This window comes from Oncorhynchus masou, chromosome 19, assembly GCF_036934945.1.
Source record: "Oncorhynchus masou masou isolate Uvic2021 chromosome 19, UVic_Omas_1.1, whole genome shotgun sequence".
Classification (NCBI taxonomy): Eukaryota; Metazoa; Chordata; class Actinopteri; order Salmoniformes; family Salmonidae; genus Oncorhynchus; species Oncorhynchus masou.
Window position 1 is genome coordinate 9790078 of NC_088230.1, and position 65000 is coordinate 9855077.

Here is a 65000-nt window from a genome sequence, read left to right on the forward strand (position 1 = left end):
GGCTCTTCGCCATACCTAATGTATCTTCTTGCACCATGCAAGAACCCTTGATAGAGGTGGTAATCTACCGAGAATGCACCGTGTTGATTAGAGCTACTCAATGAGAGTGAATGAGTATGTCCAGTCACTGATGAGATGTGAATGCTACAAAAGGAGAAAAGCATCTTGCCGTGATTCACCCTCTATCTGACTCAAGGGCTCTTTATTAGCAATCAAATAAAAATGGAATGTGTCAATGGAAGATTAAGGGGAGGGAGGGAGGGAGGGAGGGAGGGAGGGAGGGAGGGAGGGAGGGAGGGAGGGAGGGAGGGAGGGAGGGAGGGAGGGAGGGAGGGAGGGAGGGAGGGAGGGAGGGAGGGAGGGAGGGAGGGAGGGAGGGAGGGAGGGTGTCAATGGAAGATTAAGGGGAGGGAGGGAGGGAGGGAGGGAGGGAGGGAGGGAGGGAGGGAGGGAGGGAGGGAGGGAGGGAGGGAGGGAGGGAGGGAGGGAGGGAGGGAGGGAGGGAGGGAGGGAGGGAGGGAGGGCTGTGCTTTGTCAAGATTTGTCTCCATGCATTTCAATGCTTAGCCTACCCTGCATCATTACAGTTGCATATTCATGAGATCAACATTGCAGACTGTTTCAAAATATTGGACTTCAGACTCCATTTTACCTTCCTCCAATATACATTTTAAAACTTCCTGCTTCATTGCATTTTGTTGGACTATTAACACCCCCACTGTCTCTGTGTAAATGGATGACCCTTTCCCTGCCAGGACAGCAATGCTTTGAACCAATTGGCCGGTAAGGAGAATGTTTTTTTTCTTCCGTTTTTTTTTCTGGTTCAATAAAGGTCAATGAACTAAGTAGACCAGACCCAACTGCTTTTGCATTGATGTCTATGGGAGACACACCCAGTTAAGTAGGCCAGAACTGACCTTTTAATTCTGAGTGAACTATCTCGATTCCTCCACCAACTTCGGTTTCACTCTCACAGCTAAACATCATATACCTCAAAGGGGGAGGAGGGATGGACGAAATGGAGGGAAGAGAAAAAAAAGAAGGGAGGAAGATCTCTTGAGAAAAAGAGATCCACTTTAGAGAATGAGAACCGCTATGGATGCCGTCCTACACTGAGTGGACAAAAAAAAACGTTAGAAATATCTGCTCTTTCCATGACATAGACTGAGCAGGTGAATCCAGGTGAAAGCTATGATCCCTTATTGATGTCACTTGTTAAATCCACTTCAATCAGTGTAGATGAAGGGGAAGACATGGACATGTGTATGTGTGCCATTCAGAGGGTGAATGGGCAAGACAAAATATTGAATTGCCTTTGAACGGGATGTTGTAGTAGGTGCCAGGCGCAGCGGTTTCACTGTGTCAATAACTGCAATGCTACTGGATTTTTCACGCTCAACAGTTTCCCGTGTGTATCAAGAATGGTCCAACACCCAAAGGACGTCCATCCAACCTAACACAACTATGGGAAGCTTTGCAGTCAACATGGGCAAGCAATCCCTACGGAATGCTTTCGACACCTTGTAGAGTCCATGCCTTAACGAATTGAGGCTGTTCTAAGCGCAAAAGCGGGTGCAGCTCAATATTAGGAAGGTGTTCCTAATGTTTTGTCCACTTAGCGCAAGTAGTGAGAGCTAGCACTCTGCTTAGCGTGAAATAGAGACCAGCTCTCCTCCCACCATAGACAGCTCACATAGACACATTTCACAACACCTCAGTGTGGTGTGCACTAGCCTTTAAGTATTTCCTCCATCTTGTGCTAAGGGTTTATAAAGAATAAGACAATACATAATGTATCCTAATTGATTACAGTAGGATTAGGGCCCTGCATGATTTGGTATGATATAGACTAAGAGTCTAGGACTAGACTGTTTCAAAATATTGGACTTCAGACTCCATTTCAGAACAGAACAGACAGTCTTATCTGAACAATTTAACGTGGCATTGTGGAACGATAGCATCAATACTGAGGGAGTTGCCGGATTTCAACATTTGTTGGAGCTGTAGTGACACCTACTGAACATGAGATGTATTGTCATAGGGGAGAAGACACCTAAATCTTTCTGCTCCCATTCTGATCGTATAAACAGCAAATGTGGAAAAAGTGCTTGAAAATAAATGGCTTGTTAACGGCTGTCATCCACGCTAGATCAAACATTGTTAGGGTGACAAAAAAAGTAGGGTGGATGTGTTATCAAGCATAAACACTTACAGCACTCACTCTGCTAAGTAGATACCTAAATTATGTTATGGAAATATACTTAAATAGTATCTGCATTCACCAAACATTACACAATACTTGGGTGGTGAAATCTCAGTAAACGACCCTGTTGCATATTTTAAGGAAGAGCACAGATCTGCATTGAAATTGGAGCAACATTAGACCCAATCATGTATCCACACGTGACATCAATTTCCCCATATTTTGTAGTTAAAGACTGAAAATCCACTACAACTTTCTGGAGATGACAGAATAAATTTAGGAGAAATTCTATACTAATAGTATTTAAATCTGTCTCCATATCATGTGTACTTAAATGCTTTGTTCGTGTCTGACGGATTTAGCCAGGTAGCGAGCCTAGGCGTTGCCAGTTTCAGATACTGAAATTAACGGTTATGCAATTAACAATAGACTAGAAACAAAAAGCTGATCTTTGCAGTCAATGTTCTAGCATTAAATTAATTTAGTCAAATTAGAGCAGAGGTGACAATGTAAGAAATATGTCCTGTTTAATTTGTGAAGTTCGCCAAAATTTGTTTCATAAGCATTGAATACATGTTCTTGAGTACATGTTTGAATATTTTTTATAGTTTCAATTATTAATATTGATAGGTTTCTTTCATGGGTACTTGCCGGACATCCTGTGGTTGATTGACGGTATTGCACCCTAAGTTTTGCGTACCATTTTCCCTCAAGCTGTTTCATGCTAATAGAATTAATGGTAGGTAAGTAATGCTTCTCCACTCCTTTCCCAGTTCAAGGCTCTTCCTTTGTATATAATTATGTCCAAATTGTTACAGAATATGTATGAACTAATGTACAATGTAATGACATGTAGTTTGTCAAAATGTGTTTGTTTTTTTGGGGGGGGGGTCACCTTCATTTAACCATGTAGGCCAGTTAAGAACAAGTTCTCATTTACAACTGTGACCTGGCCAAGATAAAGCAAAGCAGTGCGACAAAAACAACAACACAGAGTTACAAATGTGATAAACAAACGTACAGTCAATGTGAAACAGTGGATGGCATATTGCTGCAGAATGCTTTAGTAGCCATGCTGATTAAGTGTGCCTTGAATTCTAACTAAATCACTGACAGTATAGCCAACAAAGCACCCCCACACCATCACAACTCCTCCTCCTTGCTTCACGGTGGGAACCACACATGCAGAGACAATCCGTTCACCTACTCTGTGCCTCACAAAGGCATGGCGGTTAGAACACAATTTTTTTAATTAAAAGTAAAAGTAGTCAAAAATACAAATAGTAAAGAAAAGTACAGATACCCCCAAAAACAACTTAAAGTAGTACTTTAAAGTATTTTACTTAGTACTTGGACTCATCAGACCAAAGGACAATTTCCACCCGTCTAATGTCCATTGCTCATGTTTCTGGGCCCAAGCAAGTCTATTCTTCTTATTGGTGTCTGTTAGTAATGGTTTTGTTGCAGCAATTTGACCACGAAGACCTGATTCATGCAGTCTCCTCTGAAAAATGTATGTTGAGATGTGTCTGTTACTTGAACTCTGTGAAGCATATATTTGGGCTACAATTTCTGAGGCTGGTAACTCTAATGAACTTATCCTCTGCAGCAGAAGTAACTCTGGGTCTTCCTTTCCTGTGGCTGTCCTCATGAGAGTCAGTTTCATCAGAGCGATTGATGGTTTTTGCAACTGCACTTGAAGAAACGTTCAAATTTCTTGAAATTTGACCTTCATGTCTTCAAGTAATGATGGACTGTTGTTTCCCTTTACATATATGAGCTGTTCTTGCCATAATATGAACTTGATCTTTAACCAAATAGGGCTATCTTCTGTATACCACCCCTATCTTGTCACAACACAACTGATTAGCTCAAATGAAAGAAATTCCACAAATTAACTTGTAACAAGGCACACCTGTTTAGTGAAATGCATTCCAAGTGGCTACCTCATGAAGCTGGTTGAGAGAATGCCAAGAGTATGCAAAGTTGTCTTCGGGGCAAAGGGTGGCTACTTTGAAGAATCTTAAATATAGAATATATCAGTCAGCTCCAAAATGTAGGTGTTTCAGGTTGGTAATGTTCTCTAGTTGCGCTGTGATTGGCTAAGTGTTCTGTCACTGATGGGGATACTAGGTCACCTCAAAATCTATGGGGAGAGCTCGAAAATTCAAGCCCCTTGGGTGCTGCCATAGAGTTCCATTAGAAGTGCCCATCCAACAAGTCTCAAGGTCATTGGCCACAGATAAAATGTCATCAAATCACGTTATTACTGTAGCTTTGATTGGACTGATCCTGTCAACATCATACTTTCAAAATCTTAGCTTGCAAACCAGCAGTAATCATCATGAATCAAATTGATAATCTACTGGCAAATCATTTTTAATCCTTTTCATATATGAAGAGAAATTATGAAGAGAAATTATCATCGGCCATTGGACATAACATTACACAACAAGTTGGAAATCGCAAATTCAACAATGTGGTTTGGAAGGAATCAGTGGATAACTGCAATCATTTTAAAGCAATCACTAGCCTGCTATTCAGTTGTTGGTGTGTGGTCCAAGTCTGTGTTTAAGGGTCTCTTTTCCAAATGAAAAAGGAAACACATTCAACATCGGCCATGATGTCAATCCAGCATGATTTCTGCCGCGTTCAAAACAACAGGACCTCGGGAACTCGATAATCTCAGATTTCAGTGAGTTCAAGACAACTAGGAACTCAAGAGAAAAACGAGCCCATCGACTGGGAAAATACGTTTTGAATAGCAATCCAACTCGGAATTCCAAGTAGGGAACTCAGGCCTCTTTCTTAAACGCCGACCAGAAGATCACTGAGGTCATGATTCGACCTTGTTTTTTTCCAGAGTTCCCAGTTGTCTTGAAAGCACCATAAATCCAGAGAATGACAGACATTTTGATGACAAAAGTTACACAGGAAGGACTGCCGCGCCACGTTCAAGTGAACACAGCAAGGTGAGTCCAAAAATGTCTCGTATGCTTTTGGATAAATGATGTAATAAGACATGGTGATATGTATACTGCAGGTAAGAAAGTAATAATTAGTGTTGTGTAGTAAACTGTTAGTAGCCCATGTGCCCCACCCTAATCATTTTAATTGGGTAAGAACGTGGGCACCGTTTGTCACCGTTATCGTGTAATTCATTTATTGTTTAGGGTTGTGTAGTGTAGTGGCTTTGCCGGGATCCATATTTTTTTATTTATTTCACCTTTATTTAACCAGGTAGGCTAGTTGAGAACAAGTTCTCATTTGCAACTGCGACCTGGCCAAGATAAAGCTTAGCAGTGTGAACAGACAACACAGAGTTACACATGGAGTAAAACAATTAACACGTCAATAACACAGTCCAAAAAAAGGGGTGACAGCATACAATTTTTTCCTTTTTTTACCCACCAAGATTTACATTATAAAATTGCCACTGATGTTAAGTGTATTTTGGTTGTTTTAACCGTTTTTCCATGCTAAATCGTTTGTTATGCTAGCTCTCGTCCTGTTCGCCATCTCACGTTACACTGTTGGCTTGTTTTCAACATGTGCGCCCTGTCCAAACCTATAAGGTTCAATATTTTTGTTGAATTTGTATCATTTTATGTTGTAGCAGTGTGCGAGAAGCCATAAGTCAACTACCACTGCGGTGTATGTTATTGTCTGTTGTCAATCGGGTATTTATTCCATGTGATTGCTATTGTACATTTTGTAATTTTGTGTGGAGCGCATATGCAAAATTAAAATACTATACGTTCAGAACAAGAATAATATAAGACTGTTTCATGCTGATGTAATTAATGGAGTGTGGTAAAAGTCATGTCAACTAACACTGCGGTGTAAGTTTTTGTCTGTCCCAGAAATAAATAAATAAACAAAGATTGTATGAGCTCCAGTACTATCGTATCCATGCCTCAGAAAGGATTTAGAACCGGAAGGTTACACCAAGTTGGAAACCAAAGTATAAGATTGTGTAATTAACTGTACCATTAAACCATAACATCAACCAAATAATATTACTCTCAAGTATGAGGACAACAGTAATCAGATTTATTACAGGAATGCAATAAGATACAATTAAGAGTACATACCATAAATTGTCAATATAAAAAGGTAAAATTTTGTCTAAGTCTAAAACATAGCATACACCGTAACCGTGGGCGAAGTCAAAGTGTTGCCAGGAAATGTGTAATTACAAATGACTCAAATTGAATGGAGACAAACATCCTCATTTTATTCTACCCAGGGCGGAACCCAATTTCAATAACCCCCAACGTTTATTAGCTTCACTTTGCCAGCCAAAACAAAGAAATCAAAGAGAATAAAAACATCACACATATCCTCTAATCTAATCATCACAACTCAATCTAAATAATATGAGTGCACAACCGGGCCGCTACTGCCCTGATGAAACCAGTTTAGTCGAGCAACTCTGGAAATAAAGATCTGCTCCACATACAGTACAGTGAGACATATGAAAATGTTCAGCTCTTTATTCGCTAATGAGATTACAAAAATCACAATGCAATTCATACAGTTACATTTCATATGTCAACTCAAGTTTGATCAGTCTTCACACCTCTGATGGCGCCAGGAACTATTGTGCGCAACGTGAGAGTCTCATTCCCGGAGGGAAGATGCAAATGTGGGAGTGCCTCGCCTCCAAAATGTGAAGAAATTCAGACAACGGCATACATTGTGATTGAATCCCACAATGTGTTTTAGCCCCAGTATGTCGTCAATGATGCCTCCGTCACAGGTCATCATTCTCAACCCACTACAATTTGGGCAGTTATATCATGTAGGCCTATATCCGTTATGTCTTCATGGTTTTTGATAGCCCAAAGCCCAATTATGTTCAATCGCATTTATCGTTTTGGTAGTACATTATCATTTGGCCCTGAGGGAAGTAGGGATGCTGAGGGTGCAACAGCACCCCTTGAAAAATCTTAAATAAAACTATATTCCTATGAGTGGCTGATGATAGAATGTAGTGGTCCTGTGTCGTGTATACTGTATATGTTGCCCCCTACTGGATATATGCAGGTATGATATGTATTATAAAATAAATATAAAATAATATATCCCATTTAGCAGACGCTTTTGTCCAAAGCGACTTACAAGTCGGCTGGGGCCACTACTTTTACATATGGGTGGTCCCAGCGGGAATTAAATGCTCTACCGACTGAGCCACACAGCACCAAATTCTCTACAATGATTAAAAAACAAAAGAAACTGTTGATTTCCTTGTCACTGAGTGTCCTGCATCCTTTATTAATGCATTACATATGAACTCAGTAGGCCTGTAGTTAATATTGCATCAGTTATTTTAGACTGAGGTAGGAAGTATCTGAAGTGTGTGTGTGTGTGTGTGTGTGTGTGTGTGTGTGTGTGTGTGAAAAAACAGATCACTCACATCACAGGACAAAACAGAACAAATGTGACATGTACTTTCATTTAGGAATGACGTTATAATGTACAATGGCATCTATTCTCAGTTACAACATAAATTACATCGATACATGAGAACCAGCAACTTGAGTTTTACATAAGAGATTACTAGACTAGATCATTTTTGTTATTTTCCAATAGCTTTTCTTTGTACACCAATATCGAATAGAAAATGTCCTGCTGTATGTTCTTACCCAGGCTACTCTCAGCAGTAGTCTGGTCTTCGGACTCTGAGAGGTGTGAATCCTTATTGTTCCTCTTCTTTGAGGATTAAGTGTTGGAAGAGAAAAAACAACAACATAATAATAATAACCGAATCTAACACACCAGAAAGATTCATAAATGAATGGATGGTTTTAAATTTGGGACACTCGCAATTGAGTTATTTACTCACATTGAACAATTTTGACAAGCCGTTGTAGGAAGGAGAACTTTGCTAGCCTTCGCATCCTCAGCCAGAGGAAGCACTTTAAAGAGATGGCCGAGGGGGAGGACTTGCCACTCATTAAACTGCCTAGGTCAGTGACAGTGGACAAAGATACTTGGAGGGATTCTGGTCCCTCGGTTGAAGATGACACTCTGCTTCGGGCATCAGAAAGTCCATGACCTGGCTTACCATAACTTTGTTAAACAGACTGACTGTGCACTCACTGAATACTGATGAAGAAGAGGAGCAGGAAATCCTATCTTCAGACGTGCTAGCCGACACACTGACTCCCTGAGCCAAACTCATTGATGCTAAAGAAAGCAAACAGCTGAACAAGCTCATAAGCTGTTGGATTCCCGACCTTCTTGTCATTTCTCTTCAGCTTAGTAAGAACTGTATCGGATGCAATCTTTCCAGCCGCCACGGTCACTGATGACGTTGACTTGGTGAGTAAGATCACGGGAGAGAGCACCAATCCTACTCTGATATATGACCTCCTCCATTCTAGCTATCCAAGCTGTCAGATCACAGTAACCTGCCCTTCTCCCTCTGGATATTCCTCCTTTATCACGGTATCTGTTATAGCAGACATGGATTTCCTGGCATCACACACCAATGTTTCTGGCTTAGTGGATTCGCTCATGTCGATGACTGGAAATCTCACAATGGGTGGAGTAGTCCTCTCTGGTTATTCAGAAGGGATGGGAGTGCCAGGGAGAGCAAATTCCCACTCTTTTCCGTAATTTGGCTGATGACCTTGGCAAAGAGGAAAATGGATTCCAGGTCCTCACCACATCCACTACTTACCTTCTCAATGTCCTCCAGCATAATTCCAACCACATTCCCTATTTGTGAAAGCTCTCCTGCAGTCATCGTTTGGTCAACATTTTTCTTTTGGAAATCAGAATATGGCTGAGGACTGTTTGCCTTGAGCCATTCTGGCTTTGGCTTGTTTTTCTAGTTTGAAATAGTTCTTTGCTTTGACATGCAACGTGCCATTTGGGGATCTATATGGGTGCTTGCTGGCTTATCTAATTCAGCTTCCTTCACAAGATCTTTGACATCAACAACAAAGTTGTCAATTTTTTGACGCCTCCAAATCCACATCTGTCTGTATGAGCCCAATGGCCATGGAAATCAAGGATCCTGTCAGATGGGCCAGACGTATTCATTAAGCTGGGAGTGCCACTAAATGAATGGGAAGTCTGAACCAAAACAGAGGTAACGCTACAAAACCTTCTCGCTACCATCTCGGCCACAGCCTTTGAAGCTTTAGTGTTGAACTTGGCACTTGACAGAGTGTCAAGGTTTTTCCACCAATGCCTTGCAATAAACTGTATGTTCAGGTTCTCTGGAACAGGAGAGTCTTCAGCATCCAGGTTCTCCAACGCAAGGTCACTGCCAGATGCCAACATTTTAACTTTCACAGCCACATCTCAAAGCAGCTTAGACGATTCCCAGGTCTTATTTTGTTCCATTTATCCAACATGTCTTCAAAAACAGTCATCACCTTGTCTGTTGCGGGTGGAATGCAGGACTCAACATCTATTTCGTCCTCTGGATTGGTGTGATCATCGAAACACTTCTGGACCATGTTGACCATCTGTTCGGTTGCCGGAGTACCAGAGGCAACAGGGGAGGACTGCCCAGAAAGGGTTCTGCTGATAGGACAGAGTTGAGCTGTTCAATCACCTCCTTGAAAAGACCAGCAGTCAGCTCAGGTGGGCAAGAGGACATAATCTCATGGTCAGACAGTTGATGATACTGTCCTCTGACGTCCCTAGGTGGACTTTCACTGAGCTCTGGGAACTTCAAAACAAACAAGCAATGCATGATCAAATCAATCTCACTCACGTGGGTAAAATCACTGAGGAAGCCAAGCCAGCAAAAAAAGCCATTTTACAACCTGTTGTGATAATTGCGTTGTTTGCTCTGTAATCAATTTGTTCATGAGCCACCGTGATGTACAATAAGGCCGTGACACCAAAAAGACAACAGTCACACAGTGGTGGAATAAATTCAACGACACATAGTTTGTTTCATCACAAAACCAGAGACCAACATCTGTCCGGTGAAATCCACAAAGCAAACGTTTCCTACAAAACAATTATCACCTGCAGCAGGGTCAAACAAGTTCATGTTTTTCAATAGTTTACTATACAACTACTGATTTTGAACCACAGCGTTACCGCAAGTCAGCACAAAGACAACAGGAGCACAACTATTCCAGCACCTTGAGGAAGTAGAAGAAAATGTAAGAGAAATCTACGTTCTCTCTCAAGACCATGTTCTGATAGTGATATAATTGTTTTATAGGTCTCTTTGAATAAAACTGTCCACGCAGCCTTTCATCCTGACTACAATATTTGACTACAGTTTCATTGACAACATATTACAATTGGCCTGCACATCACAAGACAGATGCAGAGAACCAATGCTGTGGCTTATATCTCTACCTGCATCATTGTCAGTGCCCTGCTCCCCTGGCTTCCTGACACTACTATTCCTCTTCCACTCTCTGCAAGTCAAAACACAGAAATGGTCCTATTCAGACCCCTTAACTTTTTCCACATTTTGTTACGTTACAGCCTTATTCTAAAATGGATTAAATTGTTGCTTTTTTCTTTCTCATCAATCTACACGCAACACCCCATAATGACAAAGCAAAAACAGTCTTTAAAAAAAAAAGTTTGCTAATTTATTCAAAATGTAAAAAAACACAATTATCACATTTATTCAGACCCTTTAGTCAGTACTTTGTTGAAGCACCTTTGGCAGCCTCGAGTCTTCTTCTGTATGAGGGTAAAAGCTTTGCACACCTGTATTTAGGGATTTTCTCCCATTTGTCTCTGCAGATCCTCTCAAGTGCTGTCAGGTTGGATAGGGGGCATCATTGCACAGCTATTTTCAGGTCTCTCCAGAGATGTTCGATCGGGTTCAAGTCCGGGCTCTGGCTGGGCCACTCAAGGACATTCAGAGACGTCCCCCGAAGCCACTCCTACATTGCTTTGGCTGTGTTCATTGGCCTGTTGGAAAGTGAACCTTCGCTCCAGTCTGAAATCCTGAGCGCTCTGGAGCAGGTTTTCATCAAGGATCTCTGTACTTTTCTCTGTTCATCTTTCCCTCAATCCTGACAAGTTTCCCAGTCCCTGCCGCTGAAAAACATCCCCACAGCATGATGCTGCCACCACCATGCTTCACCATATGGATGGTGCCAGGTTTCCCCCAGATGTGACGCTTGGTGTTCAGGCCAAAGAGTTCAATCTTGGTTTCATCAGACCAGAGAACCTTGTTTCTCATGGTCTGAGAGTCCTTTAGGTGCCTTTTTGTCAAACTCCAAGCAGGCTGACATGTGCCTTCTACTGAGGAATGGCTTCCGTCTGGCCACTCTACCATAAAGGCCTGATTGGTGGAGTGTTGCAGAGATGGTTGTCCTTCTGGAAGGTTCTCCCATGCAAAAATTTATGTAATCCATTTCAGGCTGTAACGTAACAAAATCGGGAAAAAGTTAAGGGGCCTGAATATTTTCCGAATGCACTATAACCTATGCCATCCTATTGTGGATTTGTTTTGGTAGAACATGTACGATCCACTTTTCCCTCATCACTGTCTTACACTTTGAATTCGTCATCAGCATATACTACGAACCCAAAATCTAAGACGAACTCAAAAGCTTTGGACAGTTTTTTTCCAAACTAGCTTTTCAATCAAATCCCATTATCACCAGCACACCACCAGAACACGTGCATGTAGGCTACTGTATTTTTGGGCAGGCTATCCAGATAAACAAATACATAAATAGGCATACACTTAATTGCAGTTCATAGGCACATTCCTTATTACAGTTTTACTATGTCGGTGACTTTGGCACCACAGATTCACCAGCTGCATCCACGTGAAATAGGAGATTCAAAGATGAATGTGAGTCTGTCTCCTCTTTCTGTTTCCTTATTGATGGGCACATGACTGCAAACTTTTTTTTAAAGTATTTGATTCAAATTATTTGTCATACTTTAAGTTTCAATAACAGTATTTTCAATCAGTCTTCAAAATGAAAATGTTGAAGATGAGTCTATCCACTAGATGGCAGCGTGGCTCTGTTTAACTGGGCAAGTCTGTAACAAAAAAGCAACACATTTTTTCAAAGACACTAAGCTGTTTACAATTCGGTCTACTTCCATCTTATTATCTCAGTCACATGGCAAAATAAATGTTAGGCTGCATTAAGTAAGCCGGCGTGTCTGATTTCCCTTTTTACCTACATTGTGGCCTAAACATGACAAAACACTTTTGCGGTTGATAAGGCTAGATAGCGCTCTGAATGTGGGAAACAAATGGAAAAATCACAATATTATTGGCTTGTTTCCAGTGCAAACCTACGACGAGGCCTAAATAGTATGAAGGTCAGATCGTGGGGATTCCAATTGCCGCTGTCCGTGGTGCTGAATCCCCAACAAGTGCAAGCACTTGTTTGTTTACTGTCTGCTACAATTCTTCACATGGCATTAACACCACAACACACACAAACACCATTGTTTCCTATAACGGCTTAAACCTGTGAGAACCACTGTTGCAGCTATGCAAGATTTCTTAATATAATTGCATCCAATATAAACTCAAAAATAATGTCAAAACATACATAGTTTATGCATCTCCTTAGACCCAGTTGTATCTTTTCAGATGAAAGTTTATTTTTTTAAGTTTCATATGTAGCCTACATGTTACACTCAGGCCATTAATTTCCACAATGAGCTCACCAAAACTCATCCAATAATGTGGCTTAATGCATCACAGTTTGGAGGTGTGTCTTGTGGAAGTCGGACGCCCCCAGAGTCTGAGTCGGCTGACCCCTCCATCTGGGGCGATGACCAGACGCACGTGACTGACCGGCCCAGACAGCGCCAGCGAGTCGCATGAGTAAAAGTGCCTGTGATGGGCCTGCAGCTAGAACAGACAGGAAACAGTTCTCACCAAACTGATGTTTTACTGTGGCAGTTTGGAATGGTTATTATCATCACTGGTTGTAGGTTATGAGTTGTTTTCGTACTTAAGCAGTTGCACGAGGGGGGAAAAGTAAGTTAGGTGGACTGTTGACTTTGGCAGATGTTTCACGTCACAGAAACTTGGGCACATTAGAGAGTGAAGTGTGAAGCACAACACCTCTCACAGATGAGACAGATATCCTCCTTACATTTGCCAAGACCTGATTTAGTTGTTATACATGCAAATTCAATATTGTTTACCTAAATAATATGTTTTGAAACACACACACTTGAATTTCTCCCCATCTGTCTGGAATATGGACATTTAAACACTGAATTGATTAAAATGCTGAAAAAAACGTTCTGGATGAAAATGGGCTGATAAAGTCTCAGTAGGAGCGCTGATCTAGGATCAGGTCCCCCCTACGCATTGTGATCTTACTAAAAGGCTAAACAGATCCTAGATCAGCGCTCTAACGGTCCCAGGCATTGGAGTGAATTATAGGGATAATGGTTGACATACTTTCTGAGGTTGTAGAAGCACCCGCCATTTGTTTCCTGGATCGCTGCTCCACCTGCCACTCACATACTTCCCTTCCTCCTCGGGGGTCAGATGGCACGCTTCTATCTTACAGGAGTCTGGGAAGTTTCCTGCGTGTTGTCATCACATGATACAGTAAGAGAAACACCAAACCTCTGTCTCAGTAGTCTGTACAGTGGACTGCCGTATTTACAACAGAGGCGAAAGATGTGGACGTCTCCATTGTGATCGCATGTAATCTAACCTGTTACATTGTCATAACTAGAGAAAGGGGATACCTAGTAGTCGGTTGCATAGCTGAATGCATTCAACCGAAATATGTCTTCTGCATTTAACCCAACCCCTATGAATCAGAGAAGTGCAGTGGGCTTACTTAAATCGACATCCACGTCATGGGTGCTCGGGGAGCAGTTGTTGTTGGGGGTTAACTGCCTTGCTCAAGGGCAGAACGACAGATTTTTCCACCTTTCGGGTTACTGGCCCAACGCTCTTAACCGCTAGCCTACCTGCCCTAATCCTAACCCTAGTAACCAAGTCTTTAACAGTGACTGGAACAGACAGAATGTGTGTGCGTGCGTGTGTTACTCGACCTTTGAAGTGGTTGGTGTCTATCTCAATTTGGCTGATGACTCCGGGATGCCCCAGTCTGAGAACGGCCCACTCATAACCTGGTACCTGTAGGATGCCCTTCCCATCCACCTGTGGAGCACAGTATCATGTCACCAGATGATACATCAGTGTCGTGTTCACCAAGGAGAAAATATTATGAAAGAGTGAAACAGGGAGGTACTACCCGAAATTGCCCAAAAAGAACACAGATTTTCTGTAGAAAACATTTCAAAAAGTTCTACTCTGAATTGTCCTACTGAACACGATCCAGTGCTATTATGGCATGTGCCAAACTTAGCTGAATTTATTTTGCACTGTTGATGAAGAGCGGCAAGTAAGCATTTCACTATACCGTTTACACTCGCTGTATCCTGTACACGTGACGAATAAAATGTGATTTTAAGTTACCTGTAGTTTTTTGGGTCTGTCCAGTCGACGGGCTGTCTCCCATCCATCGCCCATGTTTGCAGATCTTCCCAAACCTACAAGGGTATGATGTTTCCCGGTCAACCCAGTCTATAGACTTGTCTCATTTTGATATGTTCATTACCAATGGTATGCACTACCGATGAGATTCTGGACCGTTGCCAATATTGACATCGTCATTAAAACATATCACAGGCCTGCCAGTAATTTCCCTGTATATATATTAAAAGGAACACCTAACTAGTCAAGACACAATGCTTCTTTCGACAACAATTACAAATCCCAAAGGTACATCATGAGATTGGAGTAAGACCTTTAAGCCACAAAGGCCCAACTGACTGGAATCATTTACCAAATAGATAAATCATGTGTGCACTTCATTAGTGAAAGATAGATCAACAAATGAGACGGACACAGCTGGTTGAAAGAGTTCTGCCTTTGTTATATCTGTCTGTGTTATTCAGTATTTCCAAATGAATAGTGCGAAAATAAATATTGCCCTATTTGTTTTTACTTTATATTCCAGTCCCATCTGTACTGAAGTGATTGATTCCTTAATCAGTATGATGACAGAAGCCCCATTGAAATGTTTGCAGAATGACAGCATTGGCATACCAATCATATTCCGGGGGTGGCCAAAGTGGGCGTTGCTGTAGCCCAGACAGACCCCACCGTTGACCAGGGCCACCAGGTCCAACTGGTCCTGTGTGGGCAGGGCAGACCAGTCTTTCTGCCCAACGCCATAGACCTTCAGTCTAGCAATCCCCCCATCTGCAACACAAGCATAAGTACAGATCCTTCATCAGGAATATTGATGAGAAATGATGTAACCAATTGCAGAGAGAGTGTCTGACGTGGAGGTGTTACCTGGGTACATGTTGAGTCGTAGGTGGGTGACTCTGCTGGGGTAGGTGATTGGGAAGTAGTTATGACAGGTGTCAGAGTATCCAGGTTTCAGCTCTGTCACAGGAACAAGCTCCTCCCATGACTCAGAGTGCAACTGTCAGTCAAACACAATTAATCGTTGATCTTCTCCAGTGTGTGTGTGTACAGTGTCAGTGTAAACGGTTGTACCTTAGCAACTGCTTCAAACTGACTGTCGGAAGCAGCCATGCCAGTGCGGTCTCCCTCCAGGGTCAGTGCTGGGGCCTCATCTGATCAGACAGACAAAACACAGAAACATACATGACTATGACTTTTGCCAATTGTAACTAACAGTGTTGCTTCCGTCCCTCTCCTCGCCCCAACCTTGGGCTTGAACCAGGGACCCTCTGCACACGTCGGTGACAATCACGCTCGAAGCATTGTTGCCTATCCCTCCACAAAAGTTACAGAAAATCTTACTGGACAAGTTCAGGTAGTACCTCCCTGTTTCACTCTATTTTAAAACAACTCCTTCAAGGTATCAGAGCAAGTGACGTCACCGATTGAAACACTACTAGTGCGCACCACGAACTAGCTAGCCATTTCACACTGGTTAGTTTGCGGATGTCATGTAGAATGTGGGCCTTGCTAATTCACACCCCGAAACAGTTATTTTCTTGTCTTGTGAAAGCAAAAGGTATTCTGTAGAATTCTGACAAACACTCCAGGAAACCAAACCAGGGTACTGAATTCCATATGTGAAAACACCCTATGGATCTTTCTAACCTATCATGAGGTATTAGACAGATATTTTTTTTCTCACAATTATTGGCAAAAGAGCTGATTGGTCAAGACCAATTAGTGGAAAAATATCAGAATTTTGCTGCCTGTGTAAACACAGCCTGTTACACAGTCATCCATACCCAGACATGCAGCCTGAACAGAGGCAGAGGGCGAGTAGTTTCCAGTAAAGAAGGACGTGTCCACATCCAGGCCATGTATGATGCCAGGTACACCCAGCTGGATGATGCACCAGTCATGACCTGGCAGAGAAAGCAGACAAAGGTCAAGCTTCTGTAGTCAGATTAGCCTACCTATGATCATTTAATTTTCCCACCAATGAAATGATTGTAATTTTGTGTCTCTTCAAGTTATACCAGGTATTCTTTTCCTTCTCGTCTCCCAGCCGTCCATCCATTTTCCGTACTCGGTGAATGCAGACGCTATGAACTCTGGTGGCTCTCTCTTCCAACCACGTGTAGCGAACAAAGGGAAGAGGGTGGTAGATGTGAATGGTAGTGGATTAACAGATGACAGTGGATTAGTAATGTAAGTGTGCACAGTACCTTCAGAAGATTGCTAGCTGGTGCAAACCATTCGTCTGTCGCAAAAATAACCTAAGATGATAGTGAGCACGTAAACAGATGAACATTGTCTCATGTTGTGTAATTTACAGTTTTCAAAATGTCAAACTTGTGCCCATGGTGTAAGACTTACATTTCCTCCAGCTGTCTCACAGGCCAGGTTATTAAACTGCAGAAAGTCTGGTTGACCACTGACAATTTTCACTGCTTTTCGGTCTGCCATTCTATTGCAGACTATAATTTACAATACCGACATGTAACTCGATCCAGATTGAGAAAATAATTCTCATTTACCTCATACAATAAGATAAATCTGCTTGTATATATTACAGCTTCCTGTACTTCCAAGTTTTAAAAAGCAGTCCACAACCACTAATGAAAAGATTATTCTGGTGCCTGTTTTCTTTCAATCAATTCACCAGGGCAAAGTCCGGTGACTGGGAAGTCATTGACAGCAGTGTTAACTAAACTAAACGAGATAGGTGGTGGGGGAATGGAATTGTTTTGTTTTGAATACTGAGTATCTGTTCAAGATTGTTGTGCTCTAGCTTTCTTTTGTGGGAAGAAAGCGAGAGCACCTTGTACAACCACGATGGGGTTATATTAAACTGGCCAGAGTTGCACGGGGTTATGGTCCGTCACGTGAGGGAGCCGCGCCCTGCTAAAATCGAACAGCAATCTGAACCGCTTGGTTATGTTTTTACAAAGGCAGCATGATCCGTCATTCAGAAACCTTCGTCTCTTTTCCATAAAAGTACTGTAATGAAACAGCATGGATGGAGCAGGTCTCGAACCCTCGACCTTCTAGCCCGAGGTCCGGCTCGCTATCGCCTGTACCTCAAAAGCATGCTCGTGCGGAGGTGTCGATTTCCGCGCTTATAAACCCAGGGTCGTTACAGTACATTTCAACACTCGACTCTCTTGTGAAAACGTGAGCTTCTGTCTGATGAAAAGGAACATATATAGCTAGCTAGCTCCCAAACTGAAATACGATAAATATCTGTTTTGGGAAGAAGTTTAAATATACTGAACAAAAATGCAAACGCAACATGCAACACTTTTACTGGGTTGCAGTTCATATAATGACATCAATCAATTGAAATAAATGAATTAGACCCTATAATCTATGGATTTCACGCGACTGGGCATAAGCGTGAACATAGGTAGGTCTGGGAGGGCATACCCACTGGGAAGCCAGGCCTAGCCAATCAGAATGAGTTTTCCCCCAGGGATTTATTACAGATATAAATACTCCCCAGTTTCATCAGCTGTCCAGGTGGCTGGTCTCAGACGATCCCGCAGGTGAAGAAGTCTGATGTGTAGGTCCTGGGTTGAGGCTGACTGAATGTACTGCCAAATTCTCTAAAACAACATTGGAGGCAGCATGTGGTAGAGAAATGAACATTCAATTCTCTGGCAACAGTGCTGGTGGACATTCCTGCAGTCAGTATGCAAATTGATATATGTGGCATTGTGTTGTGTGACAAAACTGCACATTTTAGAGTGGCCTTTTATTGTACCCAGCACAAGGTTCACCTGTGTAATGATCATGCAGTTTAATCAGCTTATTGATATGCCACACCTGTCATGTGGATGCATTATCTTGGCAAAAATAGACATGCTCACTAACAGGGATGTAAACATATTTGTGCAAAACATACTGGGATCTTTTATTTCAGATCGTGAAACATTGGTCCACCACTTTACATGTTGCGTTTATATTTCTGTTCAGTATTATGCAGTATGCAATACGAATCGTCTTGATCATATAAAGGAGGCACTGTAACTTCGTTAACATTGGCTAGCTTTTAATAAATTGTCAACAGACTAGCCTAGTCAACTACTGTAAATGTCAATTTGGGGTTCATTAGCCATCTCTGTCTGTGAATTCAGTTGTTGTATCATGTTTTGGCATGATTGTCTCATTTCAAGTAACTAGCAGCAGGCTTAAAGAAACATTAAATCATACACTTAGCATGGAAACACAAAGCATGTTTTGAGAAAGATGTCTGTCATGCTAGACTGGAGGTTTTAAAAAAACGACAGATGCATATGCATATTAGCCAATACATATGTTATAGCCTAGCACTTATAGCATACCTCGCTTTACATCTTCTCTAAAAACAGTTGTACAATGTGCTCTGCAGTAAGATAACCAGAGTTTGATTTCCAAACCATTTGAGTTCTCAAATAGCAGCTGCCCAAAACCATGGTGGGCCTGCATAATGTTGGATGCATTGGAATATAAGGTATGGAGAATGATAACGAGCCTGCAGGATTATAGAAACAGCAGTTGGGAAATTAATGTTTGTTTCAAATACTCAATGTTCAGTGAATGGGAATATATTTAGTTTATTAACTTTCCTACTAACCTTCTAAAAGTTGACGGTGCCAGAATCTCGCCAATCCATTCGTTATTCTACTGACTGTGCACGAAACATTTTCAATAATGTGCGTTTCACATGTAGATACGAACAAAATCACAAATAATGTTTCACCATTTGAGTATGGAGACAAGTAAAAGGTGTCTCGGGCAGTATTTGACGTATGTAAAGATATTGTAATCTACTGAGTATACAAAGCAGTGGGAACACCTGCTCTTTCCATGACAGACTGACCCGGTGAATGCTATGATCACTTATTGAAGTCACTACCTCGACTTCAATCAGTGTAGAAATCCATGCCCAGCCAAATTGAGGCTGTTCTGGGGGCAAATGGGAGTTCAACTTAATATTGTGTTCCTAATGTTTTGTAATGAGGGCACAATAGTATCCCACCCCGGTCTGACCGATGTTGACATTTCCATTTTAGTCCTTTAACAGACTCTTTTCCCATGAGGATTAAGTGCCTTGTTTAAGGGCAGAGATTTTTCATCTACCATAGTTGTCTTTGAAACCTGCAATCTTTCGGTTACTGGCACAATGCTCTTAACTGCTTGGCTACCTAACACCCTGGTGTGACTATTTATTTATTTTTTATTTCACCTTTATTTAACCAGGTAGGCTAGTTGAGAACAAGTTCTCATTTACAACTGCAACCTGGCCAAGATAAAGCATAGCAGTGTGAACAGACAACACAGAGTTACACATGGAGGAAAACAATAAACAAGTCAATAACACAGTAGAAAGAAAAAAAGTCTATATACATTGTGTGCAAAAGGCATGAGGAGGTAGGCAAATAATTAAAATTTTGCAGATTAACACCAGAGTGACAAATGATCAGATAGTCATGTGCAGGTAGTGCAAAAGAGTAGAAAAGTAAATAAATATAAACAGTATGGGGATGAGGTTGAGGTTGGTAAATTGGGTGGGCTATTTACCGATGGACTATGTACAGCTGCAGTGATCGGTTAGCTGCTCCGATAGATGTTTGAAGTTGGTGAGGGAGATAAGTCTCCAACTTTAGCGATTTTTGCAATTCGTTCCAGTCACAGGCAGCAGAGAACTGGAAGGAAAGGCGGCCAAATGAGGTGTTGGCTTTAGGGATGATCAGTGAGATACACCTGCTGGAGCGCGTGCTACGGGTGGGTGTTGCCATCGTGACCAGTGAGCTGAGATAAGGTGGAGCTTTACCTAGCATATACTTATAGATGACCTGGAGCCAGTGGGTCTGGCGACGAATGTGTAGCGAGGACCAGCCGACTAGAGCATACAGGTCGCAGTGGTGGGGTGGTATAAGGTGCTTTAGTAACAAAACGGATGGCACTGTGATAAACTGCATCCAGTTTGCTGAGTAGAGTTTTGGAAGCTATTTTGTAGATGTCATCGTCGAGGATCGGTAGGATAGTTTTAAGTTTGTCGGCGTGAGTGAAGGAGGCTTTGTTGAGGAATAGAAAGCAGACTCTAGATTTGATTTTAGATTGGAGATGTTTGATGAGTCTGGAAGGAGAGTTTACAGTCTAGCCAGGCACCTAGGTACTTATAGATGTCCACATATTCTAGGTCGGAACCATCCAGGGTGGTGATGCTAGTCGGGCGTGCGGGTGCAGGCAGCAAACGGTTGAAAAGCATGCATTTTGTTTTACTAGCGTTTAAGTGCAGTTGGAGGCCACGGAAAGAGTGTTGTAGGGCATTGAAACTCGTTTGGAGGTTAGATAGTAGTGTCAAAAGGCTAAGACAAAACACACAAAGAAAAGACAAATGCTCTCCGTGTTTATATAGTGACTGCAGGGCTAGGTGAATAGATCATGGAAGACTAAGGTGAAAAATCTTAGTGAATAAAGATGCTCAAACAAGCAACTGCATCTGTATTGGGTGTTCCAACTCTAAAATGCACTAGACTTAAGACAAATTGGGAAATGCATGTGGTCCCAATGTCTAGTGACATGAGGGCTAATTCAAACTGCAGTCAGATGTTCTCCTCACAGTTGAGCGATTCAGCCCATGCTTGGTGAATAGCACTTGCTTGATCTCTGGGAGCAGGACACAGGAGAGATTAACAAGTTGTATAGTTCACCTAAGGAAAAGCACCTTTAGTAAATCTGCATTCTCTGTGAGAGCTTCCCATGTCTGGAATACACTGCCATCAGACACACATAACTGCACCACATATCACACTTTCACAAAATGCTTGTGAAGACATGGCTAAAGGTCAGATTTGTGAACATGGTCCCTAGCTGTGTGTTGCCGCTTTCCATGCTGTCTGTTGTCTGTAGCTTGTGAGGTGTGGAAACACTGTTGCTTTTATGAATTTTGTCTTGCTGCTTTTTGTTCTATGTTGCTCTGTCTGTATGCTATGTCTTGCTTGTCCTATGTTGCTATTGTTTTTAATAAAATGCCCAGGGACTGCGGTTGAAAATTAGCCGACTGGCTAAAACCGGCACTTTTTACTGAAACGTTGATTAATGTGCGCTGTCCCTGTAAAAATAAACTCAAACTCAAGATAATGTGGACAAAAGTGAGAATGAATAAATAAATCACAGCAAAGGAATGTAGTTTGTAAGCTAGAAAATGAAACACCCTGACACTGGCAGGGTGGACTGCAAACATCCTACTCCTATTGGCAGGATTAATGTTGCATTCGTCAGTATGAATGACATTTGTGGGTCCTGCCTTTGACTATTAGATTTACACTTGTCCTACACATGTTTGTAGTCTTAGATAGCTTGTGATAAATCTGTTCATGCTAGCTAGCAACAGATCTTGTTGCAACTACAGTAGCTAGCTACATTAAAAGGTTGCCGTGTTCAGTTGTCATTTCAGCTTGGAATGATGGTATCACATATTACAAATAAATACCTTATTTGATAGCATTTTGTTAGATGGAGATCCCTCTCGATGTCACCTGCTGTCTACTTACTGCTGATAATGTGATTGGTGTTCAGTTTAAAACTTGGCAGCAATTACATGTCCAGCTAGCGAACATAAGTATTTTGAAGAAATGTGCAAAAGTTGACATAACAAATTTTCATTTGGCAGAGCAGAAATACACTATGTAAAAACCAGCTCCTCCCTCAAAAGCGATCTTTCTCACCAACTAAAGCAGATGGCTTGCTCTGGCCCACCACCAGAATACATTGACAAATAGATTACTAGTCAATTTCATTATGCATCAATGAATATGCAAAAAAATAGTGAATACTACCATTTCATGGAGGTACAAAAGCAAGTCTGAAAAACCCTCTTAGCAGTTGTTAGATGTCAATTATCAAAGCTGCTCCAAGTGTAGTTATTTGAGGTAACGGTCCTACTGTTTTGGTTATGAAGTTCCTTCTGTCTGAAAGGACATCAGCCTTGAACATGTATGGACTAGCATGACTAACCCCCCCACCCCCAGAGAACAGAGCAATGATGTTAACAGTAAACACATTTATTTTGTCATCTGCACTTTACAGTTGGAATTCGGGGAACTCAAAAACAACATCTTTGCCTGTAAGCTTCTTGTAGACGCCAGAGAAGGTCTCAACCTAGAAAATAGAAAAGCAACCACTGGTGAACCACTGCATAGACTAACATTTATAGGTCATAATGATTTTCTACAAAACACTAAACTGAGACGTCAAAAAAAAATTGTACACTGCATGGTTTAGCCCCCCAGTCACGGCCCAAAGGGCTCTGGGAAGATGTAGGAATATACAGAACACAGTCCTCACCAGCCCGAAGGCCGGGGACAAAGCTTGCTCTCCAACGTCGTGGAACGGGACTGTACGTCACAGCACTGTGAAGCGCTACGCTCCCATACACCACAAGGACAGAGCCATGTGAGAGCAACCTCACAGGATGTCCACGTTGGGGTTAAGTTGGGTGAACTAGCAAACTGCTACACGACACTCACTTTGTGTTCAACGTTGTTCTGCTGAGCTTTGTCAAGGTGGACCTTGATGAGCCGGCTGCTGTCCAGTTTCACCCGGATCCTCTTGCCAACAATTTCACTGGGGAAGACCAGGTCTTCAAGTATGGCGTCATGCACAGCTGTCAGAGTACGGCTGGAGAAATAAATCAACTTGCATTAGACATATGGCAAATGGAAAAATGCAATCCTTACAAAAACAAAATTCTCCTACCACCTGCCTCATTCAAAATTAAAGAATCTTTATACATGTCTGAACGCATGTATTGGAAAGAGAAACTCAATCTAAACGCTATGCAGATGTCTCAATCACATCACTGGAGACAAGCAGAGTCTGCTTTAGATAACGCAAGGTAATACGAGGGAACGTTGATTTTGCATCATACGGTTAGTCTCCGGGTCATCTTGTAACCGTATCGATTTATTCAAAATCCCATTTGAAGTTTCAAGTTGTCACATGCTGAAGTAGAGAAGTGCCTTTCTCACGAGCACTTTCCCAACAACGCAATAATAAATATCAGTATTACAAATAAAGATCAAAAACACACAAGAAAAAATGAGCAAGTAAGCAAGCTATATACTGGGTACATTTTTACTATGTGCAGGTTTACTGGAGTGGTAGAAAGCATATACAACATGTTTGTAAAATTGTACACTGCATGGTTTAGCCCCCCAGTCATGGCCCAAAGGGCTCTGGGAAGATGTAGGAATATACAGAACACCGTCCTCACCAGGCCAAGGGCCGGGGACAAAGCTTGCTCTCCAACGTCGTGGAACGGGACTGTACGTCACAGCACTGTGAAGCACTACGCTCCCATACGCCACAAGGACAGAGCCATGTGAGAGCAACCTCACAGGATGTCCACGTTGGGTCCAAAATTGGCAGGCAATTATGGCAGCACCAGATATGACAGAAACAATTTGAGGTTCTAAACTAGTACCCATTCACACCAACTTTAAAGCCATTTAATTGTCTCTTCCAAACAGTATGTAGTCGTGCACATGCAGGTATGATAATGTAACTCACCTCCTGGGACGCTTCTGCTTATTCTTGATACGGCTTTTCCTGGTTGGTTTGGGCAGGATTCTCCTCTGCAAGTTTAATGAAAATATTAAGCATTACTAATTTACATAGGCAGACTTTAAAAGCCCAAGAAGCATACTTGATAACTAATGTACACTGCATGGTTTAACCCCCCAGTCACAGCCCAAAGGGCTCTGGGAAGATGTAGGAATATACAGAACACCGTCCTCACCAGCCCGAAGGCCGGGGACAAAGTTTGCTCTCCAACGTCGTGGAACGGGACTGTACGTCACAGCACTGTGAAGCGCTACGCTCCCATACGCCACAAGGACAGAGCCATGTGAGAGCAACCTCACAGGATGTCCACGTTGATAGTAATGTTACAATCACAGCATGTACACCACATGACCAAAAGTATGTGGAGACCTGCTTGTCGAACATCCCATTCCAAACTCATGGGCATTAATATGGAGTTTGTCCCCTCTTTGCTACTGTAACAGCGCTCCACTCTACTCTACTGGGAAAGCTTTCCACTAGAGAACATTGCTCGGTGGTCCCGTCCTGTGAGCTTGTGTCGCCTACCACTTTGCGGCAGATCCGTTGTTGCTCCTAGACGTTTCCACTTCACTTACAGTTGACTGGGGCAGCATTAGCAGGGCATATATTTTACAAACGGACTTGTTGGAAAGGTGGCATCATATGACAGTACCACATTTAAAGTCACAGCTCTTCAGTAAGGCCAGTCTACTCCCAATGTGTGTCTATGGAGATTGCATGGAGGTGCGCTAAATTTTATACACCTGTCAGCAATCGGTGTGGCTGAAATCATTTACATTTTACATTTAAGTCATTTAGCAGACGCTCTTATCCAGAGCGACTTACAAGTTCATTTTTACCTTTATTTAACCAGGCAAGTCAGTTAAGAACACATTCTTATTTTTCAATGACGGCCTGGGAACAGTGGGTTAACTGCCTGTTCAGGGGCAGAACGACAGATTTGTACCTTGTCGGCTCGGGGGTTTGAACTCACAACCTTCCGGTTACTAGTCCAACGCTCTAACCACTAGGCTACCCTGCCGCCCCAATAGCCAACTCCACTTATTTGAAGGGGTGTCCACATATACATATATATATATACACATATATATATATATAAATAAATAAACAGTTGTCTCAAAAAGAACCCATTCTGTTAGCTTGGTTCACAGCAACAGCTATGCAAACTGCACCTGCAACTCAGAAAACAGGACCGCTGCATTCTTACCTGTGCAACGAAGACGACATGTTTGCCGCTGAACTTCTTTTCCAGCTCCCTCACGAGTCGCACCTGAATTTTCTGGAAAGATTTCAGCTGGGGCACTGGGACAAAGATGATGATGGCTTTCCTGCTACCACCAACTTCAATTTCCTGAGGGAGAGGAAAAGATTTATTTGAACTTACGGAGGCAAATACAAACACTCTAGTAGATACTTTTTCATCCAGACAGCTAAAAATAACTATGCACTGCATGGTTTAGCCCCCCATTCACGGCCCAAAGGGCTCTGGGAAGATGTAGGAATATACAGAACACCGTCCTCACCAGCCCGAAGGCCGGGGACAAAGCTTTGCTCTCCAACGTTGTGGAACGGGACTGTACGTCACAGCACTGTGAAGCGCTACGCTCCCATACGCCACAAGGACAGAGCCATGTGAGAGCAACCTCACCGGATGTCCACGTAGGGGTTTAACTCAAATAACCCAACACAGCTCTTTCCCCAGGCATCAGAAACTCCTCCCACATTTAAATAAACATTCACCCTTGGTTATCCAAAAAAGGTCAGAGTAAACTGTCAGAAATAAGGTAAGTACAACACATGCTCCATGTGGTGCCGTGCATGGTCCTTACCTTTGCAGCAGTGATGTTCAGCTCCCTCAGCTGAGCCTTCATGTCCGAGTTCATCTCCAGCTCGAGAAGAGCCTAGAAAGGCAGACATGTTGAATACTGCAAACAGCATTAGCCAAGTGACTAGGTTAAAGGAGTTGTTTAAAATTAGCCATACATGCAATAGCTAACATATTAGCCATTGGTTACCTGGGAAATGCCAGACTCGAACTCATCTGGCTTTTCGCCATTGGGCTTCACGATTTTGGCGCTGGTACTGAACATGGCCTATGTTTCTGGAAAACAAGACAGACCAGAAAGCCATTTGGGCACGTTGTACATTTTTGGGCATAATTGAATGTTTCAGATGAAACTAAACTGCAGCAAAGTGGTCCATGCTGAACACCATCTCACCATACATACATGCAGTCACTAAGTTGACTAGTCAGTATAACGACAGTAGTTTAGCTATCATCCAGCTAAGGTTGATCAAACGAAGTCGACACTGGTTGGTTCCAATCTACACATTAAACCATATGATCTCGCAAACCGAGCAAGTAATTGCATTGAATCAATATAACTTACGCTCCCCAAGCAACATTGTTGGCTAGTCAGCGTTAGCCGGCTAGCAGTGTCTTTCAACCCATGTTCCTTATCATATGGCTAACTTTAGTTAGCAGCTAACACCAGGGAACACAGTACTCAAACATTCACCATATTTCAAGTCTACAAATCTGACAGGCCACTAGACAAAAAGTAAAATACTAAGCTACGCGGTCAAAAAACGGACACGTCGATTGACTACAAGCAATTATTCTAGGAACACATGGGCCTCAAACCGCGCCAGTTATACTATCAGTCCTTCCTTCCGAGTCATTCACGTTAGGTCTATCCTGAAACACTTCATAATTCACTACACACCGGCCATCCAAAAGCTGAAATATATCAATCTAACGCATCAAACGTCTTGCATGCACTCTGATACAAAATACAGGAGATTTGATGCACATGTACAATATTTTGAAAAGAAATTCCGAAATTGGGAGCATGATCATAACCAACCTCAGTCAACAACGGCCAGGGAAGAGGCCGGAATCTCGCGAGAGGTAGCTAGAAGTACATCGCGCAAGGGAGTCATGGGATCGCGGAAGTAGCTGTGATTTTGAAGACTTGTTTTTCTCCATCCCCCAGCAGGGAGTCTATTTCGAAAGCAAAATTAATTAATTCATGCGAATACATAGGCAAAGGAGAAGCATAAGTACGTCATGTTACAATGTATAGCTAGCTAGCTAACTTCTATATGTTTATATGTTGACATTACGCTTGTCACACAGAAATAACATCTTTGTTTGTCAGATAGCGGCTAGCCTAATGTTAGCTAGCTAGCCAAATATGTTTTTGTGTTAACTAGCATGCTATCTGCACTGTTTACGTGTCTGTACAAGTTCCAATGACAACTAGTTAATCGTTTTCCTAGCATTTCAAAACATAGAAAGTTAGTTGGTTCACATTGCTCAAGTTAAGTTACGTGCAATGACCGGTGCCAAGTAATTGCTGGTCTAAGTGATGTTCAGATTGACTGGTCTGTATAGTATAGTACGCAGGGCAGTCTGCAATGGCACAGAGGACGTCGTGAAAGGCAAATTCTTCTACGCTGTGAGGAAAGGATTCAAACCTGGCGTTTACAAAACCTGGTGAGTTGTGGTGTAGTTGACTAGCTAGCTAATTGCAGCTGTAGTGTGTCTTAAAACTCATTGACATTTATATGATCATTTCTAGTCACATGCAATTCTATGAAAATAAATGGGTCTACTTTTTTTTTAGGGATGAATGTAAGAGCCAAGTCGACAAGTTCCCATATGCCAGCTACAAGAAGTTTGCAGCAGAAAAGGATGCATGGGCATTTGTCAGAAGCCTAGCAACCTCGATAACACCAGACCTGTCAGAGGGTAGATGCATTAGATGGCTATGTTCTTTCTCTATAGGTCGCTATACTGAAATGGCAATACGATGAGTGCTGATGTTACTGGCTCTAGGAATGGGCAGCACGTCTAATCATTAGACAACTAGTGCACCATTCAGGCATGGCAAAATCAGACTTGCACTCAGATCACAATATTATCTTTTAGGAGCCAGCTATGAGGCAACACTCCCTAGAAGAGCACCGAAGGCCCTTGAGTACATACCCATTGGTCAGAAGAGGCACTATGATCACATAGACGAGGAGGAGGTGTCCCCTGCCAAACAGAGTCAATACAGCAGCCCATCTTCAAAAAGCTCTGATGGATTCACCTACATTGGTACAGACATTCTCATTGGGTTGTTAATGTTGCAGATGGTCACTGTCAACGTTTTTGGGGTGAATAAAGGGGGGGAAACAAAGTGTTGTCTTTTCCTTCAGGGGATGCAGTGGTGGTGTACACAGATGGTTGTTGTTCAGGCAATGGGAAGGCCGGGGCCCGAGCTGGCATCGGAGTGTACTGGGGACGTGACCATCCTCTGTGAGTTGATTCAGGCCTGAAATTATACTTCAAGAGAGATTGACACAATAGAGTCCAGAAGTGTTCATGTTGACTGTCTTTTTATTGTAGGAATGTAGCTGAACCACTGGATGGAAGACAGACCAACCAGAGAGCCGAATTACAGGCAAGTTCTGTGTTAATGTCATATTTGCTTTAGTGGTGAACTCTAAACCAGATTGTTATTATTTTCGACTCATTGAATTGCCACAGTTCCCTTTAGATTGTAACCAACCCCACGAGATGTAATCTCACGTTTTGCTTCTAAATAACAGGCAGCATGTAAAGCCTTGGAGCAGGCCAAAGAGATGAACATCAAGAAGTTGGTGCTTTATACAGACAGCAAGTTCACCATAAACGGTACACATGTGCTGCTTACAACACTCTACCAACACTATCAGCAAGGGCCTGACTAAATGTGGCATGGCATCATGTAATGCTGCAGGCTTGATGCTGCAGCTAATGTTACTAGCTAGGCCTACTGTGACCATTGGATGAGAAATCCAGAGGTCCCTCCCCTCTGACCTTCTCTTCCAATGGCTTTTGAGGAGGAGGTGAGGTGTATGCAATTAAGAAAATGCATATGTCTGTGTTTTTTTCCATCAGGTGTCACCAGCTGGGTGAAGAACTGGAAGCTAAACAACTGGAGGCTCAACTCTGGTGGCCCCGTCATCAACAAAGAGCACTTTGAAAAACTTGACAAGCTGAATGAAGAGCTGGAGGTTGTATGGGTAAATATCAATGTTGCTCTACATATTTTCACTTCAGAGATTCAGTACGCAAGTGTTTTTTGAGTTTCAGACTAGAGCAGTGGTTCCTAAACTAGGGGTCACAACCCCATGAGGGCTTACCTGATTTGAAGATGTGATGGCAGGATAAACTCCCAAAAGACTGGTGAAATATTTTAAGAATAAAAAAATATATATACGTTTATCATTATAAGTAATGTTTGTACCCGCATCTCAAAAACATTTGTGGTTAACCACACAAAAGAAATGAACTGTGATGGAGTCACCTTCACGAAATACATTTATTTTGAAATGTATTTGTTCAAAGTATTTGTAAAGCAAGTTGGATGTCCTTAGTTCATTCAGTATTCCAGTTTCTATGTCGGTCCTCTTTGGGATTGGGTTGGCAGATCGCATCCAACTTTAAGGTGCATACACTGCCACATACTGTACCGTGTGAGACCAGTCACAGCCTACCTATATTACATTCTCTTCATTATTCCTGTTCCTTAAAAGGAACAAAATAGCACCACCAACTAACCCTGCAGTATATACCACCATTTCATTAAAATCACCACCCCATTAACTTCTGTAGTAAAATCTTATATACCCAGGTACTCCTCTGCAGCTGCCACCTACTAATTAAAAACCCACTACCAGATTCCTATACTTTGATCCTATCTGCTCCTGCACCATGCAAATGGCCTGGGAGGACAGGACACCTACACACTAACTCTTCTGAAGTCAGATCTTTTATACCAAAATACTTCTCTGCTATTTTTTCTATTTTCCATGATTTATGTTAAATTTCTGCAATACAGTTGGTAACCATTACTATGAACACTCAGAAGCCAACCTTACTGAAGCATAAATCACTCATTGCCCTATTCTTCTGCTCTGACACAAATCTACTACACATCCTCTCAGGATCCCTCACCCTTGACCCCTCGCCCCATCCCCCTCTACTTTCTTCACTGCCTCAGCAAACGACACCTTCTGCACTACTCTGATTCTGGCCACTTCATCCTGCCTCTCTCGCACCGGACACCTCCGAACCCCAGCAACATGGGCCCCCCTACAGTTGACACACACAACCCTTCCCACCAAAACTACACAATCCTCTTTCCCATACCCTCCTTCACACTTCCCACGTCTTGGAATCTCACTCCTACACACTGCTGCAATATGACCATAAATGTTGTACCTCAAACAGTGCAGTGGATTCTGCACAAGACCTCTAACAGTATAACTGATATATCCTAACATGACTTTGTCTGGTAGAGACTGACTCAACTCAAAGACTGACAGTGACAGTTTCACCACACTCCCCACCGGGTGTTTGTCTTCCAGTGCTGGTACCCCTTGCAAATCTCCCGATGTAAAATCCTTGAGTCCCAAAAAAACGTTTCTGCCGCAGCCACAGTAATGTCCAGTTTCTTCGACTTCTTTGAGACTTGTGCTGTATAGTTTATAACTGCGGGAATGAACGCAACAAAATCCACCTTTAAAACACACGTTATCTTTTGTCTGACAGCAAACATTTACTACAGTCTGTGGTGTATCCACTACCATCTCTTCACTAGCATCACCGGTGTTCTCAATTATTTTAAGCGCCCCCCCCCCGCATAGGAGATTCGATTGACCGCTCTAACTGGTGCCACCTCAATTTGCTTCACCCTTACCAGGCACTCCAGGAACTCAGGATCATGATCCCCACCACAATTGCAACACCATCGTTCTTCTACACACCGTTCGTCAGTATACTCTTGTTCGTCTGCACATACTTGAAACATGGCCATATCCTTTAAAATGTTTACACTGCAGTGGTTTGGGGACAAAAGCTTATACGGCTTATTAATACTTAACCAAGGGTCACATACGAAGGTATTTACTCTTTATCAAAAAACAACACGACTGACAGACTTTCTTCTTTCTCTCCATTCGCCCAGTGGGTCAGATGCCAGAAACCAACCACACCAGGAATTATTTTCAGGTTCTCAACCTGAACAAAACACAAAACATCTGTTGTCCGGATTCTTTTGAGGCCCACTGCAATTCTTCCTCAGTTATTCAGAAATACAATGAATCAAAATAAGACCACTCCTTGTCACTCGGACTCCACTTTTCCAAGCGCATATACTTCACCATTTGACAAAGCAAACGGGTTTTCCACATGCATCCTTACTGAACAACCGCATCCCAACAAGAAACGATTCATTATCATTAACACACGTATCCTCTACTCAAATGTTTTGACCATTTCCTTTTTGTACTAGTTTTCAATACTACTGTTGTCCGTTCAGAATATTCATCTTCTCCAAATGTACTCGACGCGCTGCTTAATTCCAACTCAATATCCACTTCCTCCGTCTTCCCGTTCACCTCCGAACCTCCCCTCTGTTCTGTTTAAGCATTAGAAGTCCAGCTCTCATACATCCCTGTAAGGATGAAGGGGTCCACAGTAGCTAGGATCAGGGCCACCCAGCAAGTCTCCTATATGGCGTCAGTGAAAAATCGCTGAAGGTGAGAGGAGATGGCAGTGGATGTTCCACAGTCTGCAGTGAATGCCATGCAGGAGAAGGATCCCGACACACTTATAGTGAAGGTGGACTTTGTTGCGTTTTTATAGGGCAAGTGATGAATTGCACGAGTCAAACTAATAAATCTAAGAAGCTAGACATTTAAGAAGCTAGATATGTGAAGGCGGCATAGATTTCTGGATCTCCAGGACTTTACAGCCAAAGTGTTACAGGGAGTACTGAATGAAGAGGCCCCTCCCCCCTCCCAGGTTCCTGAACCTACAGGGAGTACTGAATGAAGAGGCCCCTCCCCCCTCCCAGGTTCCTGAACCTGTGTAGGGATCTGAATAGAAGAAGGCTAATGTTAACTAGCTAACGTTGTCCATGAATAGAAGTTAGGCAAGCAAACAGGTAGCCTAGGACAACAAAAAATAAAAACGTGGTACTACATGACAGGGTGATAAACTGTTTCGTCAGCATGAAAGAGAGTGGTATCCTTTGCCAGCTCATATCTATGTTAAGCAGGATTCAGGGCTCTTGTCTGCGTCCGATCCAAACACTGAAGGATGAGACAGCAGTGACGAGGTGTGCATTATCGACCACGCGCCTCCCTGAATTTTGAGAACCTCCCCAGGACATTTATGTATACCCATCTCCTTAGTGGTGAGTTAAGAAGATCATAAATCCTCTGACTGTTTTTGAAATCGACTGTCATAGCCCCAAATAAAGGTTGGTTGGGGTTGCAATACATCTCTGATATCGAAGTTGGGTCGTGGCCCAACAGACATTTGGGAACCCCTGCACTAGAACGTTCAGTCATGGATGATGCACAACTGAAATGACTAACAGTCCCCTTTTGCCTCTGACTATCTTCTCTCTCTTCTGTCTCCAGTTGCACATTCCGGGCCACGCTGGGTACCCAGGGAACGAGGAGGCCGACAGGCTGTCCAGAGCCGGAGCAGCGAAACACTTAGATTAGCCAAAGGAAGATGATCTCATTTACTGCTCCTGGGCAGTTCATTCAACATTTGGATTATGGTTTTGAATGGAATATGGGAATTATATATTGTCTGTTCTGTTGGGCTGCCATGTTCTAAATGTTATGAAATAACATCTATTTCCATCCTGTTTGACATGTTGTAAATGTTATGAAATAACATCTACTTCCATCCTGTTTGACATCTTTATGGTTCTTTCTAAGTTAAGGAATGAATTCAGCTTGCACCGTATGAACATTTATTAATATTGCAAAATCTTTCCATTCTGATTGATGAAACGGTTCTGTAACCACTATGTAATGTGCACTTCAGACAGTAGATGGAGCACTAGCTCATCAAAACAAATCCAATACCTCGGAATAGGACTGGCTCTCTGAATTATATTCCGTACTAGGCTCCTCTGTGGAAAGAGGATTCCTCACATAGAAGATGGATTTCTCTGGTTTCTATGTGAGACATGCTGTAAGATAACGGCCACTTATGACATTTGTATGTGTGATCTAAGGATTATTTGTCTTGCTCAAAAGCCCGTCTGTTACTAGGGCTAGTGGTCACATGAATGTTTCCCTCTTCTAAAGAAAAACAACACACGCCTCAAAGATCATCTATTCATGTATACTCTGACATGAAATGATCTTGGTGATATTCTCTTTGACTAGTTGGTGCACAATTCCATCTTCTCCACTTTACTCAGTCAGCTCTTGGCAGATACTACTTAGTCTTTCAGTACGTGTCTCATCCATTCAGTAAGCTGGTGTCTAGACAGTGGGCCTATACGTGTGCGAGGGAAAATAATGACAGCTCTAGCTGAGAGAAATCTCCATATAGCCTTTCCCCTCTGTGAGGTTGGTGATTGTAGAAAACCAGAGCACCAGGAATGAGTGTGCCTGTCTCTGACCTTAGCTGGCTGGCTTCTCCACGGCACGCTCCCGGCTTGTCTGGAGATGTAAAGTCCTGCCTGGGGCTGGGTGTTGGGAGATACTGCGGCTGCAGTCGGAGGTCGATGCGAGACGGGGTGGAGAGGGGTCACGGCGCTTCACCACATCAGACTGAAGCTCGTTAGGGCTTCGTCTCAACACATTTGCTCCATCAGCAAATATGCTGCTCAGGCATTCATCTGTTTGACACCGCCTCTTCTATTTGGCTCTTGTGGCTAACTAGCTCTTGTTGTCTAGTTGTTTCGCTTGCCAAGCTCAGGGCAGGTCAGTCACGGCGGGTGACCGAAGAGACTTCTGCGTTGGTTACTGTTAAGAGCGCTGGGTGTTGTCTGCATGAGTAACTCAGAACACCATCTTGAAATCTAGATTTTATTGTATCAGGGTGTTGACTGCCACAGTGAAAGATATTGCAAAGCCCTGTGGTTATACAGACAATCCATTTGAATCTGTTCTTGTTTTTGGTGTAATATTGAGTTCTCTGTGTGTGGCTTGAGGATAAGTATGCAACGCTATTCATGTGAGATGCAGGGGAGGAGTAGTAGACTGAGTCCTGAGCACTGGTCGTTACCGCACATCTGGTGCCGACGCATTTCAGAGACTGCTGGCAGCTGACTCTTGTCATGTGCATTAGAAGATGTATGGAGAATGATTCTCTCCTAACGAATCCAGCAATTGTGTGTGTTACGGTGGTGACGGTGGGAAACATCAAGGGAAGCCACTCTTTGTGGAAGGCAGAGGGAGTCACAATCAAACATGGAGGCAGCCGCCTCTGTGGAGCAAAGCGGCACCTCGGAACAGAACTGACATCTGTTTCCATGACAGCTGTCTGGATCAGCCTAACTAACTCCTGCCTTAGAACTAATGTGACCGTTTGATTTCGCAGTGAAAGGAAAGACATTCTGTCAGAAGTACTCACTCAGTATTGTTTGGTTTCTGCGAATCGAGAGGTAGTCGAACAACAAGTTCGTTTTTATCATCTCAACAGGGTGAGCTAATGCCTTTCAACCTGCTGTCGTCATTGGACATTAATTGGAGGTGGGGAAATAAGGGACCGACATGAAGGGAATAGGAGGTGAACAATGTTGAGAGAGACTCTTCATAAGCAAGAGAAGAAAGGAAAAGTGAGAAGAGAATGTGCACATGCAAAGAAACTTGGAAGCTAAAGTCATTGAAAAGTATGAGCAGATGAATCTCGCTACCCACTGTGCCACGGGAGGTTACTTCATCAGCCTCATTAGTATCTCTCTGTCGCTCTCTTTACCGGCATTCAGTCTCTCCCACCGTCCCTCTGTTTCTGTCTCCCGGCCTCTCATGCTGTCTCTCTCTCTCCCACCGTCCCTCAGCAACCTACTCCTCTCCTCCTCCCCTTCTTACCTCCATCCCTTCCTCCTCCCACACGTCTTCCTCTCGCCTCATCCTCCTCCCCTCTCTGGTAAGTGTTGGGCACGACTGGCAGACAGGCATCCAGACCCTGTCTTGGCATGGTGCCCCTGGAGTAGACCCTGTGAGGCTGGGTTACTGTAGGCAGTAGCCAGGCCCAGTGTGGTCAACTCAGAGCCTGACAGCTCACTCCCAGAGACATGCACCGCTGGCAGAGGGGGGAGGGCAGCGCCAGCCTGCTGTCTGCATGTGAGCCATACCCAAGAGGGTGCTTGACAAGGTGAGAGGCTGGCACTGCGGTACTCTGCAGCTCCTCCTCTCAAGGCTGCCTCCAGACCCCCTCCCTCCTCGGAACACACCTGCTCAGGAAGAGGAACACTCTCCTAACTCATCCTGTAGCTTGTCGAAAATTGCAGGTATCAGATGGGGTTTTGTGTCCATCTGAGAATAGCAGACAGGTGGTTTAGCCCAGTTTCTTACTCTCTGTAGATTAGACGTATCGATCAATTACACCAAGTCTTCACTTTCTACCATCTCATTACACAAGATCCATAAAAAGTAACAGGTTTCAGTTGATAAAATGTCCCCCCCCCCCTAAACCAGTGTTTGTGGGTCCTCATCGAGACAGTATTTGGAGACTGAACACTGTGGTCATGAATTTTGAATTCTATAAGCACGTTAGTTCTATTGTCTAGCTGAGAGGCAGAGTTTTCTCCACTCGAGCTAGGAAAACTCCACACTGGTAAACTGTCAGTCTGTGTCTTAGTCCCGCTGTTCAACCCATAGCTTGATGAGGAGTCTGAGAACAAGGCATTAGCTTGTGCCAGCATAGAGACATTTTTAAGTCTCTCTTCTCCACAGGCTGCTTGGGATGAAAAGCTCCAGTTTGTGCCTGTGGAAAGAGAACGGCCTTGAAGTTGTACTGTCCCCTGCTGGCTTGTATAAAAACATCTACACAGACACGCCACAGTAAGAAATAACTATTATGAGAGTATAACGACTGAGTTTTACCTGGACACAGTCTAGCATAGCAAGGCAGCGAAGTTTGGTCTAGAATTGTTAAAAATTGTAGTAATTACTTTCATCACAGATAGAGGACACATTGTGAACAAGGGGTTTCTTTGTAATGTTCAGGTCTGAGGCAGTTGGACTGGCAAGGTTACTGAAACATTAGAACATAGGGATCAGTGCTTTGTGCAGAATGTGTACATTGACTTCAGGGTCTCAATAACATTTCTTTAGATTAAAGTGGCAGGGCCGTAATGTGATTTTCCTTTTTTGATATTTCGATCTCCGTGTGGAAATAACACTGACATTGTGAAAAGTGATGCCCTTTCTGTATAAGAGCTGTTTGAAACAAATGCCTGGATATTCAGTCACTTCAGGTGGTATGAAACTTTTGTCCCACATCATGATGTCACAATGTGATCTGTTTATAATAGACCAATGTCTGTTCATCTGGCTCAGGATGGTCTAAAGCCCACCCCCTATCAGCCAATCAGGGCGATGCATGTAAATATCTTAAAATGTGTTTCATAACGCCCACACAATCAGACTGAGCAATTAAAGGGCCAAAGGAAGTTCAGGGAAATAAATGCTAAAAAAAAAAATGAAATAAGCACACACACTGATTAGACATGCAGTGATGATTTAAAACATAACATTACAAAGACTGCGTGGGTTCAGCTTATCATGTTCCTTTTGTTGGTTTCTTATGTTGAGTCAGAGAGAAAGATAGCAGTATGATATGTTATGTGACTATCAAATGCAACCTTCATGTTGCCTTGGAGATATGTTGTCCTGCCAGCATGCAACTGTGTCAATGAAACTGTGTTTGTACCAGTCTTGTCTTTCTCTTTGAGAATGCTATATAAACCACATTATTTATAGATCATTATCATACAGAGCCTGTTGCAGTTGTAGTAGGTGTGTTGATAATATGTACTCAGGAGAACATATATCAAGTGCAACAGTAGGGCACTAATGACAATGATCTGTGCGCCTGTCTGGCATGTAATGCCTTTGTCATGTCTGGGAAGAGCCATCTATCTGTGGACCAGCTGAGGGTATGTCTGCCAGCCCCCCTCTCCTCCTACACTGTACCCTTCAGCATGGTCCTGCAGCTTTCAGCACTCCTTCCAGGGAACAAAACGGGGAGTATCAGCCATCCAAGGTAATAAAAAGAGCGAGAGAGAGGAGAAAAAAGACACAGAAAGAGAGGATGGGGGGGGGGGACAAATGGTCCCATTAAAGTCAGCAGCTGCTTGCTCGCCTGTGCTCGAGCCGGTCCAGTCGGCCCTGCCGTCCCATAATGATGCCAAGGTCAGGCGGGCCGTGCAGCGCGCCGCTGCAGTGCCATCCATCACCCGCCAGGGCTCTAATTATCCTGCAGATCCCTAACCAAGCGTGAGATGTCATTACGCAGATGGGAGCTCCTCTAGCTCTCTCTTTCTCTGGCTGTGTTTGTGTGTGTGTATGGGGGAGGGGGGTTGACAGGAGGAGGAGGACAGGGCTGTCACCCAGCTCTCGGTACATCCAGTGCCTCGGAATTGTCATTAGACGGGGCAATGTAGCTCAAAATAGCAAAACAAAAAGCTGCATTCTCAGAACATAATGATTCAATATTTCTGTACTGCACTACTACACAAAGCTGATGTCGACAAGCTTAGCAAGACCAGCAGAGCATCAAAATGATTGTAGGACAAGCCCGGGTCCATAATCCTAGTACTTTCCCCTCCATATCTCATGGCAGCATTTATTCTTCTCAGCACCAGAAAGAAAACACCCCCAAAAACGTTTTGTTGCTGTGAAAACATTGCGTTGAGTAAGTCAGAAAAATCTTCGTAATGCTTCTCTCACGGAGGCTAAAGAAAGAGATTTAATTGCTGCTATCAGCTTTTGAACCTAGGTTACCCTCACGCCCCAGGCTTTCCCTGTGCAGCACCTAGAGCACATATTTCATCGTAATGAGAGGTGAATTCAGGGAAGAAACTGTGGGGTGCAGGAACCCAACTGAGAAGAACTGTGTTAGGGGGAGGGGGGAGGGGGGGGCGTGACAGGAAGGAGCAGAGGAGATGGAGAAGACAGACTGAGGGAAAGATGTGAGAAACCCAGGGAAATGAGTGAGGAACTGAAAGAGAGAGAGGAGGGGCAAGAAGAAGTGAGAAGAAATCGGAGCGACGCTAGGAAAAACCTGTGAGGAAGTAGATGAGAAAAGAACAGACAGGATAGAATAAGAGGAGCAGGAATGAGTGACACAAAGAAAAAGACAAGCAGAGGTGAGAAGAGACTTGTGCAAGAGGGAGTGTTTGAGGAGGGTGAGGAGACAGTAGGTCATAGGGGGTAGAGACTGGAGAGAGGAAGGGGTTGTTGATAGGAGAGGTCAGGAGGAGAGGAGAAGGCTTTTAGTCATATTATTGGCTGCAACAGTACTCACCGCTCCTGTATTCACTGTAGCGTTAGACAGACATGGGAGTTGCTCCATAGGTCCCCCTGCCTGATAATCCAGTCTGTGACACGCAACACCCATTTCTATTAGATGTTATTGGGATTCAGTGAGCGGCTTCCCTCTGTCTCTCTCACACACGCCCTTCCCGCGCACACACACGTTCGGTTTCAATCTGGGGTGTTAAAATGTTGGTCAGACATCACACACGAGGTTTAGCAGCAATACAGCACGTCCAGACAGATAGAAAGAGGGGGGGGGAGGTTTACTAAGCAATATGGAAGTGTTTTTAGGTCATTTCAAGGATGATTTTGATATTGATTTTTGAATTTTAACCTCTTGAAACTCCCCATCCCGGATCCGGGATTGTGACTAAGCCTCAGGCTCATTAGCATAACGCAACGTTAACGATTTCTGAAAATCGCAAATAAAATTAAAATAATGCGTTTGCTCTCAAGCTTAGCCTTTTCTTAACAACACTGTCATCTCAGATTTTCAAAATATGCTTTTGAACCATAGAAATTGACTAATTTGTGTAAGAGTATGCAAAGCTAGCATAGCATTTTGTGTAGCATGTAGCACGCAACATTTTCACAAAAGCCAGATAACCAAATAAATAAAATCATTTACCTTTGAAGAGCTTCTGATGTTTTCAATGAGGAGACTCCCAGCCACATACCAAATGCGCAGTGTTTCCTGAAAGCGTCTGTGTGTAGGAGAAATCGTTCCGTTTTCTACATTGCGCCTGGCTACCGAAACGAACCGAAAATGCAGTCACCTACAACGTGAAACTTTTTCCGGATTAACTACATAATATCGACCGAAACATGGCAAACGTTGTTTGGAATCAATCCTCAAGGTGTTTTTTCACATATCTCTTCATTGACATGCAGTTCGTGGAAGCTTGCTTCTCTCTCTGTGCCCCATGGAAAAATACTGGCAGGTGACTTTTGCGCACCAATTTCGGCGCAGGACACCGGGCGGACACGTGGTAAATGTGGTCTCTTATGGTCAATCTTCCAACGATCTGCCTACAAATACGTCACAATGCTGCAGACACCTTGGGGAAACGACAGAAAGGGCAGACTCATTCCTCTTGCGTTCACAGCCATATAAGGAGATCATGAAAGACAGAGCCTCAAAAATCCTTGTCATTTCCTGGATGCCAAGTCATCTTGGTTTTGCCTGAAGCTCACGTTAAAGGGCACGCACAGAGAAGATATTTGTATTTCTGGACACGTCAGAGTGTTTTCTTTCGAACAGTAGCAATTATATGCATAGTCGAGCATCTTTTTGTGACAAAATATCTTGTTTAAAACGGGAACGTTTTTCTTCCAAAAATGAAATAGCGCCACCATAAGTGTAAGAGGTTTTAAGTCTAATTTTTTATTTTTTTTGATGATGAAAAAGAAAATTGGTCCTTACACACACTTTATGTGACAATACAGAGGCGGATGCAAGATGCAAGCAACGATGGTTTAATGAATATAGTTTACAGCAGCAACAGGACAGACAGACTGTACTCAGACGGAATCCGACCCAGGGACTCGGGCGCATCTTCCGAAGATAGCGGGCTGAGAAAACCAGGGGAGTGGGTCCGGATGGGTAGGAAGGAGCACAGCAGATAATCCACACAAGGGCGGTGAGAGAAGAGCACGGACACACAACACAACCTCAGGGAAGAAACAACGATCTGACAACAAGAAACACTGGTTACAGAACATATAAAGGGAAGATAAGTGGTTCCAGCTGGCGCAGACAATCAGGCCGAGATTGGGAACCACGCCCACACAAACACGGGAGAGAGAGAGAGAGAGAGAGAGAGAAAGAGAGAGGGAGGCAGTGGATTCATGAACCGTGACAATATCCCCCCCCTAGGAACGCCTCTTGGCGTTCCCAGGCGAATTTACCTGTCGATTGAAATCATCGATAAGGGAGTGATCCAAAATGTCCCTAGCAGGCACCCAACTTCTCTCCTCCGGGCCGTAACCCTCCCAGTCCACCAGGTACTGGAATCCGCGTCCCCTCCTTCTAGAGTCCAAAATACGATTGACAGAAAAGGTGGGTTCCCCATCAACAAGTCGTGGCGGCGGGGGAACCGGGACCGGCGGGTTAATGCGTGCCTGAAACACAGGTTTTATTTTAGACACATGAAAGGTAGGATGAACTCTCCTATACGCCGGAGGAAGCTTGAGCCGGACCGCCACCGGACTAATGATCCTGGTGACTTTGAACGGGCCGATAAATTTGGGGGCAAGCTTGTTCGAAACGGATCGGAGTGGAATGTTCTTAGTAGAAAGCCACACTCTTTGGCCAACGACGTATACCGGAGGCTTCGACCGGTGGCAATCGGCCTTAGCCTTGGTGCGCACCCCCACCCGGAGAAGAGTCTCACGGGCTCTGCTCCATGCGTGACGGCACCTCTGGATGAAAGCGTGAGCGGAGGGAACAGTGACCTCGGACTCCGTACTGGGAAAGATAGGTGGCTGGTAACCTAAACTACACTCAAACGGAGAGAGACCCGTGGCTGCCACTGGCAACGAATTGTGAGCGTACTCAACCATAGAGAGTTGTTGACTCCAGGAAGAGGGATTCTTAGAAACCAAACATCGCAACACTCTCCAAATCTTGGTTGGCCCTCTCCGTTTGACCGTTGCTCTGGGGATGAAACCCTGAAGACAGGCTGACACTCGCTCCCAGTAACCTACAAAACTCTTGCCAAAACTTGGACACAAATTGGGGCCCCCGGTCAGAAACTACGTCCATCGGCAGGCCATGTAAGCGAAAGACGTGATCCACGACAGTTACCGCTGTCTCCTTGGCAGATGGTAATTTAGGCAAGGGAATAAAATGAGCCGCCTTCGAGAACCGGTCTACCACGGTCAAAACAACCGTCTTGCCCTGGGAGGGCGGGAGGCCGGTAACAAAATCTAGCGCGATGTGGGACCAGGGTCTCGAAGGGACCGACAGCGGTTGGAGTAACCCATCTGGGGGTCGATTAGAAGTCTTCCCAGTGGCACAAACCGAGCAAGCCAAGACAAAACTGTGAATGTCACGAGCCATCAGTGGCCACCAAAAGCGTTGCTTAACCAAAAAGCTAGTGCGGCTGACTCCTGGATGACACGCTACGTTGGAGCAGTGCCCCCACCAAATAACATCGGACTGACACCCCTCCGGCACAAACAACCGATTAGGCGGACAACCGGGCGGAGGCGTTACCCCTTCTAAGGCCGTTTTGACCCTCGATTCAACCTCCCATGTGAGTGTGGAGACCACTAGGGCCCCGGGTAGGATGCACTCGGGAGTGGATGGGCGTTCGGAATGGTCAAAAATGCGAGAAAGGGAATCGGGTTTGACATTCTTGGAACCCGGGCGATACGAGAGAGAGAAGTCAAAACGTCCGAAAAAGAGTGCCCACCGCGCCTGCCTGGAGTTGAGTCGTTTGGCGGTTCTGATATATTCCAAATTTTTGTGATCGGTCCAAACTATAAAAGGTACCCCCGAACCCTCTAACCAATGGCGCCACTCCTCCAGTGCTAACTTCACTGCCAACAACTCTCTGTTACCAATGTCGTAGTTGCGTTCCGCAGGTGATAACCGATGGGAAAGGAACGCGCAAGGGTGCATCTTGTCGTCAGAAGAGGAACGTTGGGAAAGTACCGCACCTACCCCCACCTCTGAAGCGTCCACCTCCACCACGAACTGACGCGAGGAATCGGGAGCTATGAGGATGGGAGCCGAAACAAAGCGGCTCTTGAGTTTGGCGAATGCAGCCTCGGCTGTATCGGACCACCTGAACGTCACTCTGGGGGAGGTTAAGGCGGTAAGAGGAGCGACTATCTGGCTAAAGTTGCGAACGAAACGCCGGTAGAAATTGGCGAATCCCAGAAACCTCTGTAGGGCCTTACGGGAATCTGGGCTTGGCCAATCCACCACAGCCTTTACCTTGTCAGGATCCATGCGAATACCTTCAGTCGAGACGATGTAACCTAGGAATGGAACGGATTGTGCATGAAAAATGCATTTCTCCGCCTTGACAAAAAGTCCATTCTCCAACAACCTCTGAAGCACTCGTCTGACGTGCTGAACGTGTTCCTGGAGAGAAGAAGAAAAAATCAGTATGTCATCCAGGTAAACATATATGAACTGATCAATCATATCTCTCAGCACGTCATTGACGAGTGCCTGGAAAACCGCTGGGGAGTTGGATAGCCCAAAAGGCATGACCAAATATTCGAAGTGCCCTCTGGGGGTGTTAAACGCGGTCTTCCATTCGTCCCCCTCTCTTATGCGAACCAAATGATATGCATTACGTAAATCCAACTTAGTGAACACGGATGCTCCCTGTAACCTTTCAAAGGCTGAGGACATCAACGGTAAGGGATAGGTATTCTTCACTGTGATGTTATTCAACCCACGGTAATCAATGCAAGGACGCAGAGATCCGTCCTTCTTCCCCACAAAGAAGAACCCCGCCCCCGCTGGAGAAGAGGAAGGACGAATGAATCCAGATGCCAGAGAACCAGAGATGTATCTCTCCATAGCCTCCCTCTCAGGAACAGAGAGTGAATATAACTTGCCTTTAGGCGGAGACTCACCTGGCAATAATTCTATTGCAGTCATAGGGACGATGCGGAGGAAGAGAAGCAGCACGGGACTTACTGAACACCTCCTTCAGGTCGAGGTATTCAACGGGCACGTTAGACAAATCCACTGCCTCCTCTAGAAACACAGAATCAGACACAGACGAACAAGCAGACACTAAACAGGACTCAAGACACTTGTTACTCCACATGGATATAGAGTTCTGACCCCAGTCAACTCTGGGGTTGTGTTGGGTGAGCCAAGGGTGGCCGAGAACTAATGGTGCAAGGGGTGAGTCCATGAGTAGGAATGATAGTGTCTCAGTGTGATTGCCAGAAGTGATGAGTGTGATAGGTTCAGTGGTGTGAGAAATGTTGGGGAGTTCTTGTCCATTGAGAGCGTTGACGGATATCTTGTGCGTGAGTGAGGTGATAGGGATCTGGAGTTTGTGAGCGAGCTTGAAGTCCATGAAATTACCCTCTGCTCCTGAGTCCAGTAAGGCTTGGGTGTCGTGCGTGTGAGTGGCCCATCTTAGTCTTACCAGGAGGAGAGTAGATGAGGTCTTCTCTGTGGTGACACCACCCGATAGTAGCCTCATGTTTACTACCGGGAAGGTCCAGAACTCCTGGGAAGGTCCAGAACATAAAACTCTCCTTCTGTGTCGTTATCCTGGGGCATCCTCCAGCCCATGCAGGAACATGTCCTGGATCCGGTCCTCCAGCGCAGGAACATCCCACTGCGCCTTCCACTGACACTCTGCGGCCAGAGTGCGGAATTGGATGGAGTATTCCGATACTGAACGGTCTCCTTGGCGAAGGTCAGCGAGTAGTCTGGCCGCCTCCCTACCCGCCACGGCCCGATCGAAGACCCTTCTCATCTCCTCGGAGAGTGTCTGGAAAGAGGTGCAGCATGGGTCCTGGTTCGCCCACATCGCCGTTCCCCAAAGAGCCGCTTTGCCTGATAGCAGTGTGAGTACGAATGCTACCTTAGACTGTTCACGGTTGAAGGTCCGTGGCTGCAACGAGAAATGCATGGAACATCTCGTAAGAAAAGCTCTGCAATAGTCAGGATCACCTGAATAACCCTCTGGTGTCGGTAGCCGTGGCTCTAGCTGGGAATCCGGCTCAGGCGGGGTGGGTTGAACTGCCGGTGTAGGTGGCGCAGCGGAACCCCTCAGATGTTGCAATTGTTGGGTCAGCTGGGATACCTGCGTTGCAAGGGCTTGTACTGCCCGACCTGTGCTGGAGATGTTCTCCTCTTGTTGATCCATTCTCGTGATACTGCGGGAAATGAATTCGGTCAGACTCGTTGAACTCGCTGCATCCATGGTCTGGTCAGATCGTTCTGTGACAATACAGAGGCGGATGCAAGATGCAAGCAACAATGGTTTAATGAATATAGTTTACAGCAGCAACAGGACAGACAGACTGTACTCAGACGGAATCCGACCCAGGGACTCGGGCGCATCTTCCGAAGATAGCGTGCTGAGAAAACCAGGGGAGTGGGTCCGGATGGGTAGGAAGGAGCACAGCAGATAATCCACACAAGGGCGGTGAGAGAAGAGCACGGACACACAACACAACCTCAGGGAAGAAACAACGATCTGACAACAAGAAACACTGGTTACAGAACATATAAAGGGAAGATAAGTGGTTCCAGCTGGCGCAGACAATCAGGCCGAGATTGGGAACCACGCCCACACAAACACGGGAGAGAGAGAGAGAGAGAGAGAGAGAGAGAGAGAGAGAGAAGAGAGAAAGAGAGAGGGAGGCAGTGGATTCATGAACCGTGACACTTTAAGTAACAGATTAACTATATGGAGCAACAGATAATCCCCCCCAAAAAAATCTAAAAGAAGTGTCTGTTTTATATCTGAGAGACATAAGAAAGATTGGTCCCATGTTTCATGAGCTGAAATAAAAGATTCCAGAATTTTTCCATAGGCACGAATAGTGTGTTTCTCTCACATTTTGTGCACAAATTTGTTTAAATCCCTGTTAATGAGCATTTCTCCTTTGCCAATATCATCCATCCACCTGATAATATCGACGTATACACTGATTCGGTGAGTGAGTTTATAAGGAAGTGTATAGGAGATGTTGTAACCACTGTGACTATTCAAACCTACCCTAACCAGAAACCATGGAGAGGCGGCGGAATTCGGGCAAAACTGAAAGCACAAACATTTAACCATGGAAAGGTGACTGGGAATATGGTTGAATACTAACAGTGTAGTCTTTCCATCCACAAGGCAATCAAACAGGCAAAATGTCGGTATAGAGACGAAGTGGAGTCGCAATTCAATGGCTCAGACACGAGATGTATGTGGCAGGGTCTACATACAATCACAGATTACAAAAGGAAAACTAGCCATGTCGCGGACACCGACGTGTTGCTTCTAGACAAACTAAGCACCTTCTTTGCCCACTTTGAGAATAATACAGTGCCACAGACGCGGCCCTCTACCAAGGACTGGGGGCTCTCCTTCTCTGTGACCGATGTGAGTAAGACATTTAAACACGTTAACCTTCGCAAGGCAGCCGGCCCCGGCGGCATCCCTATCCGGGTCCTCGGAGCATGCGCAGACCAGCTGACTGGTGTGTTTACGGACATATTCAATCTCTCCCTATCCCAGTCTGCTATCCCCACATGCTTCAAGATGGCCACCACTGTTCCTGTTCCCAAGAAAGCTAAGGTAACTGAACTAAATGACTATCATTTAGTCATTGACTTCTGTCATCATGAAGTGCTTTGAGAGACTAGTCAAGGATCATATCACCTCCACTTTACCTGTCACACTAGACCCACTTCCATTTGCTTACCGCCCCAATAGGTCGACAGACGATGCAATCGCAATCACACTGCACACTGCCCTACCCCATCTGGACAATAGGAATAAATATGTAAAAATGTTGTTCATTGACTAGCTCAGCATGGGTCCCTGGGTCTCAACCCCGCCCTGTGCAATTGTGTCCTGGACTTCCTGACAGGCCAGGTGGTGAAGGTAGGAAACAACATCTCCACGTCGCTGATCCTCAACACTGGGGCCCCACAAGGGTGCGTGCTCAGCCCCCTCCTGTGCTCCCTGTTCACCCATGACTGCGTGGCCATGCATGCCTTCAACTTAATCATCAAGTTTGCAGGCGACACAATAGTAGTAGGCTTGATTACCAACAATGCCGAGACAGTCTACAGGGAGAAGGTGAGGGCTCGGAGTGTGGTGTCAGGATAATAACCTCTCACTCAACGTCAACAAAACAAAGGAGATGATCGTGGACTTCAGGAAACAGCAGAGGGAGCACCCCCTATCGACATTGACGGGACAGCAGTGGAGAAGGTGGAAAGTTTTAAGTTTCTTGGCGTACACATCACGGACAAACTGAAATGGTCCACCCACACAGACAGTGTGGTGAAGAAGGCACAACTGCAGCCAACTGATTAAGGACTGTTGTAAGGGGTTTTCAGGGGTTTACTCCTTACATATCATGTATATTTCACCTTAATTTCCCTTAAATGCAAAATTGAAAACATTAAAAAGAAAAATCAAGGATATTGGGTATGTACACATGCTTAAGTTTTCCAAGTAAGAATTAAGTCTGAATTAAAATATTTGGAATGACCCTGGAGAAACACCAAACTCAGTTCACTTTAGAGAAGTTAAACCACATCAGCGATACTCTATCCTTTAGATTCTAAGAAAATAATAGACACTGTCTCAAATTGAATTCATCAGAATTTATATAGCAGGTGAAAGCCTTATTGTTAAAGCTGTATTTATTTATTTTTCGCCTCCCTCTAATGGGCTTAAATACTTTTGCCCCCCCCCCCCCCCCATTGCTCACTCCAAGTGTATCTTCTCTCTCTCTCACCTCACCCTCTCTCGTCTTCTCCTCTTTTTTCCTCTATATCTGTACCTTCCTCTTCCTCTCTCTTCCCCACCCTCTGCTCTCCCCCCCTCTCTCAATACTTTATCTCTCATCTTCCACTCTCTCCTCTCTCTTGTCTTTCCCTCCCTCTCCTCTCTTCCCCCTCCCTCTCCTATCTTCTGCTCTCCTCTGCTCCACTCTCTCTCCTCTCTTCCCCGCTCCTAGTTCTCTCTTCTACACCCTCTCCCCTTCCTTCAGGGTGCACACAGGTGCTTTTCCACCACAGATACCGGCTCTCATATAAAACAGACACAACACAGATACCGTGGTTGCATGACAATATGTAGCCTTGTTCACATTGCTTTACAACTGTTAGATGTATCATGAAATTGAATTATTTTAATCAAATGTGCTGACTTGGTCTTGATGTATGGCAGTCGATACTGTATCTCGCTTAAGATATGGTAGGTAAAGGTCTGTGTACCAAACTTCAGATGTACTCCTGAAGTCTGGGGTGACATTAATTAGCTTCAGCTCTGTGGAGTTGTCTTTAGTGTATGAAACAAAATGGAAAATGAACAGGAAATAACAGGTTACTAAAAGTAGACCCAGTGTTTCCTCCACACTTATTCGGTAGCGGCGGCGTTCAGACCCCTAGACGTTTTTCACATTCTGTTACATTACAGCCTTATTTTAATTGGATTCAATTTCGAGTCTCATAGCAAAGGGTCTGAATACTTATGTAAATGAGTTATTTTTAGTTTTTATATATATATATATATATATATATATACATTTGCAAAAATATAATAGGTTATGTTTAAAGGATCCCCTTTTGCCTTTTAAAATGAAGGGAAATTTAAGAGGCCAATTGTTTAATTTAAGGGGAATTGATATGTTTTAAGGGAAAATGAAGGTACATTTAAGGCAGTCCTGTTTCCTAGTGCATACACAAATACTTAAGTTATGATTAGTAAATGGTTTGTAAGGGAATATATTAGACATTTTATGAAGGATCTTATGGCACGTATACGCAAGGAGCAAGGAAGCAGGTGCAGAAGGAGAGTTTAATAACAATGATGCAAGGCAAATGAACAGAATGCAAACGGAATGCGTCGTGAACATGAAAACAAACCAATACTGCCTGATGACTGAGGCTGCTGAGTGCTAAATAAAGGGAAGGTAATCAAGGTGATAATGGAGTCCAGGTGTGTGTAATGATGGGGAGCAGGTGTGCGTAATAATGGTTGCCAGGGCTGGTGGTTAGTAGACCGGCGACGTCGAGCACTGGAGAGAGAGAGCGGGAGTAGGCTGACATCTTATGAATCATTATTACATACTTTGTTTCTATAAATGTGTGACTAACGGTAACTAGCTTAATAATAACATTGACGCATTTGGGAGTAATGATTAATAATTAAGTGAAAATGCCCTCAAAGCTGGTGTTTGGAGGATATATTGGCACGGTTGTTGTAAACCATGTGTCACGTTCTGACCCTAGTTCTTGTGTTATTTGTTTGTTTTAGTTGGTCAGGATGTGAGTTGGGTGGGCATTCTATGTTTTGTGTTTCTAGGTTGGTTTTCTGTGTTCGGCCTAGTATGGTTCTCAATCAGAGGCAGGTGTCGTTAGTTGTCTCTGATTGAGAATCATACTTAGGTAGCCTGGGTTTCACTGTTGTTTTGTGGGTGATTGTGTCTGTGGCCACACGGTACTGTTTTGGTTTGTTCACGTTTATTGTTTTTTGTTTTTTCAGTTTGTTTTTTAAATAAACAACCATGGACACTTACCACGCCGCATCTTGGTCCGATCCTTGCTACACCTCCTCTTCAGACGAAGAGGAGGAAAATGTCACGCCCTGGTCGAAATATATAATATTTATCTTCATTTATTTGGTCAGGTCAGGGTGTGACATGGGTTATTGTGGTGTGTTTTTGTCTTGGGGTTTTTGTGGGGAGTATAGTATAGTCTATGGCTGCCTGAAGCGGTTCTCAATCAGAGTCAGGTGATTATCGTTGTCTCTGATTGGGAACCGTATTTAGGCAGCCATATTCTGTGAGTGTTTTCGTGGGTGATTGTTCCTGTCTCTGTGTTTAGTTTCACCAGACAGGCTGTATAGTTTTTTCACGTTTCCGTCTGTTGTTTTTGTACGTGTTCAGTTATTTCACTTCTAGTCATTTTTCTACAATAAACATGAGTAACCACCACGCTGCATTTTGGTCCGCTCCTCCTTCAACAGAAGAAAGACGTTACAGAAAACCTTTACACCGTGCCAATATATCCTCCAAACACGGCTTCGAGGGCATTATCACATTTATACAAGGGGTTACCAACATTTTCAAATAATGTTTTACATATTTTCATTCAAAATGTTATTTTGATGAATTTATTCATATTATTTCATCCTTCCACAAGATATAATCCCGACACAAATCTAGGGTTGCTACCCAAGCCGGCTGGTCGTTCATTCTTTCGGTTCTGTTGTCAGAGACGCGACCCAGTCATTAAGTCTTTTTGTTCTTCATCTATGGAAGTGACCCAGTCGTTTGTTCTAAATTCCCTATTGCCGTTCTGGCTGGCAACATTCTTACCCTTGCTTGCTAGCTAGCCAACTATGGCTAAATTACAGTCACGTCAAACAGTGCAGCGAGATTAACAACAAAGTAACTGCATTTGCGTTTGTTTAAGATGTTTTCTAGTGACATTTATTTGGATACATCCTTAAAAATGTGCTCTCTCGTCAGGACACTGTTGTTCAGAGGAGCTAGCCAACAATACAGCTAACACTAACTTCAAACTGAAGCTGGGAAGACAGCAAACTATCTGCACTTTGCATAGTTTTTCATGTTTTCTATTTACATTTTTTTTGTATTACATCCAGAACAATTATGCCGATTCATGATTTCGTCTGGCTGAGAAAAGCTGCCTGCCTGTCTGTCTCATCCTGACTCCCGACACATTCATTACTATGGGACAGCTGGAGATCGAATTTCAATAACAAAACATTTTTGAAAATATAAGAGAAATTAGCAAGGATTTAAAAAAAATCTGCTCTATTGAAAACCAATTGCTAGTCTAAAAGAAATGGAATATAATGTCTAGATGCTTTTTACAGTGGAGATCAAGTTTATAAATTGCCTGGCTGGGCTGATGAGACATCGGATTGCACAGTGAGATGGAATAGAGTAGATAGGCATTTCACGGTGGTAACTTGTGGAACAGACACAGTCTGAAATGCGGTTTTAACCAATAAGCATCCAGGATTTGACCCACCCGTTGTATAAATGAATAAAATATTTACTATTCTTTCTATTCTCTATAGATGCTTTATTACAAGGTGTTATTATAAAGTGCTTCCCTATAAGGTTTTAGGAATACTTGAATTACTTTGATTTGAGGATTTAAATCCATTTAGGCTATTACATTAAATTAATGTTTAAAACAGTGAGTTGGACTTCATGTGGAACACAGAAGTGTGGCAGGTGTGTGGACAAGCAAGCGGTCTGGACTGGAGAATTCCCTTTACTATTCCACAGGGGTTAACTCTGTACAAATTCCAATCCCATAGCCTTTCCCTAGTGCCTTTGGAGCTGAGATGATAAGACCTCTACAGAAGGATAATGTGGACTGGTTGGTTGAGGACATAGCCAGACACAGACCATAGCCAACCAAGGCTTGACTTCCTATGTTGCTCATCAGTGAAAAGTAGGGGCCTGCTGTCAAGTTAATTAGGTCCCTGAGAGATTCCAATCTGATGGCACTAGGCCAAGCCAGTGTGCGCCATGCAGTGCGGGCCCACCTGCCTGCCTGTCTCCCTGCCCGCCTGGCTCTGGCTCTGGAGGCAGGTGGTGGGTTATGGAGGCAGGGGAGAGAAGGAAGGAAGACTCTACCTTGGGTTTGTTGGGTGGATATCAAGGAGAAGCCCCCTACGGTCTCTTTGAAATGGTTGCGTGTTTTAGATCTTAGATCCTGGATCTCTCTCTCTCTATATCTTTTCTCTCACACACGTACACTGACGGTGGAGGCGCACACAACCTAGACCACAGCAGGGAGACTTAATCTGGGAGGATTTGCTTCAGTCAGTCTGTGTGTCTGACTGCCTGTATTGGGAGTTGAGTCAGGGCAAAGTTTTTTGTTGTTGTTGTCATGCCTGAATCTCTTTCTCGTTGGAGTATGAACGCTCTCTGCAGGAAAGGAAGCTCTGAAATCCCTGCAAATAGCATTGTGTTTTCCATTCTGAACATAAATTGTCCACTGTGTCCCATGCATGAATAGAGAGCCAAGGACAGGATGTAAATAGTGAGCATGTTTTTTAGAGTGGTTTAAATGAGCCTTCATGAGTGTAGGGGAGAGTAAACTAAAGTTTCAAATCTGTTCAGATGCCTCCCCAGCCTACACTGTGTGTTTGGTTATGCATATGCATGTGCTTCTTTGTGTGTGTGTGTGTGTGTGTGTGTGTGTGTGTGTGTGTGTGTGTGTGTGTGTGTGTGTGTGTGTGTGTGTGTGTGTGTGTGTGTGTGTGTACACTACTACTTTGTGCACGTGTGTGTGTTCCATCCTATGCCCATTGACTGTGAGACTGCTGGAATGCTTTTGAGGCACACCAAACCTTCATGGTCGTACTGCAGTATGAGTCACATACAGCCACCCCCTCTACCTGTGGGCACCAACCCACTATCACTAATTATTGTGAAATAGACACAAATTACTTACGTGAAATTGGTGACAACAAATATTTTTGTATACAGTGCATTTCAATAACAGATGAAGGCAGCAGGTTGCTTAAGACAGAAACGATAGGAGGGAGGTTTTTCTGGGAGGATGGTTAGGCGCATAATGCAAAGGTCTAGCAACCGAAACATCCTGTGTTTAAATCACAGGATTGATGACTTTAGCACTTTAGCTAGTTAGCAGCTTTGCAGCTACTTACTACTTTTTTTTCAACTACTTACCTAGCATGCTAGCTAACCCTAACCTTAACCCCAACCCTAACCTTAACTCCTAACCTTAATCCCTAGCCTAGCTAACGTTAGCCACCTAGCTACTGTTAGCCACAACAAATTGTAATTGTTTAATAAGAAAACGTTTAGCGTTACTGGCTACAATTGTATTACGAATAAAATCATGTGGCGAACATGAAAATAAGTGTACTGGACACATATACCCTTATGAACAAAATTGTGTGTGCCTATCGCAAATTTCCAGTAAGCAATTAGTGTCTATTTCACAATAATCTGTGATAGGGTGTTAATGGGCACATGCCACACAGTCATGCCAACTTGGCAAGTAGCCCCCTGGAGAGGTCCGCAGTGCCCCCCCCCCCCCCAGACCCTGCTCAACATGGCACAGGCGTTTCATCATCAGAGAGAACCCATGGGTGCCAGCGCTGGTGCCAAGCTGAGCAGATGGCATGAACACATTGCGGAAGTGTCAGTCACATCAGTGTTCTTCTCTCTTACTGTCTTTATCTCCAACACATAAGGCGTGAGAGCACCATCTGTAAACCATTTTTTTTGGGGGGGGGGGGGGGGAACAGTTTAAAGATGTACAGTAATAGTACACCACATTTGATCAAAAATCAGCACAAGATGTTGCAAGTATGCACTTGTTTTGAACCAATCGCGTATACATGATCATATGCTTTTACATGATTCACTGTAATGTCAGTCAAATCTCTGTTGAGGTCCGCAAAGTACAGCGTGTTCGTGTCAGTCGGATCCCTTACGACTAGTCTAGCCTCCTGCCCCTCCTGTAATGCATGGGTGTCCCTCCCTTTGGCAGCGTGCGGTTAGCTTGCTAGCATAGCCTGAGTATACCCAGTGGAGCCTACCCACAGCCGAGCAGTAGAGTAACCAACCCGCGGATCAGAGGGTCATTCATCCTCCACCGATTCATCACACATCCCACAGAGCTCCCAGCTCCTCTGTCACCTTGACAACCCAGCCCGCAGCCCACATCTACATGCCCTGGCTGAAACCTCACTATTGATTTAAAGCCTGGTGCTCTCTCTTTCTTGCGCACGCGCGTGTGTGTGTGTGTGTGTGCACATTGGTATCCATATAGGAACCTATATTATTTCATGAACCAGTACTTTTATCAATATATTGAATTTTCAAATCACACCTCCAGATTCCTCCTGGCCCACCACATGACGCCAGGGATGTCCAGTCTGGGCTGGTGTGCAGTGCATCTGTCTGGCTCTCTGTCTGTCTAGCTCTTTGGCTCAGTGGAGGCTGAGGTATAGTGCAGATTTGGCTCCTCTCCAGCTCCGAAGTCAGCCTGGCACATCAGGCAGGGGCTGTGGAGTGGCACTGCCAACTGGGGGCACTGCGGCATTTCAAATAGAAGAAGAGGATGGCAACCCAGTCATTTTCCCCAGTACTGATGGGGATGCAAATATTATGTATGTATGCTCACACACACACACATACACACGTTTTTTCTCTTACGCTATAAAGCAGTCTCCCTTTCCCTCAGCTCTGCCAGACATACTGTAACTAAAGCACAAACTACTCTCACACAGGGCCTAAAATCCACTTATTAGCATAATTTAATTTCACTCATAATGAAGCCTACTTGGGCTGCCTTTTCTCCCTTGTATTTATTTCTCAATCTCTCTGTCTTCTCTCTCTGTCTTCTGTCTCTCTAATCTCTCTCTATATGTGTGCTGCTGCTCCAGTTTCAACTGTTCTGCCTGCGGCTATGGAATCCTGACCTGTTCACCGGACGTGCAACACGTCCCAGACCTATTATTTGACCATGCTGGTCATTTATGAACATTTGAACATCTTGGCCATGTTCTGTTATAATCTCCACCCGTCACAGCCAGAAGAGGACTGGCCACCCCACAAAGCCTGGTTCCTCTCTAGGTTTCTTCCTAGGTTTTGGCCTTTCTAGGGAGTTTTTCCTAGCCAACGTGCTTCAACACCTGCATTGCTTGCTGTTTGGGGTTTTAGGCTGGGTTTCTGTACAGCACTTTGAGATATCAGCTGATGTACGAAGGGCTATATAAATAAATTTGATTTGATATACCTGTCTGTCTCCTATCTCTCTATATATCTCTGTCTCTGTCTCCTATCTCTCTCTATATATCTGTCTCTGTCTCCTATATCTCTATATATCTCTGTCTCTGTCTCCTATCTCTCTCTCTGTCTCCTATCTCTCTCTCTCTCTGTCTCCTATCTCTCTCTATACATCTCTCCTATCTCTCTCTCTCTATATATATATATCCCTGTCTCTCTATATATATCTGTCTCTGTCTCCTATCTCTCTCTATATATCTGTCTCTGTCTCCTATCTCTATATATCTCTCTGTCTCTGTCTCTGTCTCCTATCTCTCTCTACTCTCTCAATCTTTAATTATTTCACACTCCCCCCCCCCTCTCTCCTCTTTCTAAGTTTGAATTAGATTAAAGTCTGGTGTGTCCTCAATGAGATACAGAGACAAGACAGCCTTATTGCTTTTTGGCTCCTGTCCGTGTCGACTAATTCGCGCTGTAAGGACGCCCTGTTACTCTGCCAGTGAGAGGCATTCCTAAAATCCCCAACTTTCTCTTTTGTCTCACTAATGAATTCACTTGACTGGCAGTGGTTCCAGCAAAGGAAGACTCATCAGATGCCAAGTAAAGATTCGACATGAGGAGGGAAGGCATAACCATAGCAGGTGCAGAGATGTTGCCGATCGATATCTCCACCATGAAACAGCCTTCCTTCGCTATGCATGTGATGAGTGCTTGTTTTGTCAAAGGTCAATGAAGATCTGTTTTCTCCTCAGCGCCATCGATTTTATTGGTTCACACAAGCGAAACATATTTTTGTGGGTAAATGGTAATTCCTCTCTATTGACGTGGCTCCCGGTCGGTTTCTGGGGGTGGGTTGACGAGGATGTGCATGGGGATGGTGGGGGTCCGCGGGGAGCGAATGATAGCGGATGTACGCTAATCTTTGCCCCGTGAGTTATGACCTTTCCGCTTTCATTAGCATTCCGCCAGCATCTCCGTCCACACTGGCGCTCCAGCGGTCTGGGCGTTCTCACCGTTCCCCAGTGATTGAATAGAGTTCATGGATCTTTATTAAATGTTAATCAACCTCCTACTGTCTCAGACTATTCACTAGGCTCTTCTCTTTTTTCTCTCGCTCTATTTCTGAAATCTAGCTTCCGCGTCCATTCGTTCATCCTATGTCAGATTCATATAGGAAGATCGCACATAGCATGTATTGACATGTGTCTAAATGTATTCTCTCTCTCAGTTCCTCAAGTCGGTTCCTGATTTTTCATTTGGCTCCGCATTTGCAGAGCCTCTGCATCCACAGATTATATTGGATTCATGTAGGAGAAATAAGGCACCACCTATAGCATTGATATCGAAATATGTCTATTAATGTCAATTTCAGGTGACATCCCTGGTCCCTCTCCTTCTGCCACAGTCTCTGGACTGTAAACGGCAAGCCCTCCCTCCCTCTCCTCCCCAGTCCTTTTGGCACGTTGAGCCCAGCCAGTGAGTCTGTGTCTTTAAATGTGCCTGTGAGTGAGTGCTGCTGCTCAGATCAGAGGCTCTATCGCCGCCAGGCTCCTGAGAATGATTGATGGCAGCCTTATTTACGCCATCAGGTTCCCTGCCACGAGCCAAAATGGCTGCCTGTTCCTACCGAGAAGAAAGACCCCCCCCCCAATACAGTCATGCTGTTTTACAGGCAAAGAGGGATGACAGAGTGAGATAGAAATAGAAAGAGAAGGGGAGAGAGGGAAATTAACAAAGAACCACCCTATTCCATTGGTATTCCTTACAGTAGGGTGCACTCAGATGTGAAGTCTATAAGCCAATGCCAATGATGAATGGTTGAGCGAACAATAGCCCAGAAGAAGATGGTGGGGGTGAGGTCTATTCAGTGTGGTGCGTGATCTTGAGATCTTATCGATTTTTCAGCCTGTGCCTGTAAGGGTGAGCATTGATGGATAACGTTCCCTGTCTTGGGCTTCACTCTAACGCCCTCACGCCGGCCCGTGACCTTACGCCCAATGTCACTTATATCCCCAGCAACACCAGCCACCGGTGAGGGCCAGATCACTCAGAGAGGGAGGCACCTATGACAAGTGTTTTTTGTGTGGCCTGGCTGGCCTGTGTGATGGTGATTGGGGAGGTGCGGTAGATTGTGTTCCTGTGGTGATGGTGATGGGTATTGTCAGGCATAAGAGCACACGCATGGGTTTGACTGTTGAAACCACAAAGCAGAATCAAGAGCATTTCAAATCAAATCAAATTGTATTTGTCACATGCGCCGAATAGGTGTAGAACCTACCGTGAAATGCTTACTTAGAATCCTTTATCCAACAGTGCAGTTTAAACAAAACGGAGTTGAGATAATATTTACAAAATAAGCTAAAGTAACAAAATAACAATAATGAGGCTATATACGGGGGTTACCGGTACCGAGTCAATGTGCGAGGGTACAGCTTAGATGAGGTAATTTGTACATGTAGGCAGGGGTAAAGTGACTATGCATAGATAATAAACAGTGAGTAGCAGCAGTGTGGTAGCATAGAGAACAGTCCATGACTTGGGTGACTGGAGTCTTTGAGAATTGTTTTGGGCTTTCCTCTGACACCGCCTAGTATATAGGTCCTGGATGGCAGGAAGCTTGGCCCCAGTGATGTACTTTGCTGTTGGCACTATCCTCTGTAGCGACTTACGGTCAGATGCCGAGCAGTTGCCATACCAGGCAGTGACGCAACCTGTCAGGATGCTCTCGATGGTGCAGAGGATCTGGGCATCCATGCCAGTTTCCTTGGGGGAAAAGGTGTTGTTTTGCCCTCTTCAAGACTGTCTTTGTGTGTTTGGACCATGATAGTTTGTTGGTGATGTGGACAACAAGGAACTTGAAGCTCTCAACCCGCTTAGGAGACTGAAAAGATTTGGCATGGATCCCTAGATCCTCAAAAAGTTTTACAGCTGCACCATCGAGAGCATCCTGACCGGTTGCGTCCCCGCCTGATACGGCAACTGCTCGGCATCCGACCGTAAGGCACTACAGAGGGTAGTGGGTACGGCCCTGTACATCACTGAGGCTGAGCCTCCTGCCATCCAGAACGTATATACTAGGCGGTGTCAGAGGAAAGCCCATAAAATTGTCAGAGATCCCAGTCAACCAAGTCGTAGACTGCTTACTGTGCTACCGCACGGCAAGTGGTACCGGAGCTCCAAGTCTAGGACCAGATGACCCTAACCCCCCAGCACATACTGTAGACTATTGCAGCATAGATACTGGAGGCTGAGACAAGGGGGGTCTGGGACACTGTGGCCCAGTCCGACCATACCCCACCACATAATTATTATTTTCTTGCTGTAGCAGACTAGATCAAATTAAGATCCTACATCTGTATATAGAGCCTTTCAGTCGTTTCTCTGAAGGCCATGTTATGTGTGTGTACTCTATGAACCCACAGTTATACCTACCACAGCGTGTGAACGTATAGGCTCTATGGGAACAGCAGCACTCACTAGTCTGTCGCAGTCAAGTTCCCCCCTCTCTCTCTCTCTCTCTCTCTCTCTCTCTCTCTCTCTCTCTCTCTCTACCCTCCAGTGTGATGTGTGATGGCCGTGTGAGTGAGAGAAAGTGACCTACATAACGCCGCGACGCTCGCCTCATCTGTCTTTTGCATTTCAAGGGGGATGAATAATTTACCGCCTTCCCTCCCTCCGCAACATGACAGGCCTCAATAAAATTAACCAAGTTAATGAGCGCCGGGGAAAATCAAACGCCCCTGAATTCAAAGGGGCTGCCGCGAGCAGGTGATCCCGGTCAACGCAGGTGGCTCTAGGCAGACCGCCACAGGTCTTCCAGCGACTTTTCCTCCTCGTTTTCCGGCGCCAGTCACTCAAATACTTTGGGGAACGGCAGAGAGAGAGATGCATTGGTAGAGGAAAAGAATTAGGCAGCTCTTTAGTATTCCACACCGTTGTTTGCCATAGATCCTCTTCAGCAGGCTCCAATATGGGAAAGCCCAGAGGAGTACTGCAAACAATACAGAGGACGGAGAGGTTAGGAGCCTTTATGCAGTGGTCTTGGTTGTGGCGTAAGGTGTGTACGTCATGGAAGATGTACATGTGCACTGTATGCAACGTTAAGCCAAACCCGTGGCTCTTGTAATCTCGGGATGACAACCTTGTCGAGGTCAATCATCAGTATTGCGGCCTCTGTTTTCGGGCGACACCGGACACAAAGCACAAGTACTGGCACACAGAGACATAGGCAAGGCACTGCCTTTGGAAACACGCAAACACACACTTGCTCACCACAGCCGGGGAAATGTGCAGGAGTGTAGTAGTTTTATCAGGGTGAAAGCAGACACCACGAGTGCACTGCTGCCTCCAGCTACAGGCTGGGGCTCCATGGGAGGAAGTCAATTACGGCGAGATGAGCCTGCCTGGGGTGAACATATGGGAGGGAGATAACGTCGTGAGCAAGATGGCCACCGCAAGCTCCCAGCATTCCCCTGGCTGCCTGGGCGTCGAGCCCTGCTCTTTGCCCTCCTCCATATTTACAGGCAGATAGGGGACGTGCTGCTGGAACCAAATAAAGACCATCTGGAATCTGGAGAACTGCCCAGTTGTCACACACCCCACCGCCTTGTTTGGGTCTGAATGCTGCAACTCTCACTATGTCTGATGCCATAGAAGCTACTGCAGTGCAGAGCTCCCGGAAGAGAGGGAGAATGTAGGCTACTTTGTGTGTGGTGTTGTGTGTGAGATAGAAGTTTGAGCAGTTGAAGCTGTTTGAAAGACTAACTCTTAGAGTCCAGCCTGACTACACGCTCAGCTCTCGTTGGAAGGCTTTGATAAGAGTAACATTAGCCTTTCCGTCACGAAGCGTCTCGTTTTTTTTTTGCGTGTGTGTGTGGATGTTGCGCATGAAAACAGGTTCCTCTGAGGCAATGAGACTAGCAGCCGTCGATCGTGTGGGATGACAATAACAGCAGCGTACTGCATAAGAAAACAGTGGGAGAAATCGTTTGTTGTTCTTTTCCGTGTGCCTCAGAGTGATTTGGGATTCAGCACACGCACCGCCTTACCCAGCACCACTCAAGCACTCATGTGGAGCCTGGATGAGTAGAGTAGACAGGGGGGGTGTTGGGAGGGAGGGAGGGAGAGAGAGAGAGAGAGAGAGAGAGAGAGAGAGAGAGAGAGAGAGAGAGAGAGAGAGAGAGAGAGACCGACAGACACACATCTGTGTCATACACGCACCTATGTCTACACGTGCACAAACTCTCAAATGCGCACACACACACACACACGCACACGCACGCACACACGCACACACACACACACACACACACACACACACACACACACACACACACACACACACACACACACACACACACACACACACACACACACACACACACACACACACACACACACACACACACACACACACCTCATACACAGTCCACACACCCTACATATCCCACACACCCCCAACACAGGTTCACTTTTCCATGGCCCTCCCCTCCTTAGGCTTCAGCTGTTGTGTGGCACTGGCTACATAATGCCTGAGGAAGTGCAGCAGCAGCACAGGACAGCAGCAGTGGAGAAGGAAAGGAAGGCTGGGGAGAAAGGGGAGAAATACCCATTGGAGAAAGCCTAAAGCTCCTGGCTGCTTTGGATTAGCAGTCTTCCGTTTCAAGCTACCATCCATGTAGATTGTTCTTCAAAGGTTGGGGCAGAGAAGCGGTGGCGCTTCAGAGCGTAAGTCTCTGTCAGAAAAGCAATCAGCGGCTCCAGTGCCTTCCCTCCTGCAGTGGGCTGATTACAGGATTACACTGAACCCTGTTTCCTTCCTTCCTCTTGTGTGGTAAATCATTTCAGCGCCATAAAGACATTTATGACAAAAGAGAAGTTAATTAAGATGAATTAACTTTTTAATGACGGCCGTACATTCTGACTTGTGCATGTGGCAAAAGGCGTTTGATTCTAACTTCTTTTTATCTCTCTGATTTCTTTCTTTACTTCACCTTTACTTCACCTTACTCCAGTTGGATGTTTTATTAGGCAGTTAAGATTCTCAAGGACAATAGCAATCTCTCCCGATCTGGTACTAGCCTGGTTGACATAGACATGCAAGTGCTTTCCCTTTAACGCCGACTTGGTACCTAACGGAATGGTTGAGAATTATTTTATTTTCTACTTCGTATTCTTAACATATAGTACTCAATTCTGCCAGCCAGGCCTGTTGAGGTGTGTTGTGTGTGTGTGTGTGTGTGTGTGTGTGTGTGTGTGTGTGTGTGTGTGTGTGTGTGTGTGTGTGTGTGTGTGTGTGTGTGTGTGTGTGTGTGTGTGTGTGTGTGTGTGCGTGCGTGCGTACCTGCTTGCGTGGGTGCGTGCGTGCGTGCGTACCTGCCTGCGTGGGTGCGTGCGTGCGTGGCTCCAGTGTATGTGTGTTTGTGAGTCTATGAGCCAGGCATGCAGACTGACGGATGGAGCTGGGTCTTCGGCGCTTCTGCTCAGAGCCTGGCCGACTGTCTGCTCTGTGTAGGAGGAGGTAGGCTCTGCTACTGCATGCCTATGAGAAACAACCAGAGATCAAGTGCGTGTGCGTTTGACGGTCCCTGCCTGTAGAGGGGGGCCAGGGACAGCCTCTGTATCCCTGGTGTCCCTGCTGATTTACATTCCGCTGGTGTCGGCTGGAGTTTCACACAGCACACCCCATACACTGACGTTCAATCATCTCTCTCTCCCTCTTTGTTTGCATCCTCCCTCTCTCGACACACCATGCCCCCCTTTCTCCCTGTCCCCTGTCACTCTCCATCCCTCTCTCTGTGTGCTATGCACTGTGTATATACGTGTGGGAGTCTGTTCGTCTGCCCTCTACTTCCTCTGTCCTTCTGTGAACCCTTGAGACAAATCGAGGGCTGGGCAGCCCAGCCAACATCTCGCACATGAAACACATTCAAATCCACACATCCTCTTTGCACGTCAAATGCAGCAAATGCAGCACAAATCATGTGACTAAATCAACGTGTCGGTTGGAGCTGTAGGGAGACCTGGGCTTATTATGATGGTCTCTCAGCCTGTACAGCTGCAGAAGGATCTCTCTCTCTCTCTCTCTCTCTCTCTCGTCTCTCCTGTCTCTCCTGTCTCTCTTTTCTCTCTCCTCTCTCTATATACAGTGCCTTTAAACATATTCAGAGTATTCAAAGTATTCCAGACCCATTAAATTTAATAAATCCTCAGCAATCTACACACAATACCCCACAATAAAAAAAGCGAAAACCGTTTTTTGAATTTTACGTAATTATTCAGACCCTTTGCTATGAGACTTGAAATTGAGCTCAGGTGCATCCTGTTTCCATTGCTCATCCTCATCCAACTTCATTGGAGTCTTCCTGAGGTAAATTCAATTGATTAAACATGATCTGGAAAGGCACATACCTGTCTATATAAGGTCCCACAGTTGACAGTGAATGTCAGAGCAATAACCAAGCCATGAGGTTGAAGGAAGTGTCTCTAGAGCTCAGAGACAGGATTGTGTCGAGGCACAGATCTGGGGAAGGGTACACATAAAACATATCTGCATCATGTAGGCACCCAAGAACACAGTGGCCTCCATCATTCTTAAATGGAAGAAGTTTGGAACCAACAAGACTCTTCCTAGATCTGGTCACACGGCCAAACTGGGCAATCGGGGAAGAAGAGCTGATGGTCACTGACAGAGCTCTCCCATCTCCTCTGTGGAGAAGAAGGACAAACATCTCTGCAGCAGTCCACCAATCAGATCTTTGTGGTAGAATGGCCAGACAGAAGCCACTATACAGTAAAAGGCACATGACAGCCCACTTGGAGTTTGCCAAAAGGCACCTAAAGACTCTCAGACCAAGAGAAACAAGATTCTCTGATCTGATGAAACCAAGATTGAACTCTTTGGCCTGAATGCCAAGCGTCACATCTGGAGGAAATCTGGCACCATTCCTACGGTGTTTTTCAGCAGCAGGGACTGGGAGACTAGTCAGGATCGAAGCAAAGGTGAACAGAGCACAGTACAATCCTTGATGAAAACCTGCTCCAAAGCGCTCCGGACCTCAGACTGGGGCAAAGGTTCACTTTCCAACAGGACAACAACCCCAAGCACACAGGAAAAGTCAAGGGGTCTGAATACTTTCCGAAGGCACTTTATCTCTCCCCTCTAACTGCCCTCTCTCCCACTTTCCCTTTCCCTCTCTCTCTCTCTCTCTCTCTCTCTCTCTCTCTCTCTCTCTCTCTCTTTCTCTCTTTCTCTCTCTCTCTCTCTCTCTCTCTCTCTCTCTCTCTCTCTCTCTCTCTCTCTCTCTCTGTCTTGTGGACGGGAGCTGGTGCTGGGGGATCAGAGCAGCCGCACATCAAAGCAGAAGGGGATCAATAGAAGCCATGTACACCCCCCCCCCTGCATCACTTTGATGGAAGCCTGACCGACGAGGCGTTCGCCCCCCTGTGATCTAGGCCCCCATCTGGGACTGGGAGCTCTGATTGGAGCAGGGCCTGAGGTTGCAGGGTTCTCATTTCTGTTGGTGGATGGTAGATAGTATGTTGGCTGTACGTAAACTCTGGCAAGTTGGTAGCTTGACCCAGGGGCTCTGACAGTGATCTCCACCCCAATTATGGTTGAGTATTTCAGCTATAACACAAGCTATGTATCAAATGCAGAGAAGTTTACTTTATTTGTTTGTGAGTGTTGGTGAGTGTTGGTGTGGGTTCTAGAGTTGAGTGTGGGGGGGTGCGTGCGAGTGTGCATGTCTGTGTGCCTGCCTGGCAGCCTGCGTGTTTGTGTGTCTGTGTGTCTGTGTGTGTTTGTGTGTCTGTGTGTCTGTGTGTATGTGTGTATGTGTGAGTGAGCCTGGGAGGTTATCAGCTGTACCCTGAGCAGAGCAGGCAGAAGAGCAGCAGGGCTGGAATGGCAGCCAGAAAGCCCGATGAATGACCTAGAGAGAGGACATCTCTGTCTGACACAGCCCTTATACAAATACAACTAAAGTTCCAAGGCCTAGATAGAAACACACACACACACTCTCACTCAAACACTCACTCAAACACACACTCAAACACACATACTCAAACATACACACACATACACACACACACACACAAACACTCAAAACACACAGAGAGCAACACTACACACAGTACATGCACAGTGGCACACGTGCAGCATGAACACACACACTCACAGACGTGTGTGTGTGAAGAATGCTCTGTTTTGGGGGCCTTTTACCTCGGCAGCCCTGCTGACCCCCAGGGACAGAGGAAGGGATCGGAATGAAAGACTCGGTGTCTGATGCCTGCTGGGAAGGGAAGGCTTCTTCCTTTTATCTCCCCAGAAATGCATATGCATCAGGAGGCATCACTTTTAAAGCATTCCCCTGAAGTCTCCCTCCACTGCCTGCATGTCTCAGGTTCTCAGGATTCACACATGAAACAGAAGCCTCCTCCGTGAGAGAGATTGAGAAAGAGAGAGAGAGAGAGAGAGAGAGAGCAAATGAGAGAGAAAGAGAGAGAGAGAATGAATGAGAGAAGAGAGAGGAGAGAGGGAGAGCAAATGAGAGAGAAGAGAGAGAGAGAGACCGAGAAGAGGAACTCGACTGCGACAGACTAGTGATAGAGAGAAAGTATGGAGAGAGAGAGCGAGTGAGAGAGAAGAGAGGAGAGAGAGGAGAGAGAGAGAGAGAGAGAGCGAGAGAGACCAGGAGATTCTTCAGAGAGAGAGAGAGAGAGAGAGAGAGAGAGAGAGAGAGAGTTTGAAGCCCAGAGAGAGGAGTGCTCCTGTAACCTGACCTTGGAGCTACACTGGGACGAAGAGACACCTTTATCAGTGTCACTGTCCCCAGGAGGGGACAATGGGATGAAGGGGGATGGAAAAGGGCAAGGGAGGGGTGTCCCTATAGAACCACTAGGAGAGTGTGAGCGCTGACCATGACTCCACACGTGACCGATAAGAAGAGAGGTCCATCCACTTTCCTGTGAGCCCAACTGTTTATGACTTTTAGTCACAATAAAAGGATGTCTGTTTTTGGCAGCTGGTCATAAATACAACATGTATGCGGGCAAGAGTCAGCTTGGAACTGTTTGTTATGCAGGCATTGGGTCATCTGTGGAAGACATTGACATCCAGCTCCTCTGCCTCGGAAACTGTCCGTACAGTGTACTGTACAATGAATGAAATGCAGGTACGGTGATAAACAGAGACACTGACTCCAAATGAGGTCACCGCTGATCATCTGAGATCTCCCCCACTTCCCCTTGACTTCTCTCACGGTTGCCTCTCGCTCCTCCGCCTCCCATCCTCCCTCCCTCTCTCAGACAGAAGTGTGAGAAGAGGCTCTCCTCCCCGGGGTCCTTCCCATTCCAAAACAGGCATGTTGCAGCAGATAGGCACCTCCCTTCAGACTAGCACCGGGGTCTCACAGGGGAACAGGGGAGCTGGGCCTCCGACGGTAGCATGGAACACAGGCTGGGGGAATACAGCACGGCTCTATGGCTGAAACATACCACACCACCCTATGACTGAGATGACTGCAACATACCACACTGCCCTATGGCTGAGATAACAGAGACATACCACACTGCCCTATGACTGAGATGACTGCAACATACCACACTGCCCTATGACTGAGATGACTGCAACATACCACACTGCCCTATGGCTGAGATGACTGCAACATACCACACTGACTGAGATGACTGCAACATATATGACTGAGATGACTGCAACATACCACACTGCTGAGATGACTGCAACATATGGCTGAGATGACTGCAACATACCACACTGCCCTATGACTGAGATGACTGCAACATACCACACTGCCCTATGACTGAGATGACTGCAACATACCACACTGCCCTATGGCTGAGATAACAGAGACATACCACACTGCCCTATGACTGAGATGACTGCAACATACCACACTGCCCTATGGCTGAGATAACAGAGACATACCACACTGCCCT

General features: G+C 44.8%; 3 protein-coding genes and 4 non-coding genes across 7 annotated transcripts; 1 reads left to right on the top strand and 6 right to left on the bottom strand.

The window, feature by feature from the left end:
• Positions 1–12722: 12722 nt before the first annotated feature.
• On the bottom strand, positions 12723–17296 carry allc (allantoicase). Its single transcript, XM_064924900.1, has 11 exons — positions 17004–17296; positions 16853–16903; positions 16664–16751; positions 16430–16549; positions 15717–15796; positions 15510–15642; positions 15258–15413; positions 14625–14698; positions 14198–14306; positions 13590–13717; positions 12723–13028 (listed from the first exon to the last, which is right to left on the bottom strand). The coding sequence occupies exons 1-11, from the start codon at positions 17091–17093 to the stop codon at positions 12873–12875; spliced, it is 1185 nt and encodes a 394-aa protein (XP_064780972.1). The 5' UTR covers positions 17094–17296; the 3' UTR covers positions 12723–12872.
• Positions 17297–22662: 5366 nt separating this feature from the next.
• Positions 22663–27195, bottom strand: rps7 (ribosomal protein S7). The gene is made up of 7 exons (XM_064924902.1): positions 27107–27195; positions 26255–26340; positions 26069–26140; positions 25447–25590; positions 24186–24250; positions 23144–23294; positions 22663–22775 (listed from the first exon to the last, which is right to left on the bottom strand). The coding sequence occupies exons 2-7, from the start codon at positions 26327–26329 to the stop codon at positions 22698–22700; spliced, it is 585 nt and encodes a 194-aa protein (XP_064780974.1). The 5' UTR covers positions 26330–26340; positions 27107–27195; the 3' UTR covers positions 22663–22697.
• LOC135506387 (small nucleolar RNA SNORA73 family) lies at positions 22877–23101 on the bottom strand. Its single transcript, XR_010450468.1, has one exon. It is a non-coding gene; the product is annotated as a small nucleolar RNA SNORA73 family (small nucleolar RNA).
• Positions 23805–24029, bottom strand: LOC135506399 (small nucleolar RNA SNORA73 family). Its single transcript, XR_010450480.1, has one exon. It is a non-coding gene; the product is annotated as a small nucleolar RNA SNORA73 family (small nucleolar RNA).
• On the bottom strand, positions 24330–24554 carry LOC135506411 (small nucleolar RNA SNORA73 family). The gene has a single exon (XR_010450492.1). It is a non-coding gene; the product is annotated as a small nucleolar RNA SNORA73 family (small nucleolar RNA).
• LOC135506286 (small nucleolar RNA SNORA73 family) lies at positions 25678–25903 on the bottom strand. The gene has a single exon (XR_010450368.1). It is a non-coding gene; the product is annotated as a small nucleolar RNA SNORA73 family (small nucleolar RNA).
• rnaseh1 (ribonuclease H1) lies at positions 27180–32984 on the top strand. Its single transcript, XM_064924901.1, has 8 exons — positions 27180–27738; positions 27869–27993; positions 28174–28344; positions 28446–28545; positions 28636–28694; positions 28843–28923; positions 29170–29294; positions 32703–32984. The coding sequence occupies exons 1-8, from the start codon at positions 27611–27613 to the stop codon at positions 32787–32789; spliced, it is 876 nt and encodes a 291-aa protein (XP_064780973.1). The 5' UTR covers positions 27180–27610; the 3' UTR covers positions 32790–32984.
• Positions 32985–65000: the final 32016 nt, after the last annotated feature.

Excerpts from the sequence above, each read along its gene's own strand:
- allc (XM_064924900.1), bottom strand. The coding sequence starts at position 17,093 with ATGGCAGACCGAAAAGCAGTGAAAATTGTCAGTGGTCAACCAGACTTT. Across the intron at positions 16,752-16,852 it reads CAGCTAGCAATCTTCTGAAG|AGAGAGCCACCAGAGTTCAT; the intron begins GTACTGTGCACA and ends CGTGGTTGGAAG. Across the intron at positions 13,029-13,589 it reads TGCTTCTACAACCTCAGAAA|CTGCAGGCCCATCACAGGCA; the intron begins GTATGTCAACCA and ends TGTCTGTTCTAG.
- rps7 (XM_064924902.1), bottom strand. The coding sequence starts at position 26,329 with ATGTTCAGTACCAGCGCCAAAATCGTGAAGCCCAATGGCGAAAAGCCA. Across the intron at positions 25,591-26,068 it reads TGAACATCACTGCTGCAAAG|GAAATTGAAGTTGGTGGTAG; the intron begins GTAAGGACCATG and ends CCTCTCCCTCAG. Across the intron at positions 23,295-24,185 it reads AAGCAGAAGCGTCCCAGGAG|CCGTACTCTGACAGCTGTGC; the intron begins GTGAGTTACATT and ends TTATTTCTCCAG.
- rnaseh1 (XM_064924901.1), top strand. The coding sequence starts at position 27,611 with ATGTTCAGATTGACTGGTCTGTATAGTATAGTACGCAGGGCAGTCTGC. Across the intron at positions 28,695-28,842 it reads GAGAGCCGAATTACAGGCAA|CATGTAAAGCCTTGGAGCAG; the intron begins GTTCTGTGTTAA and ends AATAACAGGCAG. Across the intron at positions 29,295-32,702 it reads AAGAGCTGGAGGTTGTATGG|TTGCACATTCCGGGCCACGC; the intron begins GTAAATATCAAT and ends TTCTGTCTCCAG.